The following is a 58,159-nucleotide window of genomic DNA, read 5'->3' on the forward strand; positions in this document are numbered from 1 at the left end:
AAACCTGAATGAGTACACCGAGAACGCCGGAATTTACGTGTTTTTGCCTTTTATTCTGCATACCAGTGGAATCTTCAGGTGATACCCTATCAGAAAAATGTAATTTGCTGGTATTTTTGTTCACATGGTTGAAGGGGGAGGGATAGAGCTCTGTCCGTTGCAGATTCTCCTTCCGAAATTTTCAGAGGATCGCCAGATTAATAAGTTTTTAATTAGATAAAAGTCGCAAGGTCACTGGCGTATCAATCCGTTTGGGACGCGCCAACACGTCTTACTGCAATTCGTAAAACATGTTTTTGCAGGTGGGTGCTAAAAACAGCAATTTTTCCGAACCTAGAACGGAATTTCGCAGCCAATCAACCCTTTTTCATGAGTGAAGGAAGTAAGGAACGAAGAAGGAACGTTTCTACCCGAGGCTGATTTGGGCATTCCTTTCCGGTACCAACGTCCCTCTACGCAGTATTTCTGCTGCTTCTATCTCATGGCGGAGTGATTAAAGGCATCACTCCACGAATCTGAGATGGTACGGACTTCAAGTGGAGTATTCTTATAAGAGATCGTAGATTATGGAGAGGAGGGTGATTCCGTCCATTTCTTCCTAACTGCCGTAAAAAACGACCCGAAAGATACGGCTTCAGGCGCTCTGGCGCACTATTTTCTGCAGGGAGTTCGACTGGAGCGCGCCAGCCTTGTGCGGCGCCGCATCTTCCGGGTCGTTTTTTACAGCAATTAGGAAGAAATGGACGGAATCACCCTCCTCTCCATAATCTACTATCCCTTATAAGAATACTCCACCCGAAATCTGCACCACCTCGGATTCATGGGGTGATGCCTTTAATCGTCCATACCTCGCCTCATCATTTGATTCAGTAAATTTAGTTGCGTTAGAGAATATTGTCTTAGGAGGAAAGAAAGGCCGAGGAGAAGGAGGGGACTCGAGAGCTTTTTCCGATTCTCACTTGGACACTGCTTAGCAGTACCAAGGTCGTTCTACGCAATAATTCAGTGAAGTCAATGTTTCGTGATAGAATGATTATCCCTACTAATATGGATCGCTATGTTTGTTTAGGAAGAAGTCAAAAACACCCGCACCATGAGATCCGGACATTTACGACTATGCGAATCATCATCGGTTGCCCTTTCACCTCCTGTGCTGGTCGAAGCCGACTGAACCCATCCCAGTTCGAATAGGCGCGAACTGGTCAGCGACAGCATAAGAACGTTGTACAAACTTGCAAAAGTTATTAATCCTTCTCAGGCTGCAGGGTGACGCATTCAGCGCTGATCTATGAAAAGTCCACCAATTAGATTCATTCAGGATTTTGGTGATGTTAGAAGTCTGGGAGCCGTTCTGACAAAGGTAAGCAGCAGAAGGTCCTTCTTATTTTGAAGAAAAAACTCTTAGAGAAGTAGGAATAAGCCTATCATCCATATCTGTTGTTAAATTAGCATTTTGATAACATAAAATTAGAAATTAAAGTTGGAGCAGTAAATGCCAAGCTTTAGAATTATTGTTGCCCAAGTACTTACAAATTAATGAATGGAACTTAGGAGAATAGGAAAGGTAACCTGCATAAGAAGTTTCTGGTAATTTTCTTGTAGAATTTCTTTGAAACCAGAGAAAAAATGTGGAAGTGAATCAAAGAAAAAAGAAATATATATGTATGGTGTTGTAGCGTAATTTCTTGCAAGCATCCAGATGCTTCCACTGTCAGCACCTAAAGCACTGCCGTAGTCAGACATGACACCTTCCTCTAACTTTTTCCGAAAAATAGACGGTTGGAAAGAGTGCAAGCACTTCTTTAAGATATTATGAAATAATTCATGTCATTTTTCTGTGAGAAACTAGAAAATTTAGTTGAAAACTTGAGGAACTTCTTTGTCCTCACCACTTTGATTGCCTTTTTTCCGTAGTTTAAAGGTACTTCTACTGTTTTCCTTCGTACCTACTGACTCTACTCAACGATTTCATCTTGCGTGCAGATATAACGGCTCTTTTCCTACGAAAGTTTAGCAGTTAGATGTTGAAACAAGTGAGACACGACCGGAGATCCCATGCTTATCCAAACACTAGCAGTGGCACTCGTCACCTACCTATCCATCCATAGGTGTGATGACCCCTTGCAAGCAACGACCGGTTCATGCACGCTGCGACACATCCGCTTACCCCTTTCGTACGCCTCGTAACACTTGCATAATATCGCGCTGACCTCAATCCGGCTGTGCGCTCTGACGTACACGTTGGCCAGCGGTGGCGTCGGCGGTGGTGGGCTCCGAAAGCTGCAGCTACTGGTGAAATCGGCGTCGGCGGCGGTGCGATCTAATAGAGGGATGGAACGGCGGCGATGGTGGGGAAAGGGTGAGAGTGAAATCGGGGGAAATGGGTCAGGTCGACGGCGATTTCGTTCGTACCGGCGGTGTGGCCCACTCACTTTCGACGACCGGCGACAACCGGCGCCACTCGCTTTCGAAATGGAATCCCTGAATGTTCAGGCACAGGTAGTGTAAATGTGTCCTTGCGTATGTTTGTGTTTGAAATTTATGTCAGTTTTGCAAAGAAAAAAAAATGACGAAAGACTCATCGTCACGATGATACTATCCGTTTTCGAAAGTGCATCCAAATAGCATGGATCTGTTGTTGCTTCCCAGCTGAAGCGGCTGAGACTTTTCAAAACATTAATGTTTCCTGACGCTGATTCTTACATTTGTTGCCCTTCCTGTGCTGCTGCACAACTCCTTATCCCTTTATTTCCTGCTGGAAGGATTTTTTTTTTGAGAGTCTTAATTTCTTCGAGAGAAAATTTTGAATAAATTGTAATAGTAGGAACGCTACTATTTGCTCGTCTCCTTCCTTTAATTCCGTACAAAACTCACAGGAAATCACAGCGTTTGCTTCAGCAAGGTTCCTCCCCATTTTCCACAATGGAGCGTAGATTTGTAGTCAGCAGTCATTCTGACTTAGTTATGACGTAAACTCAACAGCAAATTATTTTATATTTATTTGTCCTTTATCTATGCCAAATTCGAGACCATTTTTTTTTCGAGAGCTCCAATCGGGTTCGCTCATCCTGGGTACTCTGTATCTACGCTAGTTATCTTTAAAACACTCAGTATAGTTAGCTTTCTCTTCTCTCTGTTCCTGTTACGATCTCATTAATTATCTTTTATTTCCTCTCATTTTTATCTTGCTCCTTTCCCTTTGTGGTTCGTCATTGTCTCTTCGATACATATACACTTACATACACATTTACCATACATATATCCGTAAATACACAGATACATAGATAGAGACGAATGTACTTCCATTTGTCAGTTTATTCCTTAAGGCACTCTTCCATTCGTCCACCCCATCGCTTTCTCTCTTGTTCAGTTACCTCATTCATTTTCATACTATTCTCTCAATCATCCACTTCCATTAATCTTTGCTGCTGTTGTTGTTTGCGTTTTCCCAAATTTAATGCTTAAACATGGCAGTAGACGTGAATTCCTTTCACGTCTACTCCCATGTTTAAGCATTAAACTTGAATTTTAAACTCTTCGCGCTCATTTATTCATTCGTTCATTCATTCATTCATCATCCAATCACTGGTTCATTCACTCATTTATTCATCCATTCACTTACTCAGTAATCTATTTAATCATTTATTCATAAATTTGTTCCTTCGTTCCCTTTTCTTCCTTATCGTCATTCTTATTGTTACCTATTTTTTCCATGGTTCTCACTACCATTCAATTTCATTCTTCAGCAGCTACCATCACTCTACCGTATCCTTTCTTCCAGGTGTTTCCTGGTGCTCTCAGAACTTTCAAACACTTTACCACGCCCTTTCAAACACATGCAAATTTCGCGTGTAAAATAAATATTGTAACGTTTCTTCTTGTTTTTTTTTCCAACCATTCAAGAAAGAGGGCTTGAGCTCGTTTTTTTTAAACATATTTTAAAATTTTAACTTTAATTTTCTGAATAACTAGCGACTGCGTAAAGTACCATAGACCATGCTTGTATGCGCGTTACTGAACGAGAGTCTTCAAAATTCTGTAGTAGTAATCTTTAAATAGTAATTTTTCCCTTATCGTACTATTCAAAGGAGTCATTGAAGAATTTTTGATAGATATGGGTCGATGATTTCATCACAAATGCGTTTCTTCAGACGCTTCCACTCGACCTGTCTTCGTACGGCTTCACACCGCCTCTGCTATCCCTACCTGTCATACATCCAGCACTACTATCATCTATAGTGGATATGCAAAATTCGAGCACAAAGTATCTTGTAAGTTTAGTTTTTCGCTGTATTTTTTTCGGATATCCTCCCCTTAAAATCAATTTCGTCTCAGAATTCTTATTTATTTGTTCGAAAAATGAATTTAGAAAAGTCCGAGTTATCAGAATCTATTCATTCTCTTGGGATATATTTATCTCTTGAGAAATTAATTTTTTTCTGAGATCTTCTTCAGATTTTTTGAAATTTCGATGTTACCTACCTATAATTAGGACCGATAAATATTTTCACAAAAAAATTAGTACAAAGTTGAATGCTTTTATGCCTATTGTTATGAATCGGTCAAATGAAAACCGCCAATCGTGTGCTTATAATTTTCCTTTAGGATGGTTTAGAAGAAAAAGTTTCTCTTTTCTCGTTTGGCATTGCGTTTCGCTCGCTGGTATAAAAAAGAACTTGCTTTAAAAAAAAACCTTGCTTCAAAAAATCTGTATGAGCATGGTCAAACACAGTGTTCACATCATCAACATCCTGCTTAATGGACCGTGATTTACGGGTTTCTGAAGGTAATGTTGACCTTTAAGAGTTCTAGAACCCCTCCAGAACGTTCTTTTCAGTTAGTAGCTTTGTTTGATCTATGATCGACTCCTCCCATTAGCTGTGTGAACCCACTGTTAACTCTGTCCACATCATCGCGGCATTCTCGCCAAATCTTCGCGAATCCCTCCCCTTGTTACCGTAGTTCGTCGACGTCAATTTCGCTTCGCGTCTCATGCTTTGTTGGTTTTTTTTTTTTTCTGTCGCGTTTTTGAATGGGCATGTTCTCGTCGTTGTCGTCGCTTTCATTCGAAGACGCGTTTCGATTTTGGACGACACTTTCACCGGCGAAATCCAGGTCAAATTCGCCGCCACGCATGAACGGCGAACATTTCGCGTCGACGGTTCAAGTTCATTCCGTGGACGAAAGTGAAGGTTACGGAGGGATATGAGGTGGGAAAGTGGAGTTGCGAATGTATACGACCTAGAAAATACGGGAACTACTCCGCATTTACTATAACTGCTCATAGTGTGTGTTTCAAAAATCGTTCCATGAATTGGTCTCAGTTTTCCGGCCTGCAAGTGCTTTCGGTTAGAATAAGCGCTCTCTGATCAGCCACCTTTATTTTTGCTCACTTATGAGTCCAACTTTCTTTTACCTATAATTTCGAGCAGACTTATCCTACTCTTGAAGAGAAGAACAAACAGCCATGGATGGTATTTTCACGAAATGAGCGGTATATGTTCACACGCGTATTCATGCGCGTACAAATCTTTTGTCAACGTCTTCTCCAAAACAGCGATCCTAGTAGAATTCGAATTCTTCAACCAGAACGAGCTGGAGATATTCGTTGAGAAGTCTGGAATCGATAGCTAATGCGAATTTTATCGAATACCTCGCACATTTCGATATTCTGCAAGAAAAACGGTGTTTAGTGGGTTTTTAATTTTGTCGGACATCATAGTGAGACCACTGCGGATAGGACGCAACTTGTTATTATGGACTTTCGTAACTATTGATTAGTATAGACGGAGGAGAAGCTGGAAGGGGGTGCTTGGAAGCTTGGAACATTCTTCCGTACCTTAGGAAGTACTCACATTTAAACTCTTCATTGATTAGAGCTTATAGCTAGACTCATAAGCTCAGAACCCGTTTATACTTGCTGACCTCTCGCTTGTGCGTGCGTACCTAACGGGAACTATCCATGCGTCGTCCAGAAAATTTAGTGTGAATCCCACAAATAGGTGCATACGCAGTTTATGCCTACATTCTCAGCCTATTGGAGAATGACTGTATCGAAAACATTCGTTGACACTACAATCACGACGTTCTGCCCTAGGTCCACTCAAAAAATCTAAGAAAAAATCAGAAATTAGAATAATATAGCATGTTATAGTAAAGTTACTGAATACTAACTACACACGGTTATTAATTATGCTAATTTATTTGTAATTAAATTTAAATCTCGTCAGGGCTAAAAAATTGTTTCTACCCTTTGTCGACTACAACAATTTCAGTCTATCGATCCAGGAGAATCTGGGAAATTCAACCAATCGGAAAGCAACAATAATGAAAGCACTCAACCCCAGGTAGGAATCCGCTTTTTATAGGAGATTCTTATTCTTAGACTATTTTTCCGTAAAAGAAGTAGAGAATCGAGTTACTGTTACCTGATCTATCTAATCTCTGGTGATTAAGGAGACTCAATTGAGCTCCCTTCCGTTTAAATTTTGGAAAACGTTTTGAATTTTTTCGATAAATTGAGTGGAAACTGCGCAAAGTATTCCGAGATTTTTTTTGCTCTTGTTGTCTAAGTTCGGTTGTTATCAAAATAACACTTAGCAGTCGTTATCTCTCGTTATGTTTTTTCATAAGCCATATTCTTTTGAGATGAAGGACCTCGTTATCGCCCTTCACTTATTTCGTTGAGGAAAATTCTGGTGACTAAACATTCACAGTGAGATGACGCCATACATAGAGCATTACAGAACGTTGCACTCCATTTTTAGTCATACTTTCTTCCTTTAAAAAAATATTTATTTCCGTAAGAAGGACAGTCGACCATCCAACAGCTGATAGACAAGTTTTGGGATGTCGCTTCTTCGATTTACCGTTTTCTTTCCGTTATGTGGAATTCGCCATTCTTTTCCTGTTTCTGATTTTCCAATCTCCTACTTTGACCATAATTTCACCATGGTGAAAAAAAACCTTTGCTTCGGTTGATCTAATCCTTACCTCTTACTCTTATACTGATTTACTTAATCCTTCATAGTAACCGGATCGATAACATGATGGTTTCCCTAAGTTTCACGCACGAAATCTTGTCCTCGGCGGTAATAGATATTTTATTTATTCTATCTTACCGTAGAAGTATCAGGCTCACTCCTAGTTCTTTAGTTTTTTGAACGTCATCATCGGAAACATGATTTCTTGCACGGTGCGTAAAACTTCCGTAACAGTTCGCAACTTTTATGTTTACCGATCTTGCTCGCTCTGGATTCCGGTGAATTTGAACTCTCATCACTGTTAAACATATCCCTTAAATCATTGAATTTATATAAGTATCGCAGCCATGCTCGGCAATTTTCCAGAGCATTGTTATTCTAGAAAAGCAATGAAAATTGGTCGGAGCTCAAAGTTCATAAACAAAAACTCACTTCCGCCTAAATGTGCTTGAAAATGAAGCGTTTCTGGAGCTTAATGTTTCAAATTTAGGTCATTCCACTCAAAAAAACATGTGGTACACCTGGGAACATCCGTAATTATCATGTCGATATTATCCAGTTCTGAATTTTTCGGTGCAGCCTAGTGACTGGCACTGTCGGCTCGGCACTGCGCTCATTCATTTTACTACTTACTTTTTTTCTCTCACAAAAATTTCCACAGATTTGTAGTTTTTCCCTAGCTTTTTCTGTGTAAATCTGTATGTGGAAAGAAGTTGGTGGAAACGGTTATTACCGGATCATCCTCACGTTTGTGTACATAGCAGGAATGCACACGTACATTTGTTTTTGTGCGTTTGGAAAAAAAAGCAATGCCTTCCTCACCAGGACCATAAGATTATGTTCTCTTTTCTTACAAATCTCCGTCTTCTGAGGTGAAAACATGGAAAATTGCGTTGATCCCAAAACTCGATTGGGATCCGAGATTTTTCATGAAAATTTGTTCATGTTATGATTGTGAATGCACTCTAAGCTTAATAATGTGTCCACAGTCTCTTTACCCTAGCATATAGGTTAATACGAAAGCCAATTAAATTTGAAAATACTTAAATAAATAATTTAACTTCGGTAAACAATTGCGAAGAGCATCCTCGAGAATATTAGTCTACAATTATAAAAGAATTATTAGTTTGATGCACAATTAATGGCGTTTTTTTCAAATTCAAACTGGCGCCGACAAAAAAAAAACAATAGAGTTATGAACATGTCAACTGAATAAAATTCTTTCGCTTCAAGATTGCTTTTTTTTTTGTTTTTATGCTGATTTAATCCTTGTTACTTTTTAAATCAATATCTATCAAAAGATGTGATATTGGGTAGAATCCCTTCATTCAACCATTATTCGATAACATAAAACTATGAATGTAGACATTTGTGACGTTCCCAAGAGGGATTTTTGGGAGAAAAAATAGTCCGGAATGTTCAAATCGTTTTTTTTTTTTGTTTACTGCTGGAATTTTGACATAGCTATAAGAATCGGGAAATGTTTACTTTTTTCTTCTGAAGAGCACAGGCTTTTAAATATTCCGAACGTCTTTCATCGATGATTACGCTGTCTATTAATTAGCCAATTATCGCAAACATGAATACTTTTCTTAGAGTTGGCAGTGTTTTTCGGTACACAGTGTATATGAAAACTAAGAATTAATTGAAAACAATGTATCACGAAATTCACATCGTACGGAAACCTCACCGAAATCCTTAGCGAAAACCTAGGATTCAAGTTGTAGATGACGGAAATGAGCATTGCTCCGCTCAACACCCCCTAATCGTTGCAATGGAAAACGAAGCGTGGAAGACGGGATTTTTCCCTACGAAATCACTTGCACCTTTGTGCACGCTCCACGAGCCAGTGATTAATGAGTTCCTCCCCATGTTCTAATGTACCTCGTAAGAAGAAACGCCGTTCCCACGCCGTTTTCTTTTTACGACGATTAGGGGAATTTGAGCGGAGCCACGATGGTAATCTACAACTGGAGCTCTACGCTTTCCTTGGAGTTTCCGTACCACCTCAGTTTCCTCAGTTTCGTGATACGCTTCCTTGTCTAGTCACTGACTGTGCTTCTTCAGCTATTTTTCAGTTTTTGAGAAATTTTTGAGAGTAACGGTAACAATAGTAAGAGAATTAATAATTATAAAACATTGTTATTTACGAAATTAATAGCAGTAATACAATTCAGAATAATTATGTGAATCAAGTCTCGTTCCTGACTGTTTCTGAATTACTCAGTGCAGTTCTTTTCGAATTTCACCAAAGTTCTATCTGGAGGTCATAGAACACTGAATCGCGCGAAGAATCACAAGAGTCCCTACCAACAATCCTTCAAATTATCACATCTATCGATCGGTTTCGCGAACATTTCCTCGAATCCCCATAAAATTAGTGGTCATTTCTTCACGCGTTACCTCAGCTTTTACTTTAGCCTTTCTTACACACGGCTAACTTGGACTCGCGGTGCTTAATCACTGAAATAAGGAGCGTAGTCCAATTTATTTTTCGTTTTTCTCTTTTCTCGCTCGGAATTCATCCCGCTTTGATGTTGTGAATTTCTAGGTATCATCATCTCGTTCCGACAGCGATTCCACAGTTTCTCCAACTGCACATCGTCACAATGTGATTGTAAAGAATCATGCTAAACGGAAAAAAGTTCGTGACCGTCATTATTTTCAAAACAAGTCCGTGGAATCAAGTCTATCCACAGTTTGCAACACAGGGCGGTGTCGGTGGTCAAGTGAGAGTCGTTGTATCATGTGTCAACGACACGACAACGGTGTTTTCGTTCTAATTTTTCTCTGTTCTTACCGTTTCACTACTTAATCTATTCCCTTTTATTTTATAATATCATTAATAATTAGAACTAGTGCTCACCATAACGTTTTCTGAAATTCACATCATCTGGAACTAGTGATCGTGATCGTGTTCGCCTAGGAACTCGTTAAAGACAGTGCGTATTGGGAACGTCGACGAAAGAATAACGATGCAGCGAAAAAAAGCAGAGACAGTCGACGGCAGAAAGTTTGTTGTGTTTTATAACATTATTCGAGCATCCATTCTCTCGTACCAAAGCGACTCGATAGCAGCAAAATTTTTCTCGACTGTAACTGCTAGCTTTAGCACTGTGTATATAGATCGTAGACTCTTTTCACAAGATTATTCCGTCTGTTTTTTTCTAAAGTGAGAAGTTATTCTTTATGGCTTTATTTTTCCAAAGAAAAAATCCTGATAATTCGAAATATTGTCGGAAAAACGATGAAACTCTGATTTTTGTGTTGAGGAAGACGATATGGCTTGTCGTGCGGCAACACTTGAACAAGAAAATATTAAACTTCGAGCAGAACTGGAGCAACTAAAAAACGAAACTGGACATTTACGTGCACTTATGTTACATGCACCAGTGAAGGTAACATTTTACCATATAGCTATTTATCGTAGGGCTCTAATGGTCTTCTCTGTCGTCAACTGCGATAGCTAATTAAAGGCAACATGTCACGAAATTAATGATGTTGTGATTTCCACATGGGGATAGGGCTGATGATGTAGGAGTAGATCACGGCTATGGGCGTCATCGCACTCAATTCTCCTTAATTGTCCTGGGAAAACGCGTGGAAGAAGGACGCTGACGATCGAACTTCCCTACGGAGCGCTTTATTACGCGCCATTCCTGCTTACACATCGGTTTTCTCGGCAGTAGCCGAACCGTTCATTAACTTTACTTAAGTAGACTGTTGAGGGAACCTCATTTATTTTCGTATTTGCTCGCAGACGCGGCGCCTGTGCAGAAGTGTCGTTAGGAGGGGTCTCGTACGAACACTTGTACAAGGAGGCGGTTGTTCCGGATAATTAAGGGAATTGAGCATGTACACGTACTAATATTTTCACTCTTACAAGCATCACTCCACGAATAAGACGTGATATGGATTTGCGATGGTCAAAGACAATACGGGATCGTCGATTGCAGAAACGGGTGGGGTCCCGCTCATTTCTCCCTAATCGCAGTAAAAAACGTCCCGGAAGATGCGGCTTCGAGCGTTCCGGGGCGCTATTTTCTACAACGAGTTCTGTTGGAGCGCACCAGCCTTGTGCACGCGCCGGGGGAACGGTAAAGAGGGTCGCGCCAGATTCTCCGCGAATGCCTCCGAGACATTACGTGTCCATTGGATATGCCATTGGATACACTAACATACCTCAGATTCGAGGTGTCACGCCTTCCAGTCTATCTTATGGAGACGTTGACAACCGCCTTCTTGCCACAGAGGCCCTTATAACTACACTTTTATAAGGACCAAATAAATTGAAGACCGATATAGTTAGAGTTGCCATATTCTTAGGTATCTCTACTCATAGAAGGCGAGTTTCCGTGCTTAGATCTTAGCTTTACCAATTCTAGCAGTACTTATGAAATTAAGTATTTTTTTGTTGTAAGATGTTTTAGATCAGAAGGCCCCTCTTTTCTGGAAATATAATAAGGCTTTCAAAAGGCTTGGAACTGTATGAGATAAGGCTAAGCAACTAATTTCTGTTACACTTTAGAGCTCTAAGAATTTATCTAGTTGTTCTGTTAGCCGAAAATTTTCATATTTAATTATGAGTTATTAGATTCACCTTTTTCTTCTTATTTTACGCTAGGATTATATCTTGGTTCTGGTCGTTCTACCAATTTGAGATCAAGTTCCATCAAAATTGCAGTGGATCCGTCTGATTCTTCAGAAAAGTTTTGTACCTCGTGAGTTAGCGTGGTGATGCAGGTGAGTATTGCCAGGTGAGCAGCCTTAGCTATTTACGTACCAACGAAGGTAAATCTCTTTTCACCATCGCTAATTGGTCTGTCAATTGATCATCGGGCATGCTCGATTAATCTGCAGAGACCCTCTGCCACATGGTTCCACGCGCATCATTTCCGGGCCGTTTTTAGAAGACATAGACGGAATCACCACTCCCCCGACATCTACCGCGTCCCACTAGTTGTTCTAACTCATCTGAAGCTCTATTACCCCAATTGGTAGGGTGACGCCTTTAATCCTATCTTGATGAGGATCAGCTCCAAAGACTGTGGACTTGTGGTATGTTGTTTTCTTTTAACTTGTTTTCTAGACGCACGGTTGTTAGATTCCTTTATTCGTTGCTCACGTTTCGGCAATATCGCCTTCTTCAGAGCTTGAAGGGGTGAATTTGAACGTGATTTATCCAATCAAACGTCCTATCCGCCCAACACAAATACTGATTTTTTGTCGGATAAATCGACACCATTCCTGACTTCTGGGGAACCAAATCAATGGCTGTGACAGATAGTGCTACAAACGTTCATAAACCTCAAACGATTATGGGATTATAAGTCGAACGTCGTGGCCGATCCTCATAGGAAATGAAAGATCAAATGACGTGAACTACATTTTTTTAAGAAAAAGTCTACTGAAAGTGCGTCCATGGAGCTATCAGCTTTTTTCGATTTCATACATGTCTGGGAAACATTCATTCTTTGTTTATAGGATTAGCTCCCCGGACATCTATCGAACTAGAGCGAAAGTCTTACATTAAGTCTCCACTGGACATTCCGTCCAATCAGCTTATCGACAATTCACTAAATCTTTCGATGAATGAATAGCTGTGTCAAATGCACTGTTTCAGAGGCAGTCAACAGAAATTTGTTGTTCACCGCCGGACCGCAAAGGAGTACATTACTCGTCAAACAATGTGAAAACTTGGCTAAATGATTCCCACGATATTTGGGGTGGTACGAATTTAAGGTGAAGCCTCATCTGTATTTACCTTTTCTTCGGGATAGTACATTATCGGAGACTGTTGAGTCCGTCCTTTTTTTCCTATTTGCTTTTCTGTAAAAAACGGCCGGAATCATTCGACGACCTCCGCAAGGCTATTTACGCCCTCCAATCCAACGCGTACTAAAATAGTTACGCGCCGGAAGTTTCTTTTGGTTCAATTCATTTGTTGAACTTTTCGCTTGTTAAAAAAGTTATTTTAATGGACGGAGATCCACCCTCTACTCAGTCTACGTACTCTGTATAAACATGTAGACGCTATCTTGAAAGCCCCACCACCCCAGATTCGTGGAGTGATGCCTTTAACGGTGTAAGTAGTAGCGGGTGTAGCGCAGCCGGTAAGAGCTTCGATTGTTCGATCAATCGATGATTCGGAACCGCCTTGATGTCCTTCACCTTCTCCTGGTAGATAGATCGACACCTCGTGACTCCTGGGAGGATAAAAACATTAATTGGGCACATAACTGTACATGCGTTCATAAACCTCAAACGATTCTGAATTGAAGTCGAACGTGTAGACGCATCCTCATAGGGAATGAAGGATCAACGGCGTGCACTTCATTTTTTTACGATGAAGGATAGGGAAGCTGCGACTCCAGGCGCTATCAAGCTTTTTTTCTGTCAAAGTTCGCAAATGTTCTGGGGAACATGTTTTTGTTTATGTTGTTGTTTATTAGCTGCTGCTGAAATATATCGAACTAGAGAAAAAGGCTTTCATTAAGGCTCCACTGACAATTCATCATCCGATCGGCTCCTCGTCACTTCACTCAAATCTTTCGATGATTGCTGCGCCGTCTGTGATCACAACCACTGATTTTTGCGGCAGTCTACCACATTTGCCGTTCACCGCCGGACCGCAAAGGAATACAGTACTCGTAAACAATGTGAAAACTTAGCTAAACGATTTCATTATATTTCATATGTGCAATTTAATGTTAATCCTCATCTGCTATGGTTCACAACCTATTTCCTTCGGGTAGTGCGCTATCGGAACTGTTTTTCCTTCTTTTTTTTCCTTTTTTTTCTTTTTTCTTTCTTGTCTAGAAGAATCATTCTATGACCTCCTCCTGGGCTATTTACACCCTTCATTAAGGGCACTAATAGTTAAGCTCATTTAGTTTCTTTTGGTTCAATTCATTTGTTGAACTATTCGCTTGTTAAAAAATGTTATTTTTATAAGTGAGATCCACCCTCGATCAGCATGTAATTACAAATGTAGACGTGTATGGCTTTATTAGTGGCAATAATTGTATATTAGTAACGGTTGCTAACGTATCTGAATCGTAATTGTGAAGGTGCACGATTGATATGATGAGTTCGTGCTCATCAGACTGTTTCTATTCTCTTTTTTTTAACCTAATTTAATAATTAACTTTGAGATAAGCACAAACTATGACAACAATTCTTCACCTTCACATAACTTCTCGAATAACGCACAATAAATATCGACAACCACCATGTATCTGTACAATTTGTAAACAGATTTGATGGATCGGCACGGGCTTACTTTTTAGTTCCACTTTCAATGGTAAAAACATGGATTTTTTTATGGTGTGAAGTCGCATTTTTTTAGCTCGTTTTTTTTTGTTCGATGTGGCTCCAAACACGTACTTCCGAAAGCGACATTTACCCAACTTTCTTTTCTTTCACTCTCCATTCCTTTTTTTTTTTATCTACTGTTAGTGCGTTTGGTGCCTTTTTTCATTTCAACTTTTTCTTCAGAGCCAAAGCAATATTTTTAATTGTTCGTAATCACTGAATCGCGAGAATTAAGATTACTTCTAAGCGTTGACAGCTGCTTAAAACAACGATTAGACCAAATTGAACGAAAAAAAATAGTGTTGTAATGACACTGGAAAAACTAGGCATTTTCCAAAGCTTAGAACCCTGCAAATAAAGCAAGGAAGTTGTTTGCTGAAAAAATGAAAACCAGTAATCCTACAAGACATCTTCACCAACCTGTCAATGAATAAATCCCGAACATTTTCTTAAAGGAAAATGGAATAGCTTTCGAATCAACAAATGATGAGGGTTCACCAAAATGCTCTAAAAACCAACGCCTGGAAACTAAGGATGTAATAAAGGGCATTCCGTCCAATGTTGATTCGAATACAACCATTCCAAGCCATTTGTTAGTCCTTCACCAGAAATAGCGCTTGAAATCCTATGAACACCCTTCCCTTCCATTGTTGATAGTTGGGTACGTGTTTGGAAGCGGATTCGGAGGTGTGAAAGTAATTAACGGGGCTTGAGGAAACTTTGCCCATTTTCAGGCCACACATTTGTCAAAAGTAAATTCTCGCAGTATATTTGAAATCAGCAGCTCATTTACTTTCGAATGATACTTTCAAAATTTAATTTTGATCACTTCCAAGAATTCCGACGGTTTGCGACGGATTAATCCGTCGGCGACGGATTTTGGGACACAAGTTAGTAGCGGTATTGTAGAACTTTCATTTCATGGGCGAGCCGCTCTAAGTAACAAAACTAGTAAAATCGCCAAAAAAAAAAACATTGACTGTGGTTAGGATTCTATTATGCAGAAGAAATCAACAACAGAATAGATTAGATACCAACTGAACATAAACAACGTAAACAAAGACGGATTAACAAGGATGCTATCGCACAGCGACGTCCCAAAACTCGAAGACGACCTCGTACTTCTTGCCGAACTCATGGCACCAGAAGAATTATCGTAAATAATCAGTTTAGCGTTTGTTATTAATTCCTTACTTATCCTAAACCACCACCTTAAACTTCTACCAATCCGACCAATACACTGCCTGCGAACGTCGTTCGCCAGACTCACGAAATCCATTTGATGGTTCACACGAAAGTGTTAAAAACATTAATAAGAGAGATGATTGAGGCTAAAATTGAAAGGCCTCTGCCTGAACGATCCACTTTAGATTAGCATCCCCTGAGGCTCCTTAGTAATTAGAAGTGAGGCAGTGTTGTTGTACATGGCTCACCTGTCAGGAACAATACTTGCTCCTGGCACGACAGACCAAACGATTTCCCTCAAGTGGAGTGTGGCAGATTCCTTTCGCTTCACAATCATCAGAAAAGAACAGGAATAGCTAAACGTGCTTCCTCACAACCATTCGCTTAGTGTGCTTTCGTCTCATCAACTTCCTCCTCTCTATTCTCCTTAACGCGATCACCAACACCCCAACACGAATCCACTTTCGTTGGTAGAGCGTCGAGGGAATATGTTTCTGATACATGCAAATTTTAAGTTGGCGTCAAGCGTCGTTGAAGACGAGCCTACCTAAAGTGACACTGAAACCACTGGACAATAAAAGCCTGGCTGATACCCAACCCATAGATAAGATCGACCTGGTCTTCGTAGTCCTCCACCAGGAGCCTGTTTCCCGTCCTGTCCTCCTTTTACCGCCCTGTTTTCCCTAGTCTTTAACCTTTAGAGCAGGCGTAAATTCCATATTTCTTAACTACGCCTCAAAATCACTCTCCGACAGTTCAAGCTTTTTATACAAGTTCTTCAAGGTAAATCGCATCAGTTCATTCTGTCGAGTGTTTGTCGTGGAAAAAATCCAAAACGTACAACACGCCAACCTCCGTCGTAAGTCTGTCTCAAACGGGAACCGCAGGCGTAAGCGACGCGTCAGTGGTGCGTCCTAACCATAATTGTCGCGACGATAGCTAACTATGATTTATGGTACCTAGAGCGATTTTTCCATGAAACTGATGCTCTATTCGTAACCAGCGCGGTCGAAAACCCCCATCGGTAAGAAATTTGGGCGTGGTACCAAAGGTTGAACAGTACCGATTTCTATTATATCTGAAATGCGATTCAAAGGCAGCTTATCGTGAAACTGAAGGTGTTCAGTTCTCACCACGAACACATAGGGTTAGTGGTGGAATTGACCACTTTGAGCGCAAGAACGTTCGGTTTCCCATAATTATCCAGAAAATGGCGCGGGAAACGCCTTGTCACACCGAATTTCTCTACGATGCACCTGACAACGCGCCATTTATGTATGCTAGTACAGGCACACGCACTGTCTCTGTCAGAGGAAGCGGCATCCATTGATTGTTCGCTCGCTCGCAGAAGCGGCGCGTAAGCCTGCCATTGCAGACGTCCACGTTTCGAGGTGTATCGTAGGGGGATCCGCTGCGGAAGAATTGGAGGAATTGAGCGTGATCACGCTCATACCCATGAACTACATCGCCAAGCTTATGTAGCCGTGGGGAGAACGCCCTCATTTTCCTGGTATGCTGCTTTAAAGGTGATTATTGCTCATTTCTTGTTCCATAGAGAGAGTCGCGGTGGAGATAGCGGCTGGAATCGAGATGGAGCCATCGCCGCTTCGCCCCACCGCAGCGCTTCGAATGCAACCGCTTACGCAGTTGCACCGTACTTCATGTCGTTTCAACTCTACTACATCTATTCCAAAGATCGCTCATACTCACCTCTCTATCCTTTATACTCTGAAGTTTTAACTCTGTCGTAATTTCGTCAGCGGTCATACATTCCCCTACGTCCTGTTTATTAGCCAATATCAGCAACGCAGTACCTGAAAGAAATTTTTATACCGAGGAGAGAAAAGAGGAATTCTTGTGGAATTCTGAAAGAAAAGAACCTCAACCTTGCAGATCAGGTATTGCCAACAAATCTAGGATTTCTTTGCACGCTTCACAAACACTTTCGTTGTCCGAGCTGTCGACAACAAATATTGTCGCCTGAAATACTTGGAATATGAAATAATATAATAAATATTACTTGCACAATCTCTTCATAAAAAAGGATAAAAGGATAAAGTCACTGGCGTATCACTCTGTCTGGGATGCACCAACGCGTTTTACTGGAATTCGGAATCGTTGAGGTTTTGGAACGTGTGTTGGCCTATCCAGTGACTTGGCGGGGGGACATTTGATGATCAAGTCAGTATTTTTGTCAACTCAGACAAGTCTGGTACCAATTTATCGTCCCCGGAGGGATGAAAGAATTGGTTTGTGCTAGTGCGGTTTCGAACCCTCGACCGTGTGGCTACAACACCTCTAACCGACTGCGCCACACCCGCCCCCATTTCTTCATAAAACCTACATAAAATCTAAAACTGGAAATAACCACAAGTACTGTTGATATTTTACCAATTTTACATGTATTAGTGATATTCGGGCATCCTTACCAAACTTTTTTTCGCTATAAATCTCTTTTTTTTTAAAGATGGTTCATTATGACGAAGGAAATTCTTTACACGCCTTATACTTTTGAAGGGAAGCTTCGAGAACGTTCCACAACATATAAACATGGTTGAACTGTTCCATAAATCCCTCGCAAGAAATTAAAATAGAAATTTAGAATCAAAAATTGAAAAAAAGATATGCAAAAACCCAATACCTTGACGTTAACGTAATAGTGTTTCCATATGTGTCGAACTTTTTGATTCCCACCAATGTCCCATATTGTAAACGAAACGTCACGATAGTCTACTGTTTCGACATTGAAACCTTAAACTTGACTTTTTTGGAATTGAAACTTTCCTACTTTCGTTTTTACCGTCACCAACCTGTTGTACGAGTTACAGCCTCTACATCACCTGATTTAAGTTTACACAGTACAGTTGATTTTCCAGCGTTATGTAGGCCGACCTGTAATTAGAATTTTCAAGAATAATTCAACTACATAATCAATTAATAGTTCTGCATTTGCTAGAAAAAAAGCGTATACGATTACTCGAGAATTATGTCTCCACGGATCGTAAATTTTAATGAATAGTAACCGGTAAGTAACCCGTTGCTGGTAAGTGATGTTTAGCAGAAAATCGAGAGAAAAAGTCTCCAAGGCTTTAGTAGAATTTTGTATTCACGAAATGTGAAGGTAATCAGGAAAGGCGTGTATTTTGAACCGACTGGTCTGCTCATTTGATGCACCCTCGCTCCATCTTAGACAAAGTCGTCGCTGCGCTGCCGGAAAGCGATCGCGCGGCTTAAAGGCATCACCCCACGAATCTGAGGTGGTATGGATTTCAGGTGGAGTATTCGTGTATGTATACTAGATTAGAGATAATAGAGGTAGATTATGGAAAGAGGGGTGATTCCGTCTCTCTGTATCAGTTGAAACGAACAACCCCGGAACGCTGTTTCTTACGACGTCCTCAACTGCAGCGCGCAACTGCAGCGCGCCACCGTTGCGCCGTCCCCCGCCTGCGATTCGTCCGAATGGGTTTTCGACGATTCGCAAGCGGGGCGGGGTTAGGCCGAGCGCAAACGTTGCGCGTTGCAACATAAGCCGTCATAGATATCAGCAGTCCGGGGTCGTCCGTTTCCACTTATACAGGGAGAAACAGACGGACTCACCCCTCTCCATAATCTACTATCCCATATAGACATAACCCATCTGAAACTCGTACCACACCAGATTCGTGGGGTGATGCCCTTAAATACAAAGTATCACGTTGTGTAGAAACTTGAAAGAAAACATAGAGTTTGGGATGTAGATTACGAATATGAGTGTGACTCCGTTCAATTCCTCTTAATCGTCCTGAAAAAACTGCGAGAGGAACAGTGTTCATACTTAGAAGGTAGGCTAGAACGCCCCACTCTTGTGCACGGGTCGCCTCGGCGTGCGAGCCGTCGAGAGTCAATGAGGTCTCTCCAGCAGCTTACTCAAGCCAAAGCAATGAAACGGCTGCCGAAAGAACCGGAGCGTGTAGAAGGTTGCGCGTTCTGACGTGCCTCGTAGGAATAAACGCCGCCGTTCCCACGCCGTTTTTCAGAACGATCGGAGGGAATTGAGTGAGGTCAAGCTCATATTTGTAATCTACATCTCGAACTCCATACTTTTTCGCAGATGACTACGCTACGTCTACTTCGCGTTCCCTTCAACACAAACGTCATCGGCTGAATAACATCCTTACCAAAAATATGGGACAAAACTTTTGATTTTCTCAAACATATTTATGCATTCAATCGTTCACAAATAGTAAATAGTAGAAAATCTACTGACTATAGAAGTTGACTATAGGGGCAGTGTAGCGCAATCAGTAAAAGGTTCCGCTTTGGTAAATTAGTACCAGACTTGTCTGGGAGGGCAAAGCCACTGACTTGACAGATCGGATGTCACCGTATGGTTGCACGCGCGTTCATGAACCCGAAACGAAGTCTGAGTTGAAATCGAACGCGTAGGCGTATCCCCATAGCGATTGATCAACGCCGTGCACTATATCTTTATCCTTATAGAAGTTGGTAAATGAAGTAAGATCAAGGCAACGTGAGACCTGATGCAACTGCGCAAGGGGTCACCCTTGAGATGGTGGACCCTGGACTGTTTCAGTCACGCTGCAGAGACGTGTGAGGGTCCCATAGTGTAAGTTCGAGTGCAGCCACCTGCGTTTTGCACCAAAGTTCAGATAGTTTTGATCCCATTGTATGTCTGTCACTGATAGAAAATATGAAACTATGCACTTACTCACCATGAGCACACGACAAAACATGGGACCAAATAGGAAGCATCGAAGACGTGAGAATACTCCACCCATAACTGTAACACTACATAGTATTTTTTAGTATAGTACATAGTACTTTCGGAACAAAAATTAAATTCTTAATTTTTCTCGATATAATTTACCATTTTGAAAGGCTTCCCTATCTGCACGCGCTTCTGCTTTTGTTCGAATTCGGATAACTGAGCAGCTCATTTCAATAGAAAAATTCACAGAAGGTGGCAAATAAAGACATATCCTATCTATCTGGCTATTGAACTCACCAACACAAGATTTTGTTCGGAAACAAAAGATTTGGCACTATTTTCAGTGAAAACGAAAAAAAAAATTCTGTGGAGTTGAATCGGCTGATAAAATGATGAACAAGGTGCAAACGAACAACACCCTCTCCATTCTCAGTGTTATTTGAAATCAATAACATTTGCTTGATGTCGATGTTCAAAAAGCAATCGACGACCGCAAGTACAGAGATGATCGTCCACAAGGAAAAAGAAACGGTTTTTCGAGTGAAAACGAAACAAAATTCGAAAACAGCGGACAGGAATGAGCTTTTCGGCGGACCCACTGCGAAATGGACATGTTGCTATCGCGACTCGTTCAATTCTCGCAGAGTTTATTGACCTTTCTCCTTATCAGGAGTTATGAATGATGATTCATTCCTCAATGCTGCGGCAGCTGTAGCCTGAACTGTACGTACACATGGCTGCTTTCTTGCAGATCTCAGCTGCGATCATCTTCCTCACCTGTGACCTCCGTGGTTTCCGGCTGCTTTTTCAGCCAAATTTGTAAACATTCTTCCATAATTTCTCACACTACAACGCTCCGAGAAGGTACGGAAAAAGAAGTGCTCATTTTACAAATTTGATATGACACAAGGAATTTTGCAGGGGCACTATGTAGAGCAACAGCGCCATAAGATCGCTTGTTTGTTCTTCGAGCGCCGGTTAAATAAGTACATACATCGTTAAACTCTGTCCTCCTTAGTAGATCTTGTCTATTTATTTATTTACAAGAAATACATCAAATACGTAGTGAAAATATAGAAAAAAAGAATACGACGAGCAGGAATCAGTCCCTTGTACGATTCCGGGCTTGGCGACACTTTATCACTCAAACAACTTAGGAAAGCAAGTTAGGCATCTAAGAGCTGAGGAGTTATCAACGTATTATATACGCAGGCTTTAGGGCGGGTGTAGTGTAGTGGTTAGAGGTTCAGCTTCCTGCACGATCGATTGTAGTTTCGATTCTGCTCTAGTGCTAACAAAGCCTTTCATCCCCTCGGGTTCGATAAATTGGTACCAGACTTGTCTGGGAGGATAAAAACACAGCCTTGACACATCGGTTAGCCCGCAAGTCATTGTATGGGCCAGTTACACGTTCGTAAACCTCAAACGATTCTGAAGTGAACTGAACGTGGGGGGCATCCCAAGCGGATTGGATAACGCCAGACACTTTGTCTTTTATCCTTTTGATATCTCTACCGTAGTGGAAAACAGCAGTAACTTACGCTTTACCCTTTTATCCTTAATGCACGCTTTGGATGTCAGTGGCGTGCGTTTAAACCCTAGTCATCAAGATGCCCTGATGATAGTTTTTAACGGTTTTAGTGGATCACTCCGCTCAAAGTCAGCGTACCACGAATCTGACGTAGTGAGGGAAATCCACGGCAAAAGCCAGAGATCGAGTTGAAAATTGCGGGATCAGGTTTGGTTCCACTCATCTCTCTCTAATCGTCGTAAAAAAATGGTGTGAGAAGTTCCTCAGTTCCTGCAAGGAATGTTAGGATGCTTCTCTATGCATACGCTCTGGTCCACTCAGCAACCTATTCAAAGGTATCACTTGAATAAGCAGTCGAGGAGAACTCACTGGCTTTCGACCGCTGTGCAGCTGGATGTGGCGCGTGTACAAGAGGAGCCCTGCAACTGATATCGTCGGGAAAAAACAGTATTTCACGCCATTTATTTGCCAATATTAGGGAAAGATGAGCGGAACCACCCCTGACCTCGCAATTCACGACCCCATATAGAGTTTTTCTATCGGAAATCCATACCACGTCAGATTCGTGGGGTGATGCCTTTAACGCGTGTGTAGAGATGGAAGCACTAATATTGTAGGCTTCCTTTAAAAAAAGTATCAGGGAAATAGCACTGCATCTGAAGCAAATTTTTCAAGCAGAAAACGTTAGGAAATAGCGCACTTATACTGCTTACTGTACGATGTAAGAAATAAATGATAACTTATTAAAACTCACAAAGTGGCCTAACGGATTTTTCCCATACCAGCGAAATTTGGATATGAACAAATATCCAGAATTATCTACATTGAATTAATAGTGTTTAATTTGCTCATAATCATTTCGAACGCTTCTGTTCGTAGTGGTGAGCTGGACACATGACAGACAGCCGCCAAGAATAAGGTGCAGGACACCTTATTCTTTCTTGTTAGAATTCGATTTTTCTCTCTCTAGCGAGGTCCCAGTACCGTAGAAAGGTATGATACATCCCGAGAAACCACTATAGAATCTAACCACACGAAAAGTTTGGGATTCAGGCGAACGTTTTTCTAATAACACTTCTCAAATGTAACTTCCCTAAAGTAAAGACGATATTATCAATGGTCGATCAACGGTGAGAAGAAAAATGTTCTTCATTGTGAATCTAAAGTGTAAAGGATTGCTTGCTGCAGGAGAGCACTTAAATAAGAAGGATTTTTGACCAGAATCCTTTTGCTGATTTATTTTATAGAAACGAAACTGTTCATGAATTGGAAGAATTTTCCTAATTCTCGAAATCGTAGCTGCAGCTTTGAAGCGTTCGGAACGCGACTAATTTATAAGTGGTATTGACCGCTCTCTATTTTTTCTATTATTTCTTATTTCTTCAAGTTAAATTCTCGAATTTTTCTCCTACCTAACTAACACCTACTTTTTCTTTCGTTTTCATTCATCACCACGGTTAAGGTCACATACTATAAAATACCTTCCGTAAAAAAAACATAAAAACGAGTAATATGAAATGTGCAGTAAATCTATTCCATATGATCTACGGTAGTTGTTTTTTGGATACTGTATCATCTTCTTCTAGTCCATAGGGTCACAGAACCCTGTGGATATTCCAGAATGATATGCTTTTCCGTTTTTAAATCGTGCAGCAACTACATGTAGCAGTGACTGCATCAGCGATTCAGCAACGGTGCGAATTCGAACCTGCGATGGTTTTCTTGACAGCGAAGGTCACTGACACTGAACCATCGCTGAAGGCAGGGGTTCCCTAGCTGTTTAACCAAACCAATAATACTAAAATTAAATGGTATTCTTACATATACTTACCTAGTGCTCATAAACACCTAGTGGTGATTATTTACAAGTTGATGTCTAATGATCTCCCACATTTTAAAGCGCTATAAAAAATGAAAAGGAGAAAAACTTATATTCATAAAAAAATACTTGAAATATCATTGTATTAATTGACTTTTAAATACTATGTCTTGTAGATGGCATTGGTCGTTGTCAGTACAGTGCTGAAGATGTTCTCGGATGTTCTTCTTCACTTCTCGGATCAGCTCAGGCGAAATGGCGTCCATTTTCTCGCGGATTCGTTCTTTTAAATCCCTAAAGGATTGAGGACGGTGCGGTTAAATGTAGTTGGTGACCTTGTCGGCCAGCCTACTACGAAAATAGAGATTGAAGGCATCACCCCACGAATCTGAGCTGGTACGGATTTCAGGTGGAGTATTCGTATACGGGATAGTGGATTATGGAGAAGGGTGTGATTCTGTCCGTTTCTTCCTAATTGCCGTAAAAAACGGCCCGGAAGATGCGGCGCCACACAGGGCTGGCGCGCTCCAATCGAACTCCTTGTAGAAAACAGCGCGCCGGAACGCTCGAAGCCGTATCTTCCGTGCCGTTTTTATGGCAGTTAGGAAGAAATGGAATGGATCACTCCCCTCTCCATAATGTACGATACCGCATACAAATACTTCACCTGAAATCTGTACCATGTCAGATTCGTGGGAGGATGTCTTCAAAGCTGCACAGTTCAACAAATCAACTGGTTCTTGGTTCTTGGTGTTGTTCGTCTTTAATGTCTTTTTCCGTGCATTACGTAAATTTTAATGATCTTAATGATTAGCAGCCATTTAATGCTTCTAACAGCCATCATAAGAGAAGTCGTTGGAAAATCTGTCACTTCGTTTTTTTCACTTTGAGGTGGCAAAGAGAAAGAAATATATTACAGACGACTTCTACAACTGAATGAGTAATCCAGACCTTTTTCCGGAAATTTTGGACATCGAAGGGTCCATGTAAGCAGATTGTGTAGTTCATAAATTTCATTTGTCATGATGTTGTTGTTAATATTACTCTAGAAGAAAAATTCTTGGTTTGCTTTAAAAATATACGGCTTAGTACTCGTTCCCTTCAATCCGCATGGAATCTTCTTATATTTTAAAGTTGATTTCAATATCTGAGCTAGCGCTGAGCCGTAGTATGATAGAGTTGTTTCGATAGGTTTGATTTACACGAAAAATATTTCAAAAAAAATCACTTCGAGGTTCCCAAAGCATTCAGAGGCGCGAAGTCCCTTAGGGTAGGTAAATAGAAAAAAAAATAAATGAGATGTAAATAAATGAGTAAAAGGATGCTCTGAAGCTTACATCGTGTCCCACGTGCTCTGGAACCATGCGATTACTCTTCTGAAATATGCAACATCTTACACTGTACTGGGGCAGGGTGGCGCACACGGTTAGAAGTCCGTTGTAGCCACATACCGTCGATAGATTGGCACAAGACCTGTCTGGCAGGACAAAAACACTGACTTGATCATCGGCCAACATGCGCTCGAAAACACTAAGGATTACGAATTGCAGTAAGTCGCATTAGCGCATCCCAGTGAGTTTATCCTTTTATCCTTTTACACTGTACTTCCACACTAGCTAACATAGTTCTCACCTCCTCCTCCGCAACAAAAATGGGCAATCATAGACGCGCGGCCGGGCGACCATCGTGACTGCCGCGAGCGGACGAGATCCCATTTCTCTCAACGAGACAACAAGGCGCGATGTCCGCACGGCGTCACCGTGCAGCGTTTGCCTGAATCACTCCACCTGCTTGCGTTTGTCTCCCGCTCGATTTGTCCGTGTTCCTGGTGCTGCTTCTCGTGCAGCGCTGTCATGTCTGACTTCGTTCCATTCGTTTGAATTAAGTTCACAGCTATAAACTAGAAGCATACAGTACCTGACCCACTAAGGATGTCGATTTTCATTTTCGTTGAGCACGTGTGGGGATCCTGTCGTGAGTATCAACTTTTTTTCATGACTCATTCGTTCGTGGAGACGGGGAGGTTGCAGTGGCTCGGCGTTTCAAATCTGGAAGTATGTGGTCCAACAATTAATTCATGTCTGCTTACGATTTAGGCCAGCTTCATCTACTTCTTGTGGGATACGGTGACGTTACTTCACTTGCACGAGATCACCATAGCCATGCGCAGTAAATTAGTAGCATTAAACACTAAGCGATTGTATACCATATTTCTGTTTATCACCTGTTACACTTTTTCCGCATGGAATGTTCCAGAAATTCCGCGTTGGTTTTGGAAGAAAAGTGAGCGACATGTATGTGAGTAGATATCGATTAGATGACTGGATTTTTTTCAGATTTGTTGTTGCTTTTGCACATGATGCCATCGATTTGTGCTTCATATTTTCGTGTGTTTCGAAATCATCGATATTTTCGAAAGCAAACTTTGTCGTCGTTTTGCGCAGTTCCAGGAATCATTATTCTCAGGGAAATCGCATCGAATCCAATATCGTTATTTATCTGTACACTTCACATCACTCTACACATCTGTACACAAGCAAATCGATTCCGAAGTGAAAGCTAGTAACTGAGAGGGTTATCAGTTGACTAAGAATTAAGTGGTGGCTTTTTTTCGACTTTTTCCTTCGCTTCAAGTACTATCTAAAACTCTAGCGAGAAGCGGCCGTGCTGGAAATTCTATACTTTTACGCATGCGACTTCAATGTTTCCTAGTTCTCTTAAGCTCGAACTCAGCGTCCTTCGTTCCTTGTCTGTTGTCTCTATAGGTATTTCATAAATTTGGAAGTATTCCTTCATTAGAAACACTTAGGATCGCTATAACACAACACCTCACTAGTATTAACGTTAACGCTAAAACTAGTGGGGCAACTATCTAAAATCTTAACGAGACTGAAATAGTCACAGCGAACAGTTTAATGCTGAACAGTAAATGATTGTAAAGGTTTTGAAATCGCTTAAAAATCCAATCCAATTAAGGACTTGTGGAATATTAAAGCAGTAGGAATTTGAACAAAATGAGTGCTTTTTCGATATTGAACTGTTTATTAGGGAAACTGGTGTTGAAGTGGAGCCCCGAAGAGGTGTCGTAACGTTGTTTTATATACAATAACGTTGTTTTTCTATACTTTTAGTTCTGTAATGTTCTAGTGTCAGACTTTAACGTTCGTTAACTAATATAAATAATTAATTATTAGTTAATTTTGTCTTATTGTGGTTATCGACAGAAAAAGAACTCATAAGTGTTTTCTTTCCTTTTTCTTTTGCTCTCAAAATTCCTCTAAAAGCTCTTTTCGAGAGTGCTTACCAATTTTATCAGTTTTTCTTTCTTGTTATACATCATATCGTATCCAAGAAATGACGAGTTGATCCAGATTGCGTCTTTTTTGAGTTGTCGTTCTTATCATAAATAGGACACAAGAAATAGAAATGGCAGGAATTCTGACATCATTTATTCATGATTTCAAGTTATTAGTTAGGATCCTCCCATGGTTCCGCTCAAAAAAAGTATTAAGTAACTTCTAGTGACGAAAACAATTTTGACATTGTCATCTTGTGAACTGTTTACCTAGTTACTGTCATATTTTGGTCGCGTCTTCTCGCCCTTCGTTTCAGTTCAAAAACAATTTTGTTGATCTTTTTTTTTTCTAGTTTCAGTTAGCATGGCTGACGCTGCGACCGAATCTGCTCCAGCTCCGGTAAGTTATGCGCTCTGCTTTATTGATTTCCGTTACGAAATCTGAACATACATCATTGCTGAATCATCATTTTCATTCCACTTAGATGTACTGTGTGGGGGACTTCCCTCAGCATTTTCTTCTGTAACTAAATTACTGTCGCTGTTTTCTTCTGGGAATAAAGAAGCTGCTCGTTGCAGCATCGGTATTCTGCACAAGTAACAGCGATTTGCCCCATATATCATAGAGGACTTTTTTCTAGGCTGATACTGCTGCTGCTCCTACCGAAGCTGCTCAACCTCCAGTTGAATCCATGGAAACTGGTGATGCTCCACCAGCTACTGGCGCTGCCACCACAGAGGTGAGATCTTTTTTGGTGGTTGTAGAACTTGAGTAACTTTGTAAAATTCTACTCATTCTTGTTTTCACTTGTTCATTCGAGTCAGGGATTTCTTAGATCATTTCTCAAATCACATGAGTTTTATTTAAATGCCCTTGCTGCAGTGTATTCGGTCAGTCATGACTGTTCAGGAAGCTGCTCCTCCAGCTCCTGCAGCTGCTACTCCAGCTCAGCCAACACCGTCTGCGGCTCCTGTGGCTAGTGCAACTGCTCCAGCTGCTTCAGCGGCTCCTGCCGCTCCAGCAGCACCCACCCAGCCTCGATCTGCTCCGGCTATCCCCACTCGACAATACCTCGATCAAACCGTTGTGCCGATTCTGTTGCAGGTAAGGTTAACTGTTTTTGTTAACACCCAGACAATAATTTCGTCGCAAATGACACATACATTGATACTTGGATTCGGTGATTGCGCTATCGCGGAGAAATTACACCTCGTGGAAATATGTGTGGAATCGCATGATTGTTTATATTCATAGTGGTTTTAAGTTGGGTGGCTACTGTGATCTAATGCTGCTGACCGAGCCAGCTTTCATTTTGATTGGAAAGCTTCGACAACTCATCTAGACTTCTCTGCAACTTCATTTTTCAGGCTTTGGGAGCGCTCGCAAAGGAACGACCTGAAAATCCAATTGACTTCTTGATCAACTTTCTCATCAAAGAAAAGGAGCGCTATCAGCCATCGACAGAAAATGTTTCGTAAATCCATGGTGCTGTGGAAACACTCCCAATTTGTCACGGAATATTATCACTATGTGGCTTTTTGTTAACTTTTCTATGTTGATTTTCTAGCCCAAAAATCATGGATTGGCTTTGTTAACTAGAAAAAAAGTGGTAACTTCATCTCTGAACGCTTTCTCATTTTTGAATATGTTTTCTCACATGTTTTTTCGCGGGCAATGTTTTTGTACGAAAGTGTATTTTCCTCAGCCGATCCGATCCTCCTTTTTTCATTTGTTCATTTATATCCGTTACATAATAAAGCTTCAACGAACAAGATATGGTTCTAACTGTTCCTGTTTCTACAGTACAGTTCCATTCGTGGATCTTGCAATATTTTTCCATCTAGTGTAGTAGCATTGCTTTAGACATGAATATGCTCGGCATAACAGGATGTGTGTCAGATTTAGTTTTGTTTCTGTGGGCTTATGTCTCGTCACATCTTTGTCTTTTGTTGTGTTTATCTACAAAAAGAAGGCAGATCCAAAGATTGAATCCCAACGGTATGAGTTTTCTACATCTTTTTTGGGCCAGAACAGAGTTTTCCTTAATCTTCAAGTATGTACATTATTTGGTATTGACTGTAAATTTTTTTATGGAATAACTCTGGTTTTTTGGAACGCTTTCAAAGGTCTTATCTTTATCTATCTATCTTATACTATTTCTCTTCAACGTATCAATTAACTAAGTCAAAGTTTGAACCACAGACTAGCTTTGTTAATCAGAGAAAACGATTTCTTCAGAAGGGTGCGAAAAAGTGAAAGTGTTATAACTGCCGTTTAGAACTCGTTGTTCTGTGCTCTCTTGTTTTGTTGAACTTTTTCTCCACTACATCACTCCTTCATTCACATCAAAATACTCGCGATATTTCGATCGGAATGGTCGTAGGCCTTTTCAACAGTTTTTCTATTGTTTTATTTTTAGGCAACTAGAAATGGTGAAGTTATTCGTGGGAAATCTTGCTGACACTGTCGATTCCACAAAACTCAAACAAGTGTTCCAGCAGTTTACAAAAGTCACAGAATGTGATGTTGTGAAGAATTACGCTTTTGTGGTGTGCCTTTTATTTTTTTTTCTTTTGATACTCATTTCTTGTTCTAAAGTAGTTCGAACCAATTTCAGCATATCGATGATGATGATGTGCAGTCGATAATATCTCGGCTCAACGGATATAATTTGGAGGGAAAAGCCATTCATATTCAACTGTGAGTTGTCCGCTCTGGATGAAAATTAGGCAAAGATCAATTACTTAGTAGAGAACATCGGATAAAAATGAGTTTTAAATGGTCAGGTCGACTTCGAAGCTGCGATCACAGCCTGGAATGTCGAATCAGTGCTTCCGATGTGCGTCCACAGATCACAAAACTCCACAATGTCCTCAAGATCCAAATAACCAGTAGGTTATATTGTTAGTGCATGGAATTCGTAATAGGAGGACTCGTTTTCATTGGTTTTGTTCGTGTAGAGAATAGACTGTATTTTTGAGTGTAGCTGACCCATAAATGGTATGTATAGTCTGCTGGAGTCAGAAAAAAAAGAAACCTCATCTTGAAAAGACCGTTGTTTTATGCAATACTGTCGACTCGTGGCCTGTTAAATTCACCGCATTCGAATTTGACGGTGTTTGGATCTTTCCATGATAGAGGAGTAGCGGATGGATAATTTTTGCTGCTCACTATACTATACTATACTAGTTAGATTGCGGGCATTGGACGACGACGGAGTTACCCGGTACCTAGGAATAAGTGGAATCGTTGAGGAGACGGGACCGCTTGTGGCTGCTTCACACGCCCTCTTCTGGGTTATTTCGTGAAGTATACCTATTTAATTTTATAGAAATCCAGACATCGTTGTTTTCGTGATGAGCTGCCTCGGACGCTGCATCACTATTATCATCTGACCGCTGTATACTATGTATGTAGAGCCACTTAACATCTCGGGTTCGCGTGCACACAATAAAACGACCTGGATTTATGGCACTCAGAGTTAATTTCTGGAAGTGCAGTTAATTTCACTTCTGCTTCAAAAATAGTTGTGGATGAGGCAGTGAATCCATAGGTATGATAAGGAGGGCTAGACCCCTCTCAGGTGAAGTGGATCTAGCTCATGGGGCGTAGCTCAAGTGATGAAGAACCCTTGGCCAACCGTCCAAAAGCGAAGGGGGTCGGAGCACCGGCACCGCTTATCGCATGTGTGAATGAATCAGTGATTTATCGAGTAAAAACAAAGCCAAAAGAGTGTACAAGTACTGTAAAACCTATCATTATTTCATTATTTTTTATTGACCGCTGTTTAGAGTGACGCAGACAATTAAGATAGATCTGACAGGTGCCGCAAAGCGTCCTGGAGGTGCTATGTGAGTGAAAACCATTTTTACTTAATGGTTGTGTTATTTTCTGATTGCTCGCTTAGCGGATGGTAATATTGTTCAGAGATGGTCCAGACGCTAAAAGACCAGTGCAGATAGTTAGCGTTATTGATGAGGAGATACCTCGTCCACCAGAACCGTAAGTAATGTTGTTTTATTCCGTTGAGTGTAACTTATTGCAGGGAATTAGGTGGAACTTCCTGCGCTGAGGTATGCGTTGAGGTACTCAAGTAGATTTTTCTTCCCTTTTCTAGTATCCTATGATTTTATTTTGCATTTTGCCGTCCATAGTTGGATTTGTACATTTCCTTCTTCGCGTTATTATAAATTTTCTCTCGTCATTTTGGCTAATGGTTTCTTTTTCAGCGAGCTGCAACAGTTGTATGAGGAATACAATTTGTCCCGACAGCGGTACACCTATTATCGTGAACGTCTTCAGAAGGAGATTCAAGCGAAACGCAACGGTGTGCCAGGAGCCGCCTACGTAGCGCCATTTGCGTCAACAATGGCCGCTACAACAACACAGTATTATCTATTGCAGTTTACCTGAAATTTTGTGCCTATACTGAGCAGCACAGCTTCATCTCTTTATGGAATAGGAAAATCCGTTTTGGGGTTGGAAAAAACAGAATTTTCAGTTGAAATTCAATGGAATCATCCCATATCAGTTCGAATAGCTATGTGAGCCTGTCGACTATTATTGTGCAGTTTCGTTTGGCATTTCTGTCTCGTTGGTTCGCCACATTTTCTCATCTTGAAATCTATGTTACTTTTGTAAGTCTACTTGCTTCAGCATGTTAGGTCGTTGAGTTATTTTCGTTTTTGTCTTCTGGAATGCCTTGCCTTCCCGTTTTTAGACTTTATTTTGTTGCGTTGCGCTCGTTTCTTTGCGATTTTATCGTTCGACTTCTTATCTTCCCAACGATCTCTCATGATGACGTATCGCGTATTTTCGCTTGCATCGTAGATTCGTTCCGAAGTACAACGTCCTTTACAGTGCGTATTTTAAGCATACAATCTTTCACTTTTTTACTCAGCTGAAAGAAGATTCTCAGATCGAAAAGAGCAGTTTAGAGTGTAGTGCTGCAACCCTTGCCATTTGTTGATGTTGCAATATATTTGATCGAACAGTTGTTTCCTTTCTGATTTTATTTCTTCTTCATCACTCTAATGTTTATTATCATTAACCACTACCCTTTCTCTCATTTACTCCAAAATAGTCGATGGGCTCATAGGTTCCGCCTGAATCCGATACGGAATTTAATTCCAGAAATTGCTTTTAAATGCTTCCGATTATTACCTTGTACGATTATCCCAACTTCGAGTTTATTGTTGCTCTGACGTGTATTCGGGCGAAATCGGTTATTCCTAATCATACTCGCTCTATCGTCGATTTTGTTCGTTTTCTTGTTTCGTGAGCGGAATAGGACAATCTGGGAACGCTAAAATTCATAAGTCCCAACAATGTCTCCTGGCTGATAACAGCTTTAATTATCCGCCGTCTACTTTGCCAACACTACTAACTCTTATTCATTCCTGTACGAGGTCGAGGTGTCGGTAACGGTTTTATTTTTATTTTTCGCGTCGGCCATTTATTGTTTTTTGTCGCAAATGGTATACGATCGCCGCACTAGCTATCTGATCGAATGGATTATGCTAACTCATAATAATCGTATTATCGCGACGATATGAATTTAAAAACGTTCGCGTCGCACCGTTACTCGGGGACTATAACATTGTGTCGTGTTGATTCTCGTAAACAAGAAGCTTGGATAATTCTGATTTGAATTCAGGTTTTCCTCCGCTGCTGTTCCTTATATTGCTCCTCAGCAGCAAGCCTACACACAACCAACGGTCACAGGAGGAAACCATCCTTATTCATTAAAGGTCAGGGAAATGTTTTTTTTATTTGTGAATTTGCGTTCTACAGTTTATGTATGTTTTATCTTTGAGCATCCAGTGAAGTTTAGGCTCCCTATGCTGCCGCCACCCCGCAAGTGCAACAAGTTGCAGCGGTGCCGCAAGTTGGAGCTCTTCCCCAGCAAAATTCCTATATAACTCCGTCAACTGCGGTGTATAACACAGTACCGACAGCAATGCCACAACAAATGGTAGGAATACCACAGCAACAACCTGCTCCAGTTGCTATGCCATATGCTACGGTATGTGCGAGTTTTTTTTAGTGTTGTGAATTTTTTGTATTAATGTAAAAGATTCAGACCGTCCAACAACAGCAACAGTCAGCAATTGGCGTCCAGTCATCGGCTCCGATGACCACTCAACAGTATCTGTAAGTTCATTCGACGTTCTTTTCTAGGGTTGAAATTTCTAGTTTTCCTTTTTTAATGGTTAAAGCACTTGAATATGGTTTAACATTGATGTATTTCTCCAGGCAAACAGTCGGGTTACAACAAGCGCAACAACAAGCTCCAGCTTTGGGAATCACACAATCTCAGCAGACTACACTCAGTGAGTGATATGTAGCCATTATTCTTCAAGATATCTGATTCATTGGTCTAATATTGTAACGAAAATTGAGGAAAAAACTTCTGAATAGTGTAATGACTTTAAATATCGTATGATTAATAGTGTAGTAATATAATACATAGTATGCGCAATAAGTAATACAATACTATGAGTAGAAAAAAAAGGAAAATAGCGCATTGTTTTTGCTTGTTTCCAGAGCCCCCTCCAATTCTTCATCTTCTTTTAAACTGCTTTTTCCGGAGAAACATTGTACTCTGCTCCTTATCTACTGCTAACACAGTGTGATGTTGGCTGTATAATGCACAACAAGCCTAAAGTGCTTTAATTTTAGGTGCACCTTACGGAGGAGTGAGCGTCAGCACACAGTGGATGCAGCAGCAGCAGCAGCCAGCCCAACAGCAAATGATGAGCTTGCAACGTCCACAATCCGTTGTTCCTCAACAACAATCTTATCAGAGCGGGCTTGTTAAGCTGAATTTAATTTAATAGATCCTGTCTGTTTTTTTTCTTTCTCCAACACCAAAGTAATCTATCTCACATTACCGCACTTTTTCAAAACTTTCTTTCAACTGAGTTGAAATCAATAATACATTTCTGTACAGAAAGATATCACTTTTTTGATTGCACTATGTGTGATTACAATGCATCCTACCACAGTATTGTTGCACTATATTGAGATTTTTTTCTAATGTATTAATATCAGTCGCAATGTTTCCAAAGGATTTTCGTAATCAATAAACTTTTCATTTTTTCTCTGTGAAAGCAGTGACATTGGTTTTCCAACGTTTACTTAGCAAATTTACGACACAATCCTACTAACAACGAAAAACATACTCGTAGTATTGTTGCGGGATGTTGATGAATGAAAACGAATGATAAATGCTAGTGAGGAATCAGCCATTGAATTATTAGTAAATAACGTTAATATTGATCAATTCAGAATAGGCGACAATGCTAGCAAGAATTCGAGGAATTCAGCGAGGTCTACGGTGCTGTGGTGAGTATAGTGGGCTGTGTTTTTTCAACCTGTCAACTTTCAACATTTCTGTTCTAAACTTGAAGTTTTTCTTAGAGTCTTTCTGCTAATCTTTAGCAAAGACCCTATGAAACCAAGCTACAGTTCTCAGCGCGATCCAGTGTTGCTATCGCACCCTCTGTCCTTGTCGACTAAGAGTTGGAAATCTCAATAAAAATAATGTATAGCTTCAAAGCAGTTGAGTAACTAAACTACAACGGGAAAAGCATTGGAATAACCGGAGAAGTGAATTTTAAGACAATTCACTCAGAGAACAGTTGCGAAGACTCGCGTTTAGTTACAGCAATAATTTTGTTTCAAATTGCCGCAGGAGTTCCGCTTTACTAGTTTCCTGGTATTAAATTATTTTGTTGTGTAACTACGGCCAAGATGCTCACGCTTTCGATAGTTTCTAGGGTAAATGAGGTATTGATGTAAAATATTATGTGCCTTGTGTACATACATACATTGCAAATGTGGTAGCGTACATGCAAAATGAAGCAACTATTGCATTCGTAATGAGCACTGCTCATCAAGTCGAAAGCCGGCACAACCCGTAGAGACTTCCTTTTCGGGGATCCTTTGGATGATTCCGATTCCTACAGCATTGTTCTTGTGTATTCTTATAAAATGTAGGCGAACATCACGATTGCTATGACGATAAGTGCGATGGCCAAGACCGTAGTGCTGAAATATCCATGTTGCAATGAAAAATGTTCTGAAAAAAGTCCATGTTCTGAAAAAAAAATCTAGCTTTTCTAAATTAGTAGGGAAGCTTGAATATTGCAAGTGTTTGAAATAAGGTCATTTTCTCAAATGAATATTTGTGAAAAATAAGCTACCTAACGTACATGAGGTTGCCTATTTTAAGACGTTTTGGCATTGATAGAGAGAGATACAAAAAAGTCATGTTGCACCTTTTTTTACGAGTTATGATGAAAAACTGCAATATTCAGATTGGTGCATTGGCAGAACGAAACGATAAAATGGGCTGGAATGGGTCCCACGGTGACGGACATGAAGTCTGATGCAGTTGCGTAAGCGCTTGCGCTCGAAGCAGCGCGATGAAGCTAGCGAGTTCCACATCGATCGTAATCACTTCAACCTCATCCGCTTACGCATCTGCACCAGGCTTCAGGTCGTTTCCACCCGACTATATCAAATTTGGTGGAAAAAGTTGACTTCAAGGTGTAGAAACTTGAACTACTTAGATAAGATAATATAATAGCTTGACAGTATTTTTAAATGGCAAGAAAATAATATGAAAGAGTAAAGAATAGCAGGAAAATACTCAATCAAAACAGTCAGTCAAATTTTGCGGTCTTTTATGATGGGATGAGTTCAAGTGTGAAACGACTGATTGTAGTGGTTTGTTCTTCTACTTTTTCCATAATAAATTGTTAAACATTGTAAAAATCACAGATTTCCTTCAAAACTGCATATTAGCAATTTGCAACACTGCGTACCACTTTAGAACATCTTACTCGGGAAAAAAAAGAAAATAGTTTAAAATGGGAACCATCATGAAGAAAAAAGTTCTATAAACACTAGAACAATCGGCATACATTTGTAAAAGAAGAATAGGACTCACAAAATTATTGCTGCTATATATGAACGATCCTTCTCGCTGAGTGGTTGTGGCATTTTTCTGCAAATGATTGAACACTATTTTGTTTCTTTGCTTTCTATCACTTGTTGTCGGCTGAATTCTAAGGTCCAGAAGTGATCGATAAGCACTGTTTTGCGTTTGTTTGAGAGCTGTCACGCCGTCGTTACCTCGTCTTGTTTTCGAGCTTCTTGTGCAAATATTTGGCCGTACTACGTCTTATGACTGTCTTGAAGAAAAACCACTATTCGGAAAGTTTGTTTAATTGAGAGTAGTTGAGAAAGGGCATGCAATTATGTTAGCAATGTCAGAAGTTATGAGACTCAATGACTTACCAAAGTCAACTACATACTGTACCTACCTGTTATTCCTCAACAAAGTGGGCGGATCTCGTCTTGATGAAGGTTCAGACCACATTTCTTCCATCTCCATTTCCATTATTAGTTGATTAGTATCCCGTTCGAATTCGACAAACTCACCGGAGAATGGTGCTTTGAAGAAATGCAACCATTCACGAAAAGCCGCACTGGCGACACCCACGTGAATAGTAAACATTGTCGGACCCCACGACCTAAAACTTACGTTATGAAGAGAAGAAATGAGAAGAACTTTCGCTTCGAAAAACGTCGAATCATATGAAAGTGTAAGCATAGGAAAGTTCACCTCATCCGCCTTCCCCTCTTCCCCTAAAGAAAATGTTAGAGCGCGCTTAGGAAAAAATACTTGTCCACGCATAGGTTTTGCCTCTAGAAAAGCTCTGAAGATCTAACCGGGCCTTAAGAAAAGGAAAGAAAAGGGTAGTGCGAAAATATTTAGTATTCCCGGTAGTAATAAAAGTTCCTTTCATAATCTTCTGCACCTTTAGTGAACATTCCCAGGTCCCTTTTTTACCAGTGCTCCGTTCTTAAGGTTTTGGAAGGGTATAATAGTAAATGAGAATAGTTGCCTGTGTGGGACTTCGTTTGCGAAAATCCCTTTATCTTAATTTGCTGGAAGCAAGAGGTTGATCGTAGATATATTTTTAGTTTTAATTTTTTAAATTTTAATTTTCTTCTGAATTTTTCGTCTTGAAGAACTTAGTTTTTTTAAAAATTATTCCTTACTTTTGATATTACAGCTGCTAATAGCCCATTTAGCGGAGATTCAAATTGCTGGATGGGACAAAAAAAGTAATTAACGCAGTTATTGTCAGGACAATTACGTGATGTTCTTTGAAATAACTTCAATTCTAGAACATTCGATTGCGCGCCAATCCTTTCGCCGTTTATTTACGAGGTCTGAAAGCTAATTTCCTGAGCGCTTCTAGGTAAACTACATGTATCACTCAATAATATTACATTACTGTTGACCATTCACTTCCGACTAAATAAGTTTTTCTGCTGACGTTTGTGTCGATCTGGCCTCACTTGAAAATAAATGGTAATATTTTTAGACAGTTCCGAAGAGTTCTAGTTTTTTTTTGCCCGGCTGGGAGTATTTGATTTGCTGTGTATATTTACTTATGTACTCTACTTATATGTTTACTTTGTTTCTAGTAACTACATCTATTTTCTATTATCTATTTTCTTCTGTTTTCGCGGTGACTCTGAAAAAATGCATCTGAAATAATTAGTGCGGGGAAGAGATAGCATTCTACCCTCCCAGTTTTGAAAGAGCCGTTGAAGACATTTTTAGGTTAGAAAATGGAATAGCCTTAATATAGTAATGATAGATAGACGGAAAATCAAAACACTAGGGTTAGTGAAGTGGAGACATGAAGAAGACGTACCGGAAAGGTTGTGACAGTTTGCGGGAAGTATGGTGCGTGCAGTAGCCGTTGCCTTATGAAGGTATGTAAATAATCGTCGACCAAGAAGGTCGCGAACAGCAAACAATAATGGCAGATGGGTTTTTGGTGTTGGGATATCGGTATCCAGATATGTACGAATCCGAGAATTTTCTTCAAATAGCGAAAATTTCTCTACAATTTCCTGCAACAAGTCCTGTGCAGTCTATTTCCAAAAATTTCAGTGAGTTGCCTAATTCTTTGCTTTCTACTTTGAAAGTTCAGGAGTATCATATCGTGCCTATCATGCCGGTGCAACCGAATTCGGTCACTTACCGGACCCACCAAAGAGCGCCTTTTTACCAGAAGGTCAGTTTGTTTTATTAGAAGCCTCCTAGAATTTATCTGTTTAACGGATTGTAAGGCTTGAAAAGATTTCCTGTTCTTCGACCTTTTTCAGTCGTACTTTTTTTTCTTGTTTTTTGAGCTCAGAAATGTTTTCAGGCAGCATGAGACCAGAAGATAGCCAAAGAGTGCATTTGATAAATGCCTTTCGACGATACGGATACTTACAAGCTCAACTTGATCCGCTTGGGTTACAACCAACAAAGGAGTGAGTTTACATTAAAGTTGTAGAATTTTCAACATTTTTCATCTTTGCATTTTTTGTTATAAACTCTTTGAAATATGAATAAAGATTTACTTCATGTTATTGTAGTGTTCCCGAGCTGAACCCTGAAGTTTATGGTCTCTCACCTCATGATGTTCTGCCGGAAAAGGATCTCAGTCTGAATGATCTTGCAGAGCAGCTCCGACTAATCTATTGTGGACCAATGGCGATAGAATTTATGCATATTAACGTGGGTATTTATCATACGTACACAGCAAAACTAATTGTTTTAATCTCCTTTCGCTTAAAATACAAAAAATAAATTTACTTTTTTTCCTCTGGAACCTTTGTATTTTCTTAAACATAATGTTTGTTCTTAGAATTGGGAGGAGCGACAGTGGCTTGCTCAAAACTTTGAAAGTGCCGTTGCTGACCAAATTAACAGTGAAGACCGAGTCAAGCTAGCTAAGTTGATGCTCAAGTGTGAGGTATGGATTGGTGTGTACTGTAAAAACTATTGTGGAGTTAGAAAATACGTGAACGCTTTCCAGAATTTTGACCATTTCTTGGCACTAAAGTTTCCAACAGTGAAAAGATATGGCAGCGAGGGCGCCGAAGCGATGTATGGATTCTTTTCGGAAGTGTTTGACTCGGCACCGGAGAGAGATATCCAGCAGGTGAGTAATTTTTGTCGTGTTTTTTTCTCACTGAGAAGCCATTCACACAGAATAATTATAATAATCATAGCTAAAAAGACTTTGTAGCATTAATTTTAGGATTAGAGAGAGTGACAGAGGGTTAGGGATACGATCATTTTAGTTTTTTTTTCTCAGATATTCATTGGAATTGCTCATCGTGGTCGTCTCAATTTGCTGTCTGAAATGATGCAATTCCCAGTAGTACAGATGTTCCGGAAGGTTAGTTAACTTTCTTTGACTTTTCTGCAAACATCTTTGGTAAGTTGATTTAAAACGAATTTTGTGGTTAGCTTTTTTGGTGTTTAATTTTGTGGTTTAAAACGAATTTTGTGGTTGATTCTTGTTTTAGTCAACCATTTGTAGATGAAAGGAAAGCCTGAATTTCCGGAAGACGTTCAAGGATCTGGCGACGTGCTGTCGCATTTGAGTTGGTTTTTCGGTTAACAGTAATATTGTTTGTTTCTACACTACATTCGTTTCTTCTTCGATTGCGGACTTATTATTTACGTGTATCTGACATTCGGATTAGGCAGCTGGTTGCTCCAATTTTTCGCGGAAGAGTGGGGAGATCGTTTGGAAATAGGCCTCACCCGAATTCAATTCATTTTCATTGGTCATTAATCAATATCAGTGTTCCTGGTTTTTTCAGCGTCTTCTTTTGATCACAAATCGGCCGAAGGTACTGTACATATCTCAATGTTACCGAATCCTTCCCATCTAGAGGCGGTAAATCCAGTAGCCATGGGAAAAGCTCGTGGAAGAGCCAGGTATTGGAAATTTCTGATTAGGTTGGGGAACCTTTAATACGTCAGATAAGTAACAGTGTTATTTCAGGTCTCTAGGAGTTGGTGATTATTCCAAAGATCGTTCTGCCAGAACTGGCGATGGAGTATTGACAGTACTTGTTCATGGTGATGGTGCATTTACTGGGCAGGTTAGTTTTTGAGTGACTGCAAACTTTTTGGATTCATGCGTGTGATTTTCAGGGCATCGTATGGGAATCGATATGCCTAAGTCAGGCTCCTCATTTTAGACTCGGTGGTACAATCCATCTGGTCACTAACAATCAAGTAGCGTTCACTGCTGAAGCTCACATTGGAAGATCATCAACTCACTGTACAGGCAAGTGAAGAATGTTGCGCTAACTGTAGTCAGACAAATACCGGGTTCCTATACAATAGATCCGTGTTCTTAAATGCGGTATTCTACTGTGTGGAATTTTCGCAGAACCCCAGCATGCAGTCAGAATTCATCCGGAAACCATCAGAAAAGTTCTGTGGTAATTCCTAAAAGTTCCAACCATTGCAATTCTTTTGGATTTGCAATATTCGTTGGCTCAAATCATTTTGCTGCAGTTTCATTATTTTAGTGCCCTGTTTTTAGAGACAGACATGCATTTTTTCCCTGTTTTCGGTATTTTCTGGCAAATTTTCTGATTTTCATAGAAACAGCGAGAGATAGTGTGAACGCCAACCTTCCCATGTAACTGTGATATCTGTAATTGAATGTTACATTTCAATACAGGTTCATTACACTTATAAAGAAAAAAAAATAGCAAATTTCTTCTTTTCTTTCTCTAATCTAATAATTTTTCCTTATTCCTTATTATTTCTGATATTCGATTGGAATAAATAATGTAGAATAAGTAATTATGCAGATTTCATAAATAGCTTTCAGATATTGCAAAGGCTTTCGAGTATCCAGTTATCCACGTTAATGGAGACCATCCAGAAGTAAGCATTTTGCATGTGGTGCTCATTAATTTCTATTAATGTTTGCTCTGTATATGACAAACGACCTTATTTGCCTGATCCAGGAGGTTGTCAAAGCAACCCGTCTGGCGATGGCTTATCGTGACAAGTTCCGCAAGGATATCTTCATCAATATGCAGTGTTATCGACGTTGGGGACATAATGAGTTGGATGATCCATCGTTTACGCAACCCATTATGTACAGAGTAAGTGCAAACGTTTAGATATGGTTATAGATAATTTCTAATTAAAATTATATTACCATTACAATTGAAATAGTTTATGTTCTAGTTTAGTTCTATTAGGTTTTCGTGTCTCTGTTGCAAATATTTCAAAAAATTAGCAGTCTTGAACAACTTAAGTACGCACAATCTCCATCCGCTTCTCGAACCTAAATCTCCGGCAGCTTGTCGTTTTCCTCCTCCCAGAAAGACCCGGGCGGCAATGGGAGCGTGAAAGGTCCGGGCTTTAAGTAGACTGGAAATTGCCACCGCCTGCTAGTAAGGAGGCTTCCGCTGATTCTCAAACACCTCTCCAACGTTGCCTCACCAAAGCAACTGGCGATAAATTGTATCCTAAGGAGGTTCGCCGTCCCTGCGCTCACCTGCCAGCCTCGATCTTGTTAAAATCTGATCTCCATCGATAATCGAGGTACTTTTCTTGAAGTAGACTGGGAATATATACAGAGCTTTCATAAGGTACTGAAATATTCCAGAAATCTAGACACATTTGGATTTTTACGACGAAAATCACCACCCAAGTGCCCGCTCTAGTTTATATTTCTCTTCAACTTCTCATTTCCAAAGATGAAGCCACAAATCCACAAATCCTTTTTTTTACTTGTGTTGGATCAGTGTTAACTGAGACTAAACGTACGTGCTATTCCCCTTTTTTTAAATGTAACTGTGTGATTAGCTGAGGTGCCAGGTCCATCACTTAATCACACAGGCTTTTTTGTTATGTCATTCTTTCCTATTTTATTGAGATTCCCAACAAATTTCGCACAAGTAAAACGAGCAGTGAGTGAGATCGTGTTAGTAAGTGAGTGAATCAGTGAGTAAAATGAGATATGATGAGATTTGTGAATTATGGAACAGTGGAATAAGTTTAACATAGTGATGCATTACACAAGCATCGCATAATCCGAAATCTGCCAACCTCGGTCTGATTGGAAAGGATTTTGGCCCGTGGACAGCATTTTTTTTTTCGAATTTATGATATCCCCCTGAGTTTATCTGCGCTCTATTCAGATTATCGAAAGCCGTGATTCGGTACCTCGCCAATATGCTGATGAACTTATTTATGAAGGTTTGCTGACAGAAGATGATGTCAAGGCCGAAAAAGAAGCACATTCCGCAAAAATGATGGAAGCGTTTAAAACGATTGATTCAACACCACCTGTGTAAGTTGTTTTCTTTTCTGTTTTTTTTTAATACGTTGGTTTGGGGTAGGAACAACAAAATAAATTGGAAAAATAAGCAGAAAAAAAAGATGAAGAAGAGATCAAGGGAATGAGAAGAGGCACGTCAAAGAAAAAGAGTACTGTATAATAATTGTTTTCTTTAATAGAACCGGACACGAGGTTGTTATAATCCTTTATTCGTGGCTATTCAGGCTCTGAAGAAGGCGATATTGCCGAAATGTTAGCCGCGAATAAAGGATTATAACAACCTCGTGTCCGGCTCTACTAAAGAAAACAATTATTGAAGCATCAAAATGCCGAGGTTTATCGAAAGTCACACATGGAGTTACTGTTTATTTCTGTATTATTTTAGCGTGGAAAATGAGTCATATCGAAATGTTTCTATAAATTTGAGATAGGAAGAGTAAATTCAGTGTCATCTACTTGCTTTCTGTATGTTTTTTTTTATTAATCTTTTAAGGAATTAGTTGATTAATTTGATTTTTAGTGTACTTATTTTTTCTTTAGGGAATTATTAGTCTAAATCGGGGCAGCGGTAACAGTGCCAGTCTTTTCTTTAAGTTTTGACATTGTCATAATGTAGTTAGTCAGTAAAGTCACAAAAAAAAATTGAAAAGGAATGTTCGAGAGTGAGGGATTTACCGCGTATTAGTATGAAAACTTGGCGCTACAGCGCAGTCTTCGAAAAAAAGGACCAGAAGGTCATAGCTGATTGTCATCTCACTTTTTGTTTTTTGTTATTTGTTTATTGTTTGGTGATTCGGGATAAATATTGGGCTTTATTCCCTTAAAATTCTTTTTCAGTGCAAAACATCTTGAAGGAAACTGGAAAGGATTTATCCAGGCGCCGGCTGAGGTTCAAAAATGGGCGACTGGTTGCGACGTGAGCCTGCTGAAGTACGTTGGGGCAGCATCAGTCAAGGTTCCTGAAGGATTTGTAAGTTCTAACTTTATTTCTCATCCTTATTTTGCTATTCACTTTTGTTTCATCACCTTATTATCTCGAATACGTAGAAAGTTTCGACTTCAGACTTATTTTACCATTTTCCCAAGTCGAGAAAGCGTGGAATTCCTTTGAAAAAATACATCTTTGACTCATTTCAGACAGTTCATCCTCATTTACAAAAAACACATTGTGAAGCAAGGATCCAGAAAATGGTGGCAGGGGAGAATATTGACTGGGGAACCGCTGAGGTTGGTGTGGCTTGATGTAACGACCCTAAACAACACAGGACCACATAAAATTCTAGGCACTGGCCTTCGGATCACTGCTACTGGAAGGAAATGATGTTCGAATCAGTGGCCAAGATGTTGGACGGGCTACATTTAGTTTTCGGTGTGTTTCTGTTGCTCTTTTTCTCTTGTGAGAGAAATATCCTGTTTTACCCGAAATTGTTGCCAATTATATTTGCAGACATGCCATGTTAGTTGACAATGATACGGATCAAACACATATCCCATTAAATTCTATTACCGACAATCAGACAGGTTTCTTGGAGGTGAGGATGGAGTAGAAAATCCTTGAATAGCTTTGAAAAACGGTTTTCTTCTTCATGTTAAATGAATTTCTAGGTATGTATTGCAGTTTTTCCGTTCCAAAACTCACTCCGCTTCAGATTGCTAACAACCTTTTATCGGAAGAAGCAATACTAGGATTTGAGTTCGGCTACTCGATCGAGAACCCACGACGGCTTTGCGTTTGGGAAGCTCAGTTTGGGGATTTCTTCAATGGAGCTCAGATTATCATCGACACATTCATTGCCAGCGCTGAAGGTGAGTTACATTCGATTTTTCTAGTGATCCGCGGTCCCGATAGTTCCCTAAGCCACCAAGTTTCCAAAATATTCGTCATCATATTTGGAGAACAAATAGCGTGGGAATAAAACCATCGGGGACTTCTTTTCCAACCTTGCTATTCAGCACTATTCGTTTGGTTTGGTATCGCAAATTTGGTGCAGTGGTACTTCCCTATGGGACCTAACTATTAGTTGCATAAACATTTCCAATGCTAGAAGAAATAATGGATATATATTTCCATTGCGTTATGGATTTATCTGCGAACAAAGTTCTACAGAATATGTATGACAATCTAAGGTCCGTTGATCCGTTAGGATGCGTTCATCCACCTGGTGTTGGATATGGACATTGAAAATTGATGGCTATGCATTTTCTAAAGATTTATGTTCTTGGAAGTTTGGCAGAAAGCTACTGTATGAATTTGGTCTACGCAGCTCTTTTTTTTCAGAGGATCTGGTCTGTAAAAACTTGCTCTGTATGTGAAAACCATTTTTTAAAGGCAAATGGCTGACTCAGTCTGGTTTAACCTTACTACTCCCTCATGGAATCGACGGTATGGGTCCAGAACATAGTACTTGCAGAATGGAAAGGTGTGGAAATTTCTCAACAAGATTTTTTTTTGAAAGATTGTTCAAAAAAGGAATGTTTTCTTCTATTTCTTCTATTCGATATAGATTCCTTCAACTGTGTGACTCTCATGAAGATCAAATACCAGTTGATGGAGAGAATATCAATCTCCGAGTTGCGAATCCCACCACTTCAGCACAGTATTTTCATCTTCTCAGAAGGCAGGTCAGGTATATTTCCATTTTTTGAAACTTGTGTTGATAAAATTGTTATTAATTTTCAAAACTAGTAAAGACTCGTCTGTCTTTGTAAGAGCTAAATCTACAAGAAAAATGGCAAGAAAAAGGAACTTGTGGAAAATTTGCGCTTGTTGTGGGTTCAGAAGAGAGGTTTTAAAGGGGTTTTTCTTTTACTCTTTTTTTCTGTGATATTTCAAAAGAAATCCTTTTTTGTGGTCCCCAAAGCATTTATTCCACAGCACTCGTTTTCGTTTTCGTTGCACGTTTCATATTTGGCGCTCTTCACTACCAAGAGTTCGATAGTTTGTACAGTTGTTCTATGATATCGCTGTAAACATGTTCCATCCGATGTTATAGGTCAACATTTGCAGCTAAACAAATGTGATTGAAGTGCCACCACTGCTAAAATTCACATATCTGTTTATTTAGGCCATGTTGTTGTAGGAGTGATGCTATACGACATGTTTATGTCAATCTGCAAAAACCTGCAAAAATTTGCTTTCATAGAAGGGAAAAGTAAAGTAAGTAAAAGTGGATAAAAAGTAGAAAGGGGAAGAGAGAAGAGACAACATTTATAAAAAGACATTCATTTTCTTTATCTTCTTTTCTACTCTCTTTTTTCTAATCCTCTGTTTCCTTTCAGTATGTTATGAGAAAATTCGCTCTTATTTTTTTTCTTCAAATGATGGGACATAGATATTGGGAGATTTCCTTCTTTTTCTTCGGTTTTTTTCTTGGAAGTCACCCTGAAGTTAAAGAGAATAATGTAAAAAAAGTAGGCAGATATATTTAATGGGTGGTTAAAGAGTGCACTGTGTCGGCATATAGGCTCTGCTTCATCTAGGATTTGTTTGGAAAGCAAAGTACAATCTTTCTATTTTTTCCTGATTTTTTTTTCAAAGTCATCTCGGTTTATCTTTATTCAAGCACTATAATTCGCGGATCATTACAGGATTCAGACAGGTGTACTCTCTTGGTATTCACAAAGCAAAGTTATATGAGATCTGATTATCGATACTTCCACACTTTAATTTAATTAATTTGATATATAAATCCAGCCGAGAGTCAACTGGAGGGATAAAAAGTCAACTGAACTATCTAATAAAACTATGGAAAATCTTTAAAGTCTTTTATTTTTCACGTTTTGGTGCTTCATTTCTATTTATTCTTTGCATAAAAACTAAATGTGAGTCACAACGGATTTTTGAAGGTGGTAAGAATCTGTATTTAAATTATACGTTGAAATTGAAGCCTTAATTAGGTTGGAGTCGCCTTATTTTGCATCGCTTCTCTCCGAATTCGGGCCTATCGCACGAATGAATCGTCCATTAGCAGGCGCAGTAGCTGTGATAATAGCTCGGGACGGCAGACGTAGCGAGCTGCTGATGATTGAACGTGATTTAAATAATCGCCATCGTTACAATGGTGATTTCAGCTGACGGTTTGATATGATGAGAAATTGTGAGGATTCGGCGAATAGGAGCGCCGCTGACAACCAGTTTCACACAACGTATAAAACATCAATCTCGATTAGCCTAACGTGAAATGAGTGACATCGATGAGTTCGAAGAATGCGCACGTCGTTAATAGGAACGATCATTAGAAATTCGTATAGCGCAGATATGAGATCCGAAATTTCCCATTGTTTGAATAGTAGAGGAAATTTTGGACGCGACTCTGGGATTTTTGTTCCCGAAAAAAAATTCTGAAAAAAGAAGTGTTTTACAGATGGGAAAGAGGTTTCGAAAATAAATAAAATAGCTGAAAGAAATTAGTAGAATAGTCGGGAATAGACAGTAAAGAGAAATAATTATTAGATATATTATTCCATGGGAAATTTAAATAAAGGATAAAGTACACGGCGTTGATCAATCCTTTGGGATGTCCCTACGCGGCCAACTTCAATTTACTTTCCTTTTGATTTTCATTAAATTTCACTTGAAGAGATTTTGATAAGTTAATAAAAATTTCAACAAAAGTGAATGTATTTGTGTGCGGATATAGCACTTGTGAAAAGATATGATTTCTCTATTTGTGGTTGATTTACTTTTTCAGGACTGCAAGAAAACAGAAGGAGGTGTAATGATCCTCCTTTTAAACACTTCTTCCGATTTCGAGAAATATGTAGTTACTAGCAAAATTTCAAATTTGAGACAGTCATTGCTTTTCCCTCGTGATTCATCTTATTTTTTTTTAAATTAGATTCTTGTTTGAGTCTGTTAATTGACAGAGAATTGAGGAAAAAGACCTCACTTTCTCAAGACTTTTCTAATATGGAAATTTCTTTGCAAAATTAATATGCTTCAGGTTATCCCCAACTATCGAAAGCCACTAATCGTTGTTGCTCCTAAGATGCTGCTCCGACATCCGAAGGTATTTTCTTGTCCATTTTTTTTTCGAATTTGACCTTTTTTTTTTGCTTTTTTTTTTGCTTGCACTTGGAATGCTTCGGAGCGCTGCTTTTTTGGCCTTTCATTTCTATTTTTTCTTTGCTCTTTTGCTACACTTATTTTACATCTTATTTCATTGCGCATGCTATATATGCGCACTTTTTTCAAATGAAAATTTTCAAAAATCATATGGGGACGGCCCCTCCCCGAATGACCTCACATTTTGCACGAATTGCGTTAGTTAGCCGGAGATTCAATGTGATCATCATCGTTGCTTGGTGCTATAGGGAAGCGTCAGCTGATCGCATCTCATTGAGACCGAAGCGATGCCCTCGTCTTTCCTGTTATTGCGGAAGGCGATTGGCGTCCGTTTGGTTACCACTGCTGCGCTGAGCTCCGCGCACCGCACAGATCAAAGTCGATACCGCTGTCGTTTCTTTTTCATTGACGCCTTTGTTCGGCTATATGTAGAAGTGTCGAACACGGCTGTCCAAATGGGTAATCTAGAACTGAGAACAAGGAATTGGAGAGAAAAATGGCTTTATGGCAGCGCTTAAAAGAAACTATTGATTGGACGTGAGTGTTTGAACTGGGAAATAGTTTGTTGTTTAGAAGACCAATGAGTAATCAAATGACACTAGGTGTTTTGCAACAATCTATTGTGTTTTTGTGGGAGAATTATCAATAAATCTTTCTTCCTCATTGGAGGAATATCTCTGGAAGGGTATCAAATCATACCCTTCCAGAGATGTTCCTCCAATGAGGATAAAGATTTATTGGTCCAATTCCAGGGATAACAAACTCTAGATCTACGAATTCCGAATTTATGTCCATTCTGCTTGTTTATTCCTGTGGTCTTTTCATTCTTGAAATGTTCGACAGTAAAAAAATCAAGAAAAAATATAGAGAAGAAATGAAAGCGATAATTGAAAAATCATGACAGATGAAGTAAAAGAGTCGAACTATTTTCTTTATGGTGTTTTTTCTTCCTTTAAATATTTTTTTTCTCTTTCTTTTCTCTGTTGGCGCGCTTGTATTCCGTGTCCATGTCAATGAAAAAATAAACAAACAAATAAATGTCTCCATACAAAACGCTATTGAAGACCACCCTCAATGAAGTCTATTTCTAATTACCAGCGACTTTTGTTCGATGAATCCGACAGCGCACATGTGGAATTTCGTTGTTGTTTTGTGCTAAGCGAATCAGGAAACTGATTAACGACTGTTCAGGCCGCTTCCTCTTTGTCTGAATTTGCACCAGGAACGCACTTTCGGAATGTGATCGACGACAACACATGCAAACCCGAAAAGGTTACCAAGGTAGGTGGGGTGATCGCGACGTGATTTGTTACGGTGGCAGTGACCTTCGTGTGTGGTCTGTGGAATGTGTGGAATCTAAGCTGAGGGGAAGCTTCAAGTGATTTCCAGGTTATTTTAACTTCTGGCAAACACTGGATCGCTGTAGAAAAAGCCAGAGATGAACGAGGTCTCAAAGATACGATAGCTATTGTTCGTCTCGAGAGTCTCTGTCCATTCCCTGTACATGATCTCAGAGAGGTTCTGAAGCGGTACCCGAATGCGAAAAGTGAGTTTCTTTGAATTTTTGATTTTTTTACATTCCTTTATTCATTTTATCGTATAGGAAAATCGGTTGGAGAAAATTTCTGCATTATTTTCTAGTATTTGATTCAATTCTTTAATTAATTGGGGAGACTTCTTGGTTTTTGAATACGGTCTTTTTTTAAAGTTTTAGGGAGTTTCTAGAGTTTTCTGATCTTCCGCTATCTAATATTATGCGTTTTGCATCCTTATGACGTTATTCAGAATCTAAAACGTTCAGTACCATATTTTGGTGTTTTCTGAGTACTTGTCGAAGAGTTGCCGGAAAACTAAATTCTAGCTTCTACTGAATCCTTGAGTGTCCGTATTAATTCGTTTTATTCTTCCATTCTTGGTCATTCAGCCTTGAACCCTAATTAAGTGTTCAAACAGTTGGTTGTTCTTTCAGAATTCGGAAAAGTCTGTGGATCGAATATATGAAACCCCGTTAGACTGATGTATAGTTACTACTTCTCCTTTATTTCTTCTAGTTTATTTTATAATTTTTTTTGCTTCAATAGTTCAAATGTTAAGAAGGGATCTGATAGAAATGACGTTTGAGCAACCAATTTTTAAATAGGGAAGATTTGTTAAAACAAAAGTTCCAAATTTTTCCCTAGCTTGATTTTCCCTCCATTTCTCCGCGCAGCATCTGCTTTTCTTTTGCCAATTGACCCTTTTATTGACCCGTTTGCTAGGTACAGAGATGATATCAGTAAACAATACCAAATCATCTTAGAGCTAGCCAGCTGTGTTTTGACTGCTTGAGATCACTTAAGTGTAGCAGTAGAGTCATCTTGCATGCGTCTGTCTCTCGTGTACGTCTCCTTTGATCACATGCTCTCTATCCAGCCGAGCACGCATCTGCACCTACCTAATCTGTTACGAGCGTTACGGTCGCGAATTTCTTTTTTATGCGCAGGTGCTGTCGGTATTTACGAGGTAATGAAATGAGGGTTACGGCAACGGGTGAAGGATCGTAAAAAAATGCGTTCAATGCAAAAATCCCTCCAGGAATGGTCGAAAAAATGACTTCTGAGATAGACGTTGCATCTTTCATGAAGTGTTTACACAAAACTCACATCGTTACGAAGAAAAACTGTTTATTATGTCGTAAAATAGATATTAAATGGGCGCCAACGCTTTGTGAATGCTAGGTGGCCGGTTTCTCTGTGGGAATGAAGATACAACTGATTGTCGATTTTCTTTTTATTGCTCTTTAATGATGCTCAAATATGGCGTTGGTGTTCTTGAGATGATTGTTTAATAAAATGGGAAAATAAGGGCGTTTCTAGGGTGATGGGGAGGAATTTGTTTGGTAATTTTCGTTTTTTCATATCATTTGAAAGTACAAATTTTGTTGATATCATATTGATGAAAAAGAGAGAATTGTAGATGCTGCAGTAGAACCGACTAAACTTTTCCGTCTCACAGAAAACCAGCAGAAACTACTGATAGCTGCTAGAATATTCTGGCTAAAATACTCCTGTAAGTAAATAATAAACAAAATATCAAATAGTATAGGTGACACTTTATTTCTTCAATTTCTTCGATAATGGAAATAATATCCCGAAAAATTATTTGTGGAACCTCAGCAACTATCAGACGTAATTTTCCTCATCCAGTACGTATAAATCCGACCTCCATTCACGAGGTCACGTACTGTATGTACAGCCGCTTTTATGCCAATTATGTAAATGAATTTCGTGCGTAGAAGATGCATAATGGGATGAGTCCATCGATTTGTGGAATTCTCGACTTTTTGTGAGTCAGTACTAGGAAAAATTCCCTTCCCCAAGTGAGAGATTTCCCCATGTTTTTTTTTGTCACTCAAAAAGTATTTTCCCCTCTTCACACAGCCGCAAATCCATGAGCGATGTTTGTTTGGAAAAAGTGTTATCAAATAGACTTCAAAGCGACCGCTAGCCGATTGACCGGCAAGAGGTTACGCACACATGCACACATGTTGCGTGCGTCGTCGTCCCCTATCAGTAAACGGTTGCCGACTGATACGCACATTTGCGTTTCATTACGCAATGACAGTGATAAACATTGTCGGGATGAGCATAACATGAAGAGAACTGAGAAAATCTCTAGTGATATAGGCGGGATTGAACTTTTTCTGTCTTTTTTCCAAGAGCATCCGGCAGTCATGCAATAAGTCTTTATTCACTTGTTAATAAATGGAGTAGTCGTTTTCAAAAAAGCAATCAAATGAGATCAAAGCCAGGACCAGTTGATTTTTTTCCCCAAATCCTCATATGTTACCTTTTTCTGTTTTCAGAATTCGTATGGTCTCAAGAAGAAGGTCGCAACGCCGGCGCTTGGTCGTTTATCCGACCACGATTCGAAAATGCGCTTGGAATTTCGGTAGGTTCGATTTTTTCCACACTGCAATAACCGATTGCTATGGGTTTCTTGAAGAGCGGCGCCTATTGTCGCTGTCGATATAAATGTGTATAGCTTATGTGAATGCAGCCATGGTGGTTCTATTGTGTAACTGCTGAATTTCAAATGTTTTACAGTTATTTATAAGTTATATTTATATGAGGTGTAGAGGGGAATACACGGGAGATTTTCATGGAACATTCTGGAATTGAAATAGAGCCTACTATGACTATTTTTCTGTCTTTGTTAAGGTGTTAAAAAACTTTTTGCCACTACTTTTTCCAAATTAACTTCTTTGGAACCAACTTTGTCCTTTGTTTCTACTCATATTTTTTAAATTTTTTCAGTCACGCGAAATTTTTGTTCACATCAGTACTGTTCTGTAACAGTTGTAATTGCTGAACCACAGATCATGTTTCTTGATCTTCGAGATTTCTACCATGAAATCCGGTAGATTCGATTAATTTCTAACTGAATATGTATCCTAATTTGATATGTATTTGGTTTTTTGAAAGTCACGGTTTTCTTTTGGTGCACATCCCCGAATCTTTCTCAACAAAGATTTCTGTGAATCTGACCGCCATCTGAGAATTATCGTTCTACTGCAATTCACCTAAAATGAACAGTAATTTCTTCATTAATGATGTCTTTATTGCGACAAAACTAGGTCCCGACATCGTTCTCAGCCATTTAGTCCATTTTCGAGCGGCGTTTTAAAAAAGAGTTTTCGATTCCGCTCAGTTTCCTCCATTTCGATTTTCGAGTACGTCTTTTTGTGAATAACGATGGTTTTATTTATCGCTGCGGTGTTTCTTTTTTGCGCTCTGCAAAAATTCCCCGCCGCTGTTGCTGCTGGCACGTGTTCATAGGTTTTACGCACGAATTTTTTCTTCTTCAAGGGAGCAGATAAGGAAAGTGGGATTTATAGAGTGTTAGAGAAGTAGAGTGATGGCGATCCTCTGCATCTATAACTCTAATACCTCATCTAATAGCCAATTTCAGCCAATTTTTGCTGGGCGACCTGAATTAGCATGGACAGCGACGGCAATCGGTGAACATCATGCAAAAGAAGCCGAAGAAGTGATCAGGAAGACGTTCGAAGTATAGCTCACATAAGTGAATTTTGTGATAGTTGTCCTAGCACTTTTTTGTAGAATACCCTTTGTCATTTTCTTTTCACTTTTTTATGTTACACGTTGTTAAGTTTTAAAAGATTTTAATCTTGTACGGATGTTTTAAATGATCTTTATTTATAACTCTGTTGACACTCCTCCTCCGGTGCACTAACATTTCAAGGTTGTTCCCTCATACTCACTAATGCATTTGGATAGATGTGATACGTGAAACGTACCTCAATAAATGATCTGTTATTCAATTCTTTCTTTTCCTCTTTCCCTCTATTTCCTCTTGAGCCTCGTTTTCGTCTCTTGTCTCCTACCTTTTTCTTCATCCGGAGGGTGAGTAAAAACTCAAAGGACTTGGTCAAAGGTTGCAAAAAGCCAACGAAGATTTGAACACGGAAGCTCCATATTCAAGAGAGCTACTGAAACTCGTTTGGATTTGAACTTGTAGTTAATTTATCTCTTTGATTTACTACTTGAAACAACGAATGGCGTCAATAGTGCGTGAAATCCGTAATCCGTCTTAGAGGGACACTGAGGTTTGAGGTTCGGAATGTTAACTTATCTCTCGTCCAGAATTTCTCTTCCACTTCACCATAATTCTTGTCGGTCTCCTGGTGATTTTCGGGGCACTTGATCACCCGTTAGTTCCATTTTCATTTATTTCAACACTTATTCAGCTGTTACGCCCTATTACTAAGTTTTGTAGTTAGTAATGAAATATGGTAAATAACATAACTAGAGACAGTGCCAGTTTCCTCTGACAACAAATTGGGCTTCAGTTTTAGTAAAGCTTGCCAGTTTTTTTTTCTATTTGCATGATTTTCTGACTCAGACAAAGTGTGTTCCATTTTTTATTTTTCTTTTCTGGTGCACCATTGGTGTATGTGAATAAATAAATAAATAATTCGTGCACTAAATAACAAAATTAAAAAATAGGGAAGTAATTACTGTGTTTAAACAAGTAACTGAAACTAAGGCGGTAAGAAGAGGATAAGATACATAGGTTTCTTTACTTTTGTGGATACTATTTTATAATTTAGAAAAAAAAAAACGGAAAGCTGTGCTACATTTGAACGTTAGATCAGTTAGTTATCCGTTTTTTTTTTACTACTTACAAAGAAACTCTATTTTACTTGCTTTGATTTTACTAAAGCACAATAATTTTCAGAATTTTCTTCTTTTCAATGCTTTTTTAGATCCGCTTTTTCAACTTTTTTTGAAAAGGATTGAGAATAATCAATATAAGCAAATACATGTGGTTGTGCGAAATTCTCCTCATTCGCTGATCCTCCTCGCTTATCGATTGTTGCATAGGAATCCCTCCTTCCTCTAGTATGGTGCTCGTTACGGGAATTAGGCGCTACCGCCCCTTCTTAGTACATCATCATCATCACCATCATCATTAGACGAATGTTATTCAATGAACACAATCGAGGTGGTTGCTGCTGTTGGCTCTGAAGAGCATCAGAGAAAGGACGAGGAGGAGGAGGAGGACCAAAGCCACACTGGGATTGTAATGAGATTATCCCCGTAGACGCATTGGGTCGCTTTCTAATCGAATTTGTGGTTGATGTGCTTCGTGGAATATCGGTATGTGTGTGCGTGGTGCAACAAGCTGCTGACCAGACGCTTAGTTATTCCTACGGTGGTGGATCTATCGTTGGCTCCGCCCCCGTTTCCGGGATGTGTCGGTAGTGGTGTGCGGTACAGGTTGTGACAGGTTTAGAATGCCTACTCATTCATTCACTCATTCATTCATTCATTCGCTCATTCATTCAATCACTCAACCATTCATTCATCCAACCAACCATTCGTTCAATTTTTCATTCAATCATCCAAGCATCCATTCAACTAATCATCCATACATTCCTTCAATTATTTATTTATTTATTTATATCTTTAATTTAATTTATTTAGCCTTCTTTTTATTTTATTTTATTTATTTTTTATTTTATTTTCTTATTCACTCATTGATTGATTCATTCATTCATCCAACTGCTCATTCAATCGATGTTCCATCTATTCGTTCGTTTGCTCATCCATTCACTCGTCCTCTCACTTGTTTTCTTATTTGCACAAAAAGATATTAATTGAGAAATTTGTTTATTTATTTGTTTATTTGTCCATTCATAGTCAAACATGTTTCTCTCTGCCTTTCCCAAATGCTTATCATTAGTTGGTCGCTAATTTTATTTTTGTAATCAATAATAATGTGGTCTTCTTTATTTGCTTTTTATTATTATTATTTATTCGTCCTTTCATTCATTCTATTCATTCGCCTATCCAACCGCCAATTTTTTTTGCTTTTTTCCTCTTTCTTAGTAATTTTATCTATCATTAAGTAATATATAATGTATAAATAGATGAATAAATAAGAGGACGTCTACATTATTTATTGCAGTTTTTTCATTCTTTTACATGCATGCAATTTTCTTTCATATCATGCGCTCTTCATCATCTCAATTCATTCATAATTCCCCCTTCCCCAGTCACACTCCACTCAATTCATCTTTTCATCTTCTCAACTTTTTTCTCATTCAACTGTCAATTTTACCGTAGTCTATGGCCGATCTCGCTTCTGTTTATGTTTCCCATCATTGCTCCTTTGAATTTCTTCCTTCTTCTATTTACCTAGGATTTTTTTTTGGTAAAGTAACCGTTCGTTTACAAGCACCTACTTCGGACGCTTTGAATCGCTAAGTGCCTGTCAAAGTGTCCGTGCTCATCTTTCGTTGATTGGAATTCCTCAAAAAGTTGTCTCTCACCCATCGAATTGCAATTTGTCTACAACTTTTTTGATATATGCCTTTTTTTGGTTAAACTTACTCAATTCATCTTTTTTTTTGGTTGCATCTCTTTTTCTCAGTAAATATGTAGTGAGGTTAGCGACTTTAATTCATAAATATCTAACAGAAAATAATGTAATAATTCACAACGCTGCAAAACATAATAATGGAATAATGCTAAATAAAAATTATAAAACAAAATAGCGCTACTTTATCTGATATGTGGGATGGGGAGGGCGTATCGTGCAGGTGTGGCTGGTTAGAAAGTGCCCACTTCCTCGGACTCGTAGTCAGTATCTCTTTGAAAATCCTTTCTTCCTGGACAGGCCCCACCTACGGGCTTCTTTCCAACTAAACAAGTACCTTGAAAATTTTATAAAACACCCCTTAACCTCTTCCATGCTTTTCGAATACTGTTCTACTTCTGTTTCTGTGGTTTTCCCTGTCTCTTCTCTCTTCAGATTTCCTTTATCTATTAATTTATGTCTAGTCTCCTGGTTTTATCTCTGTCTGTTCCTCTCTCATCCCTCTATCGGTCCGTCTGTCTGTATTTTGGTTTGCTTTATTTTTTTTCATCGCTCCTCTTCTTTTCATTTGACGACCACTTACCACAGTCAAGGACCTGTAGCATTCAACACCTCATTGTCTGTTTAGTTCGCCTAGTCTTCCGGTGTTGGCTCTTCTTAACTTGTCCCTTCGCTTATTTATTTTCATCATTTTCATCTTCTCCTCTCTTTCCTCCATTTTTCTCAGTTTTCATTTTCTACTGAACAATGACCGAGCAGCGCTATCGTAAGCAGATTGGTGTGATGGAAGTAGTCCTGAGAAAGAAATTCGAGGATGAGCAGATTTTTTGGAGATCCAGCAACGGCTAGATTGCCGACTCTTACACAAAGTTGCTATTCTTATTTGTTTATTTTTTACTTATTTATTTAATACGCTCGTAGGTGGGATGCACAAAAGTGAGGAGAAACCGTTTAGTAAACGACAATCAGTAAGCACGTGCTATTTTATTAGCAACTATTTTATAACTAAATATTAACATGGCGATAATTATTTATGCATAATAGTCTTTTAATGTATGGTTAATAAGTAATATATAATGCAAGTAACTATTAATATTTAAGTAATTACATATTTTCTACTGTACATTCTCCGTATAATCCTTGTTTATATGGCTTCAGGAAAAGGCCGTTCATAAAAGCGTCCATAAAATTTCAGGAAAATAAAATCAAACATTTAACCGTAACAAATAATTAGGCTAATATGGTATTTTAGTAAACCACAACACAGTGGGTAGAGGATGGTAGTTAGACTTTTTCTTTTCTGGAAGTGAAATGGAAGATGTACTGGACAAATGTAGAAAGTAGCTATTTTGACGAAAACGGAGCAGAGGAGCCCGTCACTTCCTGTCTTCCCGAAAAAAATTCTCTTTTTGCTTTGTATAAGTTTTTAAGTTTTTTTTAAATGCCACTCCAAAACTCCCAACTATATTTTTTACTCATTTGGTTTTTTTTTAGGATTTCAATTTCCTTTCTCGCTTTGGAAAATGACGTTTCAATTCAAATAACGATAGAACAGGTGCAGATGCTGCGTAATTACCTTCACGAAACAGTTTATCCTCGAGTTTTCCCAGCCGTCTCCGTTTTCCATCGAACGACTCCTCTTGAACCAGTTTGGTTATGACCGCTTTCTTAGGTTATTATTCAAATCGTAGTCTAGCTGTATTTCCGTGGATTTGCGGAGATTTTCGGCATTTTTCACGTTTTTCCGCGTGTTTGCGTTTTCCTGCCGTGACGCTCTCACTACAGCCGTGATATCCTATTAAGATGATTGACTGTTATAGCACTAAAACGCACGATCGTTCATTAATACATAATTACGGACATTTGCGTGCGTTACGGATTCACATGTGCGACGATGTCGACCTTCGTGTGGGATGGCATATGGCTCGCGTGAACACGACATTCGGTCTCTGCCGGACAACGATTGATATTTGATTTGTTTCTGAATTTCTAAATGTAGTACATTGGAGATGGTTCCTGGTCGGCTACTAAAGGAATCGGCAAAAATCTTCTCGCATGGTTACTGTAATCGTTTTTTTTTCTCAAACATATTCTCTGCTCTACAAAGTGACACTTTTAGTGGAATATGTAGATCTGCTAGAGATCCACACGATTTTGTACTCGTTTTTTGAGGTATTGAGGAAAACCGACAGTGTGATAGTACTGCCGAATGTTTCTGAACATTGGAGTTCAAACTTTTCCCACATTTCCTGGACAAAATATAGTATACAGTATATAAAATACAGTAGGTGTCTAAATAAGTGTCCTTTACGGCTAGAGAGCTACATTTTCTTGGATAAATTTTCACAACTAGTCATTTTCTGAGAATAACGACATATAAGAAAGGAATAATCCTCAAAATATACAGAGAAATGGGAGATGACTATGTTCTTTCATCCTCAGCACATTAAATTATTTATGATTTATGGAAATGCAGCAAAATCTTTCTTTTTCTCGGATTTTTTGTTATTTTTTTCATTTGAGCTACTGGGAGTTTTAAAACAGTCACTTAAGCATTCAATAGGATTCATGCTCTCCTTGATCTCTATTTCTAATTTTCCGCTTTCTACACGCTAATTGGTATGGATACTCCTTTTCGCGATATTTGAAGCCTAATGCTATGAATCTGTTGGGTCCTGTGGCAAATCTTTCTTTGCCTTGGACCCAAAATCCCCCTTCTTTTAAAGGCATCACCCCACGAATCTGGAGTGGTACGGATTTCCGGTGGAGTACTCGTGTACGGAGTTGTAGATTATGGGCAGGAGGGTGATTCCGTTCATTTCTTCCTAATTATCGTAGAAAACGGCCCGGAAGTTACGGATTCGAGCGTTCTGGCGCACTCTTTTCCACGAGGAGTTCGATTGGAGCGCGCCAGCCCTGCGCCGCATCTTCCGGGCCGTTTTTTACGGCAATCAGAAAGAAATGGACAGAATCACACCCATCTCCATAATCTACGATCCCGTGTACAAGGTGATCCCTTTAAAGAAGTGGTGTTTTTGTCTATGGTCACCTCCACATGGTCGTTCCCCGGTACTGGATGTAGCCAATTTTTCTCCTCTCAGACCACAGCTATTCCTTCATCGGACTAATCCCATCTGATCCTGCTCGTTCTCTCGTCTGCACTTCACAATCTCATTCGGTGCTCTT

The 58,159-nt window shown here is 39.4% G+C and overlaps 6 protein-coding genes across 9 annotated transcripts; 5 read left to right on the forward strand and 1 right to left on the reverse strand.

Moving 5' to 3' along the window:
• Positions 1-1,288: 1,288 nt before the first annotated feature.
• On the forward strand, positions 1,289-13,654 carry RB195_013570 (uncharacterized protein; the record flags this gene model as incomplete). Its single annotated transcript, XM_064203456.1, has 7 exons — positions 1,289-1,360; positions 4,152-4,271; positions 6,276-6,347; positions 9,535-9,627; positions 9,910-9,996; positions 10,256-10,381; positions 13,481-13,654. 7 exons carry the CDS (start codon positions 1,289-1,291, stop codon positions 13,652-13,654), a joined length of 744 nt encoding a protein of 247 aa, XP_064059337.1.
• Positions 13,655-14,496: 842 nt separating this feature from the next.
• Positions 14,497-21,947, reverse strand: RB195_013571 (uncharacterized protein; the record flags this gene model as incomplete). Of its 2 annotated transcripts, none has more annotated exons than XM_064203457.1 (7): positions 14,497-14,556; positions 17,193-17,296; positions 17,369-17,462; positions 18,124-18,233; positions 18,293-18,374; positions 20,198-20,265; positions 21,863-21,947. In XM_064203457.1, the coding sequence occupies 7 exons, from the start codon at positions 21,945-21,947 to the stop codon at positions 14,497-14,499; spliced, it is 603 nt and encodes a 200-aa protein (XP_064059338.1). The 2 variants fall into 2 exon arrangements, with proteins under 2 accessions (XP_064059338.1, XP_064059339.1); XM_064203458.1 differs by lacking the exons at positions 14,497-14,556; positions 21,863-21,947 and adding exons at positions 15,867-15,976; positions 16,098-16,170 and having other exon boundaries at positions 20,198-20,263.
• Positions 20,771-21,143, forward strand: RB195_013572 (uncharacterized protein; the record flags this gene model as incomplete). Its single annotated transcript, XM_064203459.1, has 3 exons — positions 20,771-20,838; positions 20,945-21,057; positions 21,115-21,143. The coding sequence occupies 3 exons, from the start codon at positions 20,771-20,773 to the stop codon at positions 21,141-21,143; spliced, it is 210 nt and encodes a 69-aa protein (XP_064059340.1).
• Positions 21,948-25,474: 3,527 nt separating the features above from the next.
• RB195_013573 (uncharacterized protein) lies at positions 25,475-28,317 on the forward strand (the record flags this gene model as incomplete). 2 transcript variants are annotated; one of them, XM_064203460.1, is made up of 6 exons in its annotated part: positions 25,475-25,517; positions 25,800-25,841; positions 27,198-27,238; positions 27,480-27,578; positions 27,749-27,943; positions 28,207-28,317. In XM_064203460.1, 6 exons carry the CDS (start codon positions 25,475-25,477, stop codon positions 28,315-28,317), a joined length of 531 nt encoding a protein of 176 aa, XP_064059341.1. The 2 variants fall into 2 exon arrangements, with proteins under 2 accessions (XP_064059341.1, XP_064059342.1); XM_064203461.1 differs by lacking the exon at positions 25,475-25,517 and adding an exon at positions 25,706-25,712.
• A 196-nt stretch (positions 28,318-28,513) lies between these two features.
• Positions 28,514-33,675, forward strand: RB195_013574 (uncharacterized protein; the record flags this gene model as incomplete). 2 transcript variants are annotated; one of them, XM_064203462.1, is made up of 12 exons in its annotated part: positions 28,514-28,617; positions 29,259-29,388; positions 29,457-29,539; positions 29,626-29,730; positions 30,631-30,690; positions 30,767-30,841; positions 31,069-31,227; positions 32,496-32,589; positions 32,673-32,864; positions 32,922-32,992; positions 33,095-33,171; positions 33,521-33,675. In XM_064203462.1, the coding sequence occupies 12 exons, from the start codon at positions 28,514-28,516 to the stop codon at positions 33,673-33,675; spliced, it is 1,305 nt and encodes a 434-aa protein (XP_064059343.1). The 2 variants fall into 2 exon arrangements, with proteins under 2 accessions (XP_064059343.1, XP_064059344.1); XM_064203463.1 differs by lacking the exon at positions 28,514-28,617 and adding an exon at positions 28,728-28,837.
• A 465-nt stretch (positions 33,676-34,140) lies between these two features.
• On the forward strand, positions 34,141-52,144 carry RB195_013575 (uncharacterized protein; the record flags this gene model as incomplete). Its single annotated transcript, XM_064203464.1, has 26 exons — positions 34,141-34,186; positions 37,861-37,944; positions 38,080-38,188; positions 38,294-38,435; positions 38,566-38,673; positions 38,737-38,862; positions 39,019-39,102; positions 39,247-39,310; positions 39,533-39,650; positions 39,718-39,817; positions 39,870-40,005; positions 40,561-40,616; positions 40,700-40,840; positions 41,885-42,036; positions 42,862-42,994; positions 43,162-43,251; positions 43,308-43,393; positions 43,472-43,556; positions 43,674-43,830; positions 44,354-44,444; positions 44,529-44,646; positions 46,968-47,033; positions 48,281-48,370; positions 48,479-48,635; positions 50,934-51,019; positions 52,040-52,144. 26 exons carry the CDS (start codon positions 34,141-34,143, stop codon positions 52,142-52,144), a joined length of 2,730 nt encoding a protein of 909 aa, XP_064059345.1.
• Positions 52,145-58,159: the final 6,015 nt, after the last annotated feature.

This window comes from Necator americanus, chromosome V (assembly GCF_031761385.1).
Source record: "Necator americanus strain Aroian chromosome V, whole genome shotgun sequence".
Classification (NCBI taxonomy): domain Eukaryota; kingdom Metazoa; phylum Nematoda; class Chromadorea; order Rhabditida; family Ancylostomatidae; genus Necator; species Necator americanus.